The sequence below is a fragment of the Hemiscyllium ocellatum genome, chromosome 14 (genome assembly GCF_020745735.1).
Source record: "Hemiscyllium ocellatum isolate sHemOce1 chromosome 14, sHemOce1.pat.X.cur, whole genome shotgun sequence".
NCBI lineage: Eukaryota > Metazoa > Chordata > Chondrichthyes > Orectolobiformes > Hemiscylliidae > Hemiscyllium > Hemiscyllium ocellatum.
This window is the reverse complement of record NC_083414.1, coordinates 8,820,659-8,881,606: the sequence shown is the minus strand read 5'-3', so window position 1 is coordinate 8,881,606 and position 60,948 is coordinate 8,820,659. Positions and strand designations below refer to the sequence as shown.

The window sequence follows — 60,948 nt, the reverse complement described above, 5'->3', positions numbered from 1 at the left end:
GTTTTCACCCACAGTCCAAAGATGTGCGGGTTAGGTGAATTGGCTATGCTAAATTCCCATAGTGTTTTGGAATGTGTAGGTTATGTGCATCAGTCAGGGGCAAATATAGGATAGGGAATGGGTCTGGGTGGGTTATTCTTCAGTGGGTCAGTGTGGACTTGTTGAGCCAAACGGCCTGTCCCATATCCTAGGGATTCTGTAATAGAGTCCAGTAGTCAGGTGATAGTCACTGTCACGGTGCCTTTTCTTTCTATAATATTAATTAAAATAGGAGTGTTCCCAGTGAAACCAGCATTTGCTGCTAAACTTGGTGAAGGTGCTGCCTAGTTGAACCACTGCAGTCCCTGTGCTGTAGGTGGATGCACAATGCTGTTAGAGAGGGAATGCCAGGTCTTGACCCAGTGCCAATAAAGGAATGGCACTATAATTTCCAAGTCAGGATGGTGAGTGGCTTGGAGGGGAACTTGCAGGGAGTGGTGTTCCCATGTATCTGCTGCTCTTGTCCTTCTAGACAGTTGAGGTTTCAGGTTTGGAAGGGGCTTTTTGATTTATTGTCACTTGTACCTAAAGTACACATTTGGACACTGACTCCTTAAGTATCTGAGGAGTTGTGAATGGTGCTGAGCCTGCCCACTTCTGACCTTATGGGAAGGTCATTGATGAAGCAGCTGAAGATGGTTGGATCTAGGATACTAACCTGAGGAACTCCTGCAGAGACGTCCTGGAGCGGAGATGACTGACAGAATATAGAACAGCAGAGGACTGGGCCACTCCACCCATGATGCTGTGCTGAACACGATATCTGATTAAACGAATCCCTTTTCTCTGCTCTTGATCCATATCCCTCCATTCCTTGCTTATTCATGTGCTTATCGAAAAGCTCCTTAAGCACTCCTATCATTTCTGCCTCCACCATCACCCCTGGCAGCGCTTTCCAGACTCCTACCACTGAGTAAAAAGCTTGCCCCTCACATCTCCTTTGAACCTTTTCCCCAATAGACATTTCATCTGTGGGAAAGTGACTAATTATCCACCCTATCTGTGCATCTCATCATTTAATAGACTTCTATCAAGTCTCCCCTCAACCTCTGCCACTCCAGAGAAAAAAGTGTGTTTTTCTAACCTCTCCTTATAACTCTTGCCCTCTAATCCAGGCAGCAACCCACCCAGACCCATTCCCTATCCTACATTTGCCCCTGACTGATGCACCTAACCTACACATTCCAAACCCTCTTCTGTACCAAAGCCTCCACATCCTTCCTGCAATGTGATGACCAGAATTCAACACAATACTTTGTGACGTCCGACGACCACAACCATCTTCCTCTTTGCAGGTGTAGAGCTCTTCGATGCCACACTCTTATAAGAGTCATAGAGATGTACAGCATGGAAACAGACCCTTCGGTCCAACCTGTCAATGCCGACCAGATGTCCCAACCCAATCTAGTCCCACCTGCCAGCACTTGGCCCATATCCCTCCAAACCCTTCCTATTCACATACCCATCCAAATGGCTTTTAAATGTTGCAACTGTACCCGCCTCCATCCTTTGGCAGCTCATTCCATACACGTACCACCCTCTGCATGAAAATGCTGCCCCTTAGGTCTCTTTTATATCTTTCCCCTCTCACCCTAAACCTATGCCCTCTAATTCTGGACTCCCTGACCCTAGTCAAAACTTACAATGGTATCAAGGGCAGTCACTCCCGCTTCCCCACCCCAAAGAACCAAAGGTGACAACACACGGATTGACCAATGATTCGGCCAGCTGCCATTCACAGCCAGAGGAAGGGGCAGTTTGAGTAGCAGGTGGTCAGTACTGCACCAAACTGGAATGAGACACGATACAGCAGCAAATCTAAATGCCAGCATCCAGATCTACCCCACCCACTTGGCCCCTTGTTAGAATCCAATTTTCCCTCCCCCAATCCCTTCTACAATTCCACATCGTTCCATTTCAATCTCACAAATCCCTTCCCCTGCATGAGCACATTTGAGCAAATCAGACAATTAATGGCACAGGCAGACATTTATTTAGTTTTAATTACTGTCGCTGTACAATTATTAATACAGCTGTTTGGGAAGCATTACACAACAGCTGCAACAGCAAAACTCAAAATGCCTGAACTTCACTGCCAAGAAACAGTAACCACTGGCTGAAATGGAGAGAGCTCCCATCCCTGGAGAGGGGAAAGGGCAAGGTTCTGAGTTGGGGGGTGGAGGTGGGGATGGAGGGGCAGGGCAAGAAGACCCTGCATTTAATGTTTGACATCCTCCCCACAGGTCCAATCCAGTTGTCCCAGAGATGTTTTGCTTGCCAATGTGCAAAGCTGGGGGCCGTGTGAGAATCCAGCAGCGCAGTGTGGAGCAGGGGGATGAGAAGGTTGGGGGGCGGGGGGAGGGGGTGGAAACAGAAACAGAGAGACAGACAGACACACACAGACAAAGGACTCAGTGTGACACAATGATCTGGAACACTGCAGGAATACCGAAGCCTTGGTCTGCTCCCTTTCCCCCCCACTCCAGAGTTGGTTATCCCGAGCTGCAGACTTCCTTGCTTCCTGGATGTCATGGAGAGCCTGGATTCCACACCAGGAATACCGAACACTGGGGCAATTACACCCTTCCCCTCCCGCTAACCACTTCCCAAAAATCACAGCCAAGGCAATGCTTGCTCTGGCCATATCTCTCACCACCTCCCCACCCTCCCTTCCCAGCCCCCAGGCTCAGGACAGTTTGTACCCCAGCCTCACCCCACGTTCCCATATCCCAGCTCCCACACCAGGCGCATTTCCCCAACAAACCAGTGTCAACACCCGGGCAGTGTCCCTTCTCCAGCGGGAAGGTGGGGAATTCAGATTTTCTTCATTTCAGCTCAGTCGCATTTCCTTCCCCTCCACCCCCTTTTGAATGGTTACAGGCAAATGCACAACATCACAACTCGAACTTTGCAACAAACTAAACAAATAAAAACCCAATGCAAGCTAGTCGGAACAGCCAGGGGATACGTGTTAGGAAACACGGCTCCCCCTTCTCCTGGTCCCCTGAGGCCCTGTCTTGGAACCAGCCCTCAGCTGGTGCGCAGCTTCTTGGCTGAGGGTTCCTCGGTTTTCTGAAGCCACATCTGCATCAGCCCCACGCTGCTCTTCTTTGGTGTCTCCACCTTCACGGTGTGCTGGCTTCCAGGGCTGGCTTCTTCCTTCTTGGGAGAGGGGTTCTGTAGCCAGTTCATCATCAGCTTACTGCTGGCTGTGGGCTTGACCTCCTGCAGGAACAGACAGAACACATCAAACACCAAACCCACGGCCGTTCCTGATACACATCTTGGGAGGTTTTACCAACTTTTGGATCTGGAGAAGCTTTTTTGCTAAAAACAAGAACACAGACTCACGCATAATGTACGAAGAGGTTGTATAGGACATTGGTGAGGCCACTTTTGGAGTAATGTGCGCTGTTCTGGTTGCCCTGCTATAAGGAGGATATTATTAAATTGAAGAGGATTCAGAAAAGACCTACCAGGACGTTGCCAGGACTGCAAGGCTTGAGATATAGGGATAGGCTGGCACATCTTTCACTGGAACGTAGGAGATTTTGAGGGGTGACCTTAGAGAGATTTATAAAATCATGAGAGCCACAGTTTAGATGGATACCAATGGTCTTTTCCCAAAGGTGAGGGATTTCAAAATTAGGGGACATATTTTTAAGGTGAAAGGAGGGAGATTTGAAAAGGATATAAGGGGTAACGTTTTTACACAGCGAGTGGTTCACGCATGGAATGAATTGCCAAAAGTAATGATGGATACAGGTACAGTTACAACATTTAAAAGACATTTTGAATAGGAAAGGTTTGGAGGGATATGGGCCAGGAGCAGGCAGGTGGGACTAGTTTAGTTTGGGGACATGGTCAGCGTGGACTAAAGGATCTGCTTCTATCCTGTATGACTCTATGGATCAGTTGGTGTCATATCCACTAGAGTGTAGAGCAATGGGTATGGGGAGTCTCAGAATACATCTTAAAGTTTAACAGGATGAGACAGGGTGAACACAAGAGGGATGCACCCATGATCGGTAGAGTCCAGAGCCATGGGGTGTCTAAGGATACATGGTTGTTTTGGACTGAGATGTGGAGAACGTTCTTCACCCAGACAGTGGGGAGGGAGCCTGTGGAATTCTCTGCCACCAAAAGTGGTTGAGGCCAAAACATTGAATGCTTCAAGAAGGAGCTTTTAGTCCTAAGAATTATATTTTTAATATAATTAAAGAGGGAGAGCAGGAACAGGGTGCTGTGTTGGATGATTGGCCATAATTAATATTAAATGGCCTCCTCCTAGTTTCTGTGTTTCTCCAACCCAACATTATTCAGTAATAGTCAACAAGTCCGATATTCCGCTCTCTGAAATTTTCGAGAATTGGGAAAGTTGGTCCTGGAGACCACCTCCTCAGTCTTACGGCAATCAGACTTTGGCAAGTTTAACATGTCGATGCTTACAAGATCTTAACACAATCATGGTTTTGTGAAAGGGAAATCAAGTTTGATAAATCTGTCAAATTCTGGAGATGGGGGTTCGAATCCCACACTGGCAGATTCTAATTCAGTATATTTGGTTTGATTTATCACTGTCACGTGTATCGCGATACAGTGCAAAAGAATTGCTTTGTTTGTTAATCGTACCTTCCACAAGCACTTCATGGTAACAGAACAGAATCCATTTGAACCCACTTCCTCAGAATACTAACCTGCGGCTCTGGATTACTCGCCCAGTAACATCACCATAACACCAAACTGTTCCGCCTCCGCCTTCGCCCCTCCCCCCACCACGGTGACCATAAATATCAATTCTTCTAAAAACCCACCTGGTCAACCCATGTCCTTCGGGGAAGGAAATCTGCCATCCTCATCTAGTCTGGACTGACATGTGACTCCACACACACAGTGGCTGATCCTTATCTGCCCTCTGAGAAATTAAGGACGGGCATTAAATAGCCAGTGGTGCTCATATTCCAAGAATGAATTTAAAAAGCACAAAGATGCAGCCTCGGGCAACTGTCTGTGTGGAGTTTGCACATTTTCCCCATGTCTGCGTGGGTTTCCTCCCACAGTCCAAAGATGTGCAGGTTAGGTGAACTGGCCATGCTAAATTGCCCATAGTGTTAGGTGCATTAATCAGAAGGAAATGGGTCTGGGTGGGTTAACTCTTCGGAGGGTCGATGTGGATTTGTTGGGCCGAAGGGCCTGTTTCCACACTGTAGGGAATCTAATCTAAAAAAAAAATGCAGTTAAGTTCCATATTTCTTCTGAGGGGCTGCATGTACTGAAATGGAGAACAAGAATGTCCTGAACAGCATACAAAAAACAATTTAACAGGGAGACAAGTAAAAGTGCACGCTAACATCTAAAAACAGCTCAAATCTATTTTCTCTGGAATTACTGCTTAATAAACCTTAATTGTGCTGCCAACTGCACTTTTGAAAAGCAATTTTAGACTGAAAGCTGGGGACATGTACTTGTCAAATAAATTAATCTCGCGGTTTAAAGTGTGCAAAAATTGTAGTTGGCTCAATTACTTATTTTTTTAAATAAAGGCTCTTTAAAGGCATAAATTAAAGGCAGTGTCCTGCAAATACATTCCTTTGTGTGGTAAATTCTTCCATTGCACTAGATGACAATGTTTTCTTTCCACGGGAAGCCGGAGGGGTAGGATATTTACCACAAGATGACGCTGTTGAGCCACGTTTTCACAATCACTGAGTCGGCAGAGAAAGAGAGAAAACACTGCAACCACCCTCCTGCTCTACAACAACAAAAAACAAGGTAGCCCCATCACATTTACCTTACTCCTGCTCTGCCAGGAAAACAATTACTGCAGCACTCACATACCTCTCCTCCTCAGCTTTTTGTACTATTGGCGGAATAAAAGATCTCACATTTACTTTTTGAATGTACGCAATAGAAACACGAGTGGGCCATTTGGCCCGTCGAGCCTGATGCGCATTTCAATCAGATCGTGGCTGTAGGGACCCTCGATTCCCCGTCAAACAAGAATTCAGCCACCTCGTGCCTTACGAATATTCAATGACCCTGTCTCTGATGCCATCTGAGCTCCAAAGCTCTCATACCAAAGAGAAAATGTCCTAACTCTGTCCTGTTCGAATCAGAGACAGAGACAGACAGACAGGGGGAGAGACAGAGAGGAGGAGAGAGAGACAGACAAGGGAGAGAGAGAGAGACAGACAGACAGGGAGAGAGAGAGAGACAGACAGACAGACAGTCTGCAGTTGAATAGTGCGTGCCATATCTGGAGAATAGGCAAGGTATTAGGATAGGCCACAAGGCTAAATCCCTTAGCACAGTGGCCCAATCGTTAGCACTGCTCCCTCACAGCACCAGGGACGTGGGTTTGATTCAATCCCAGCCTTGGCTGACTGTGTGGAGTTTGCACATTCTCCCTGTGTCTGCGTGGGTTTCCTCCTACAGTCCAAAGATGTGCGGGTTAGGTGAAAGGGCCATGGTAAAAACCCTAATCTGGGGTTACTGGGATGGTTGGTGCAGACACAATGGGCCAAATGGCCTCTTTCTGCACAGCAAGGCTTCTGATTCTTAGGAACAGTCAAGATGGTCAGGAAAATTGGGGAGTGTTGGTGGGAGATGGGGGCTATGAAAGAAAATTAAAAACACTTCAAAATTGAAATTATAAACATGCGCTTTCCACTTCTGCAAACAGTTCTAAAGTCAGAGAGATGTACAGCACGGAAACAGACCCTTCAACTCGTCCGTGCCGACTAGATATCCTAAATTCATCAAATTACATTAATCCAGTTCCATTTGCAAGTATATGGCCCATATTCCTCCAAACCCTTCCAATTCATATCCCCATCCAAATGCCTTTTAAATGTTGTAATTGTACCAACCTCCACCACTTCCTCTGGCAGCTCATTCCATACCCGTACCACCCTCTGTGTGAAAATGTTGTCCCTTAGGTCCCTTTTATACCTTTCCCTGCTCACCCTAAACCTATGCCCTCTAGTTCTGGACTCCCCCACTCCAGGGAAAAGACTTTGTCTATTTATCCTATCCATGCCCCTCATGATTTTATAAACCTCTGTAAAATCACCCCTCAGCCTCCAACACTCCAGGGAAAAAGCCCCAGCCTATTCAGCCTCTCCCTTTAGCTCAAACCCTCCAACCCTGGCAACATCCTTGTAAATCTTTTCTGAACCCTTTCAAGTTTCACAACATCTTTCCAACAGGAGGGACAGTCGTTTAATTTAATTTTTCTTCCAGTAAGAGTGTACCTTTTTAACTCCCAGTTCAATGGGTTTGATGCAGCCGAGGAAGTCATTTCTGGAATTGTTCACCACGGTGGAGACTGGGTGGAGTGCGATCCTTTCTGTCGGGTGGATCAGTTTGAGAGCTTCCATAGCTGGTACCTGCCCGTAATCCAACCACATCCTCACAGCCTCCTCTCCATCCAGAATTGCTGGCATCCTATCAGGATGAACGGTGAGAGATGTGAGGTGGGGGGGAGGTGTGTGGAAAGAGATAGAGAAAGAGAGAGAGGAGGTAGGGAGAAGAGGGGAGAGAGAGAGAGAGGGAGGGGTGAAGAGAGGGCAGGAGAAAGAGAGGGGAGAGGGAGGGGGGAGAAGACAGAGACGGGGGGGTAGAGAGAGAGGGGGGGGGGGAGAGAGGGGGAGAGAGAGAGAGAGAGAGAGAAACCAGATAAAATCCAAAATGTTGTGGTGACATCAGGAAGTGAGACAGGGAGCTGCAGGGAAGGATTTCCAGAAGCTGGGAGCCCAGTAGCTGAAAGCACAGTCGATCGAGATACAGTGAGTAAAACCAGGAGAGCATAAGCCGTCCAGAGTTTGAGGAGCTGGCTGGAGGAACGCACCGAGATCAGGAGAGATGAGGCCGTGGAGGGACGAGGGTGAGAGTCTGTCACAAAAAGTGGCTGAGGCCAAACCATTTTCAAGGAGGAGTTCGATATATCTCTGGGGGCTGAAGGGATCAAAGGCTGTGGGATGATAGTGGGAACAGGGGGCTGAGTTGGATGACCAGCCATGCTCATTGAATGGCTGAGCAGGGGAATGGCCTACTCCTGCTCCTATTTTCTAAGATGTTGTTTGACGAGGAGCCAATGCACGTCAACAAGTGTTAGAATGGTTGGAGCACAGGGCAGACTAGGATTCAAAATGAGGGCAAGAGCTCATTGCTCCAGAGAACTGACTTACCCCAAACACTAAAAGAATGTGGGACCAACTCAATCTCAAACAAAGAGAGCCAACTGAAACCTCCTCTTTTTTAATATTCTTCCATGAGGTGTGGGACACTCTGATAAAGCTAGTGACTGCAGCCAATCTCCCAAGTGCCCCTTGAACTGAGTGACCAGGCCATATTGAAGTTAATGATGGGTCTGGAGTCACATGTATGCCAGACCGAATAAGGAAATTGAAACAACCCCGGAGAGGCCAATATCCCGGTCACCGACTCATCCTTCATTCACACGTAGACAGTCCTTGACACTGAGCAGTTCCCAGAGTGAACAGGATGACTGATGCTCCTGTGTATATCTTTAGACGAGGGCTCTCTGATTGGATCAGATTAACAGCCCCGATCAGGGAACTCTCAGTCTGAGATCCACCCAGCTGATCTCATTCCAATCACTACAGACAGCAGGTTTCCTTCCTTAATGGACTTTAGTGACCTGGACAGACATCACCTTCACTGAGAGTTACCCTCCCTTTCCAGATTGATACACTAATTGAACAGAGATAAATTAATAAATAAATTGTGGGCCGCACAGTGGTTAGCACTGCTGCCTCACAGTGCCAGAGACCCAGGTTCAATTCCCACCTCAGGCAGTTGTCTGTGTGAGGTTTGCACATTCTCACTGTATCTGCGTGGGTTTCCTCCCACAGTCCAAAAATGTGCAGGTCAGGTGAATTGGCCATGCTAAATTGCCCGTAGTGTTAGGAGAAGGGGTAAATGTAGGGGAATGAATCTGGGTGGGTTGCTCTTCGGAGGGTCGGTGTAGACTTGTTGGGCCGAAGGGCCTGTTTCCACACTGTAAGTAAGTAATCTAGTCAGCAGCCCACAGGGACATCTGACCGCTGCTCCCAGAGCCTCTGAATTGCTAGTCCATCAGCACTACACCAACTGCCCAACCCAGAAGGGGATACGAGGAACAGAAGCAAGTCTGCAGGAATGGCCACCACTGGTCTTCCCAGGCCTGAGGCAGTCGGGAGGTATCCCTACCTTGAAGAAACTTCTCAACTGCTGCCAGATTTCCAGATTATTTTTCCACTTAGTGGGCCAGCAAGGACCTTTTGGTGAATGAGAATTTGAGAATCTGATTAACTAACCCTACATTAGTGATTGATATAGACAGAAGGGCATTGCCTGAGATCTTGCAGAGTCAGAGAGCAGGGAACGGCAAGGTTAGATCCTGGCCCGAGTACAGTCCCCTGGCCTGGGGCTGAGGGTACACTTGTTACTTTATGCTCTTCAACAGTACAGACACCAACAGAAAAAGGGGCTTAGTGGTTAGCACTGCTGCCTCATAGCACCAGGGTCCCAGGTTCAATTCCAGCCTCGGGCAACTGTGTGTGGAGTTTGCACATTCTCCCAGTGTCTGTGTGGGTTTCCTCCGGGTGCTCCGGTTTCCTCCCACAGTCACAAAGATGTGCAGGTTAGGTGAATTGGCCATGCTAAATTGCCCCTAGTGTTAGGTGCATTAGTCAGAGGGAAATGGGTCTGGGTGGGTTACTCTTTGGAGGGTCGGTGTGAACTGGTTGGGCCGAAGGGCCTGTTTCCACACCGCAGGGAATCTAATCTAATCAGAAACAGAGGGATGACAGAAGCCACTCACTGCCCGCTCTCCAAATCCCGTGCCATACTATCCCTTTTCCACCTGTAGTTTTGCGGGTCACACACCTGTCATGGATCCAGTCCATGGCTTTGGAAGCCTCCACCGTGATGACAGTGTAGGTGTAAAGGTCTTCGCCACCTCCAGGAGGCGCCCAGTGGTCAAAGAGCCCGGCCATAGTGAGCAGTCTGCGACCCTTCCACTCCTCCTCATCTTCCTGAAGCAATATTTACACACACACACGTTAATTCACAAGCAATGCCACTGGACCTGTGAATCTAGAATCCCACTCCAATCAGCTGGAGATATAGGCTTGAATCCCACCGTGAGGGGTGATGAAATGTGAATTCAATAAAAATAACATCTGGAACATACACAAAACAGTCCATCACTGATAAACATCTGGCTTATAAACAGCCTTTCTTATGGACAAGGTCCTGTGCAGGATTGTACCAATTTTAAAAATCCAGCATACAAATGGGTCACTATATTTACAAACAGGTATTTTATGCCATCTTGTATTGTGTTCCAACTTGACAATTCGACCGGTGTTCGCTATTTGAGGACTGACAGTAGTGATACCACATGCTGATTGTTGTGAAAGTCCATCTGGTTCACTAATGTCCTTTAGGGAGGAAGACCATTGTCACCAGTACGGAGACTAGTTTATAATTCCAAACTTTAACCAGCTGCCTTAGTGCAGTTTGAACCCTTGTCCTTAAACCTGAAGCTCTGGATTATGGAGGTAAAAACAATGGCTGCAGATGCTGGAAACCAGTTTCTGGATCAGTGGTGCTGGAAGAGCACAGCAGTTCAGGCAGCATCCAAAGTGCAGCAAAATTGACATTTCGGGCAAATGAAGGGCTTTTGCCTGGAACGTCGATTTCGCCGCGCTCTGGATTATGAGTCCAGTGACATTAGCATTCATTGAATATAAAACAGCACAACACAGTACCGGCCCTTTGGCCCAGGATGTTGTGCCGAGCATTTAACTTTGTCCTAAAACAAATCTAACCTACACACTGTGGGTGGCACGGTGGCAATATGATTAGCTCTGCTGCCTCACAGTGCCAGAGACTCAGACAACTGTCTGTGTGGAGTTTGCACATTCTCCCTGTGTCTGCATGGGTTTCCTCTGGGTGCTCCGGTTTCCTCCCACAGTCCAAAGATGTGCATGTTAGGTGAATTGGCCATGCTAAATTGTCCGTAGTGTTAGATGAAGGGGTAAATGTAGGGGAATGGGTCTGGGCGGGTCGGTGTGGACTTGTTGGGTCAAAGGGCTTGTTTCCACACTGTAAGTAAGTAATCTAAAACCCCTCAATTTACAGCCATTCATGTGCTTGCCCAGCAGTCTTACATGGGCAGCACGGTGGCACAGTGGTTAGCACTGCTGCTTCACAGCAATTCCTGACTCAGGCGACTGACTGTGTGGAGTTTGCACGTTCTCCCCGTGTTCTGCGTGAGTTTCCTCCGGGTGCTCCGGTTTCCTCCCACAGTCCAAAGATGTGCGGGTCAGGTGAATTGGCCATTCTAAATTGCCCGTAGTGTTAGGTAAAGGGGTAAATGTAGGGGTATGGGTGGGTTGCACTTCGGCGGGTCGGTGTGGACTTGTTGGGCCGAAGGGCCTGTTTCCACACTGTAAGTAATCTAATGTCCCTACTGTCTCTAACTCTAGCACCACCACCACTGGCAATGCATTCCACACACCCACCACTCTCTGCATAAAGAACCTACCTCTATCATCTCCACTAAGCCTTCCTCCAATCACCTTAAAATTATGCTCCCTCATGACAACTGTTTCTGTCCTGGGGAAAAGTCTCTGGCTATCTACTCTATCAATGCCTCTCATTACCTTGTACACCTCTATGAAGTCACCTCTCTTCCTTTTTCTCTCCAATGAGGAAAGCCCTAGCTCACTCAACCTCTCTTCATAAGACAAGCCTCCAATCCAGGCAGCATCCTGGTAAATCTCCTCTGTACCCTCTCTGAGGTATCTACATCCTTCCTATAATGAGGTGACCAGAACTGGACACAATATTCCAAGTGTGGTCTAACCAGGGTTTTATAGAGCTGCAGGAAAACCTCACAGCTCTTAAACTCAATCTGCCTGTTAATGAAAGCCAATTCCAGAACCACTTCCCCAGGTACAGGATAGAAAACATCAGGAACCACGGTTGTAAAATCCCAGCTGATTCATTAATGTCCTTTAGGAAATCTGCCATCCTAACCTGGTCTGACCTACATATGACTCCTGATGCTCGGTAACGTGGTTAACTCTTAAATGCCCTCTGAAATAGCCACGCCGCTCAGTTCAAGGGCAATTAGGGATGGACAACAAATTCTGGCCAAGTCCATATAACACAAAGGAAACAAAAGAAACACAGACTATCGGGAACTATTTCTCTGGAGCGTCGGAGGCTGAGGGGTGACCTTATCAAGGTTTATAAAATCATGAGGGGCATGGATGGGCAAAGTAGACAAGGTCTTTTCCCCAGGGTAGGGGTGTTCAAAATGAGAGGGCAGAGGTTTAGGGTGAGAGGGGAAAAGTTTGAAAGGGACCTAAGGAGCAACGTTTCACTTAGAGGGTGGTGTGGTATAGAATGAGCTGAATTGAGATGAAATGGGGGAGGCTGGTACAATTACAACATATAAAAGGCATCTGAATAGGTATATAAATAGGAAGGGTTTAGAGGGATATGGGCCAAATGCTGGCAAATGGGACTAGATTAATTTAGGATATTTGGTCAGCATGGATGATTTGGACCGAAGGATCTGTTTCCATGCTGTACATCTCTATGACTCTAAAACAGAATAACAGGTGCTCAGAAATAAAAACTGATCACCTCAAAACTGAGCCACAAAATGCTGGAGAAACTCTGTGTCTGGCAATATCTGAGGAGAGAGACGAACAGAGTTAATGTTTCAGATCTGACATGAACTTTCTTCAGAACTCAGGTCATACCAGACTCTAAACATTAACTCCGTTTCTCTCTCCACAGATGCTGCCAGACCTGCCGAGTTTCTCCAGTTTTTTTTAATTTCGGAATTCCAGCATCTGCAGTATCTTGTTTGTGTCATGCAGGTACCAAGCCCTTTTCTCTGCACCCTCTTAGAGGGACGTGAGCATTGGGAGCGAGGCCAGCATTTACTGCCCGTCCCTAACTGCCCTTCAACTGAGTGACTCGCTGGGCTATTTCAGGGGGGCAGTTGAGAGTCAACTAGATTGCTGTGGGTCTGGAGTCACATATAGGCCTGACCAGGCGAAAGCGAGGACTGCAGATGCTGGAGGTCGGAGTTTAGATCAGAGTGGTGCTGGAAAAGCACAGCAGGTCAGGCAGCATCCGAGGAGCAGGAAAATCGACATTTCGGGCAAAAGGCCTTCATCAGGAATGTGATGAAGGGCTTTTGCTTGAAATGTCAATTTTCCTGCTCCTCGGATGCTGCCTGACCTGCTGTGCTTTTCCAGCGCCACACTCGCGACTCTGATCTCCAGCATCTGCAGTCCTCACTTTCTCCCATTCTATGAGGATGCTTTATCCACCCCTTCCCATTTCTGTGTTATCGAAGTGATTCAAAATGGAAACAGTGTCCAGTGAAGACGGTGGGTAAGACAGGAGGAAGGATAAGGAGGTGAGAGAGACAGAGAGAGCACCAGAGGCAGAGGGTGGGGAAGAAACAGATGATCAGCCAGAGCTGGATCTGAAACAAGCCAAGGTGAAATGTGGATATTTACAGCTCACTGAGCACCCACTGGATCGGGAAGCAATGGTAAACTGGTAAAAGGGACACGCTGCAGTAAATACAGAACAGCACTCCCTGCTCTTTGGCATCATACTTGGGATCAGACTGGGATCAACAGTGGCCCTTCCCATCAGGTTCAATCAGCAGAACAGCTCAGGATGGAAGGCTGGAAGAGGTAGGTGGAAATATTCCCTGACACACACATTCTCAGTGAGGCTGCACAGGAGTTCAAGGGTCACAACACCAAATAGAAGCACAAGCCGTGACGAGGGAGGCGTGGGAATAAAGGTTTTTCAGACCGAGTCGTTAAGCTCTGGAAATGTGGTGGAGGCAGGTTTGGTTGAGGCATTCATGAAGGGCATGAGGCAGTTATTTGGATAGAAACAGTTTGTGGGAAATATGGAGAAAGGGCAGGAGACTGGCACGAGGTAGATTAACCCTTGCAGGATGGGCTGAATGGCCTCTTTCTGTGCTGTAACATCCGAGATTCTGAACGGCATGGCCCATTCCTTGCTCGGGAGTCACAGACCTTTTTCAAATCACTGACACCGTTAATGGTGCAGGGTCGGGGAACAACACCTGGGGGTCTCGCTTTACCAATCACCCTATGCGGTATAGACATTTTCTTTTTAAACTAAAATGCCCGACTCACAAATAATAACTCAATAAACACAACACAGTTCCACACAGACGTTGCCAAAAGTTGCTGATTACAGCTTCAGTCCAGTTTGCAACCAAAAACAAAAAGACATTTTCTAAATGTGAAAGGAAACGGTTTACGTTGTCATTAAGGCTACGAGGAGATGTCGAAACGTAACAGACCCTTGATAGATTCTGACAAAGACAATTCGATGCTGGCCTTTCCCCACTGTAGCCTGGTGACAGCTGCCTCAGGTTTAACTGCATCCCTCAGCACACATCCTGGGTCAGACTAGCTATGGGTCTGGGCAGTGTAGGAGGGAGCAGTGGTCTTTAAAGCAGTATGTTAGATTCCCTGTACTGTACACACAGACAGATAACAGTGACAACAATCTTTATTCACCATTTCCCCAACTCTTTTCTCTCTCTCTCTCTGGTTAATTAAACACATTGAGCTAATCAGGGATCTCTCTCTCACTCTCTGATTACACTCTTGGAAATAAGCGGACGGTAGAACAATCACCATCTGAACTTGGTCACATTAATCAAAGCAAAAGAACTGATTCGGTTTAAAAACTGATTGCAGGAACTCACTCAGCAAAAGTACCAATTTTTTTTAAAAGGAGGAGACAAAGAGGAATACTGTCTTTACCATTTGGTGAGGTTTGTTTGGTAGTAATGAAAGGTGGTTACAGTAAGGACTGGATTCTAAACCTTCCTTCACTCCAGCCAGCACTGGTCACCGTCTATGTGGGTGTGCTGTGCTCTGACACCACTCGGTCACTTTCATCTTTCTCCCTCCCCCTCCCAGTCCACTCAGTATCCTCTCCCTCCCCCTCCCAGCCCACTCAATATCCTCTCCCTCCCCCTCCCCTCCCAGCCCACTCAATATCCTCTCCCTCCCCCTCCCCTCCCAGCCCACTCAATATCCTCTCCCTCCCCCTCCCCTCCCAGCCCACTCAATATCCTCTCCCTCCTGCCATCTGTCAATTCCTCCTCCTTCTCTCATTCCCTCAACTCACTCCCAATTCCTTTCCATCTCTCTCTCATGTCTTCCCAGCTCTGTCACTTCTCGCTCTCATTCACTCCTTCTTTTTCTCTCTCATCTCTCCTCTGTATCCCAGTTTCTTCCTCCCTTCTCTCAATCTCTCCTCCTGCTCAATTCCCTCTTTTCCTCCACTCCCTCGCCCCTTAGTCCCTCCCCTCCCTCCCTCAAACCCCCCAAAGAGTCCCTAGCCTCCCATTCCCCAAACCCCTCCCTCCCTCAGTACCTACTCTCCCTCCCCACCTCAAACCCCTTCCTCCTCCCAAGTCCCTAACCTCCCACACCCCCAAACCCCTCCCTCCTCACATCAAACCCCACCCTCCTCCCCCAACCGAGTCCCTAACCTCCCACACCCCCAAGTCCTTCCCTCAGTCCCTACCCTCTTTCCCCTCAAACCACATCCACCCTCCCCTGCAAACCCCATCCACCTTTTCCCCCTCAAACCCCAACCTCCCTCCCCCCTCAAACTTCACCACCCATCCTCTCTCCTGAATTTGTCGTCAAGTTCCAGAAGGAACTGGTGGTTAGTTGACTTCCTCAGGAAGAGGTGGACACACTGGCTGGTGTTGTGGGGCTGGGTCACTTGCTCAGAGACGGCTCCATGTCCTGTAGCTTTAGAGCTGTTCAAATGGGCAGGAATCCATTGGGTGGCAGTGTGCTGTGACACCCACTTGGTCACTATGATCTCTTTCCCATGTAGTCTCTCCCTCCTCACTCAATGTCCTCTCCACACCACCCCCCCAACCTCATCTCCTCCCTCTTCTGTCTCTCATTCCCCTCCCCCCTCCATTCCCAGGATTCTGACGGGCGATAGAGAAATGCATTCTGCTCTTACCTCCTCTTTCTCACAGGTCTGTGGGAAGTAGATGAAATAAGGCTGTTTCTCACCATTTTGCCTCTGCCACTCGTAGAAGCCATCAGCCAGCACCACACAGCGCTGTCCCTTCATGAAGGGGTCCTGCTGAAACACAGCCCACAATGGGTTACAGGGATTTTACACCCAACGCTATATAGCCAGCTTCAGACCACCCCAGAAATTTTTTTTTTCCCATCCACAGGACGTTGTGTCGTTGGCTACAGCAGCATTTATTACCCATTCCTAATTGCCAAAAGGGAAATTAAGAGCCGACCACATTGCTGGAGTCACATGTAGGCCAGACCAGGTTAAGATGGCAGATTCCTTCCCTAAAGGACATTGGTGACTCAGTTTTTCAAACAATTGACAATGGATTCATGATCATCATGAGATTCCTAATTCCAAATACCACCATTTGCCATGGCTGGGTTCGAATTTGGGCCCCTGTTACCCGGATCTCTGGATTAATCTCTCCTGCTGGTGTTAAGGATTTAAATGGAGAGGAATTTGTTAAATGTGTACAAGAAAACTTTCTGATTCAGTGTGTGGATGTACCTACTATAGAAGGTGCAAAACTTGACCGATTCTTGGGAAATAAGGCAGGGCAGGTGACTGAGGTGTCAGTGGGTGAGCACTTTGGGGCCAGCGACCAGAATTCTATTCATTTTAAAAGCGTGATGGTAAAGGATAGACCAGATCTAAAAGTTGAAGTTCTAAATTGGAGAAAGGCCAACTTTGACGGTATTAGGCAAGAACTTTCCAAAAGACGGAAGTGGGAAGGGCTCTTAACTGAAACATTGATTTTTCCTGCTCCTCGGATGCTGCCTGACCTGCTGTGCTTTTCCAGGAAGAACATTCAAAAGCTGATTGGGGGCAGATAAAGGGACGGCTGGAAAATGAGAAGCCTTCAGAAATGAGATAACGAAAGTCCAGAGAAAGTATATTCCTGTCAGGTGAAAGGAAAGGCTGGTAGGTATAGGGAATGCTGGATGACTAAAACAAATTGAGAATTTGGTTAAGAAAACGAAGGAAGCATATGTCAGGTATAGACAGGATAGATCGAGTGAATCCTTAGAAGAGTATAAAGGCAGTCGGAGTATACTTAAGAGGGAAATCAGAAGGGCAAAACGGGGACATGAGATAGCTTTAGCAGATAGTGTTAAGGAGAATTCAAAGGATTTTTACAAATACATCAAGGACAAAAGGGTAACTAAGGAGTGAATACAGCCTCTCAAAAATCAGCAAGCAGCCTTTGTATGAAGCTGCAGGAGATGGGGAGATGCTAAAGGAGTATTTTGCATCAGTGTTTACTGTGGAAAAGGACATGGAGGATATAGAAATGTCGGGAAATAGATGGTGACATCTTGAAAAATGTCCGTAATACAGAGAAGGAAGTGCTGGATGTCTTGAAATGCATAAAAGTGGAAAAATCCCCAGGACCTGATCAGGAGTACCCGAGAACTCTGTGGGAAGCTAGAGAAGTGATTGCTGGGTCTCTTGCTGAGATATTTGTATCATCGATAGTCACAGGTGAGGTGCTGGAAGACTGGAGGTTGGCTAACGTGGTGCCACTGTTTAAGAAGGGTAGTCAGGATAAGCCAGGGAAGTATAGACCAGTGAGCCTGACCTCGGTGGTGGGCAAGTGTCAGAGGGAATCCTGAGGGACAGGACATAGATGTATTTGGAAAGGCAAGGACTGATTCAGGATAGTCAACATGGCTTTGTATATGGGAAATCATGTCTGACAAACTTAATTGAGTATTTTGAAGAAGTAACAAAGAGGATTGATGAGAGCAGAGTGGTAGATGTGATCTATATGGACTTAAGTAAGGCGTTCGACAAGCTTCCCCATGGGAGACTGGTTAGCAAGGTTAGATCTCATGGAATACAGGGAGAACTAGCCATTTGGATATAGAACTGGCTCAAAGGTAGAAGACAGAGGGTGGTGGTGAAGGGTCATTTTTCAGGTTGAGTGGTACTGGAAGAGCACAGCAGTTCAGGCAGCATCCGAGGAGCAGGAAAATCGACGTTTCAGGCAAAAGCCCTTCATCAGGAATTTAGGCAGAGAGCCTGAAGGGTGGAGAGATAAGTGAGAGGAGGGTGGGGGTGGGGAGAAAGTAGCAGAGAGTACAATAGGTGAGTGGAGGAGGGGATGAAGGTGATAGGTCAGGGAGGAGGGTGGAGTGGATAGGTGGAAATGAAGATAGGCAGGTAGGACAGGTCATGGGGATAGTGCTGAGCTGGAAGTTTGGAACTAGGGTGAGGTGGGGGGAAGGGGAAATGAGGAAACTGTTGAAGTCCACATTTTTGCCCTGGGGCTGACATCTTCCACCTCGGAACACTTCAACCCCAGGGCATCAATGTGGACTTCAACAGTTTCCTCATTTCCCCTTCCCCCATCTCACCCCAGTTCTAAACTTCCAGCTCAGCACTGTCCCCATGACTTGCCCTACCTATCTTCATTTCCACCTATCCACTCCACCCTCCTCCCTGACCTATCACCTTCATCCCCTCCTCCACTCACCTATTGTACTCTATGCTATTTTCTCCCCACCCCCACCCTCCTCTCATTTATCTCTCCACCCTTCAGGCTCACTGCCTTTATTCCTGATGAAGGGCTTTTGCCCGAAACATCGATTTTACTGCTCCTCGGATGCTGCCTGAACTGCTGTGCTCTTCTAGCACCACTAATCCAGAATCTGGTTTCCAGTATCTGCAGTCATTATTTTTACCTTACAGGGTTGTTTTTCAGACTGGAGGCCTGTGACCAGTGGAGTGCCACAAGGATCGGCGCTGGGTCCACTACTTTTAACCATTTATACAAATGATTTGGATCTGAGCACAAGAGGTATAGTTAGTAAGTTTGCAGATGACACCAAAATTGGAGGTGTAGTGGACAGTGAAGAGGGTGACCTCAGATTACAACGGGATCTTGATCAGATGGGACAATTTCATTCAGAGAAATGTGAAGTGCTGCAATTTGGGAAAGCAAATCTTAGCAGGGCTTGTACACTTAATGGTAAGGTCCTAGGGAGTATTGCTGAACAAAGAGATCTTGGAGTGCAGGTTCATAGCTCTTTGAAAGTGGAGTCACAGGTAGATAGGATAGTGAAGGCGGCATTTGGTATGCTTTTCTTTATTGGTCAGAGTATTGAGTACAGGCGTTGGGAGGTCATGTTGTGGCTGCACAGAACATTAGTTAGGCCACTGTTGGAATATTGTGTACAATTCTGGTCTCCTCCTATCGGAAAGATGTTGTCAAACTTGAAAGGGTTCAGAAAAGATTTACAAGGATGCTGCCAGGGTTGGAGGATTTGAGCTATAGGGAGAGGCTGAACAGGCTGGGGCTGTTGTCCCTGGAGCGTCGGAGGCTGAGGGGTGACGTTATTAGATTAGATTAGATTACTTACAGTGTGGAAACAGGCCCTTCGGCCCAACAAGTCACACTGACCCGCCGAAGCGCAACCCACCCATACCCCTACATTTACCCCTTACCTAACACTACGGGCAATTTAGCATGGCCAATTCACCTGACCCGCACATCTTTGGACTGTGGGAGGAAACCGGAGCACCCGGAGGAAACCCACGCAGACACGGGGAGAACGTGCAAACTCCACACAGTCAGTCGCGGTTTATAAAATCATGATGGACATGGATAGGATAAATAGATAAATTTCCCTGGGGTGGGGGAGTCCAGAACTAGAGGGTATAGGTTTAGGGTGAGATGGGACAGATCTAAAAGAAACCTCGGGGCAACGTTTTCACGCAAAGGGTGGTATGTGTATGGAATGAGCTGCCAGAGGAAGTGGAGGAGGCTGGTACAAATACAGCATTTAAAAGGCATTTGGTTGGGTATATGAATAAGAAGGGTTTGGAGGGATATGGGCAAAGTGGTGGCAGGTGGAACTAGATTGGGTTGGGATATCTGGTCGGTATGGGTGAGTTAGACTCAAGGGTCTGTTTCTGTGCTGTATATCTCCATGGCTCTCTGCTCCTGAGATGCTGCCTGACCGACTGTGCTTTTCCAGCACCATTAATCGAGACTCTGATTTCCAGCACTGCACTCCTCAGCTCTGGATTAATAGTCTAGTGTGAATACCACTGGGCTGTTGTCTCCCCTTAAAATGCTTAACTTTTGGAATTGTGCAAGGAGGCCCTTCAGCCAATCATGTCTATGCTGGCACTCCAAATGAGCGATTCCCTCAGTAATTGCCTCCTCCCTTCTACCCACAACCCCATACATTCCTACTTTTCAGAGAACCATCTATCTTCTCTTTTTCGATGTTTCACATGAATCTATCTCCACCTGGGCGAGTAATCCAGAGCCCCAGATTAATATTCTGTGGAATTGGGTTTGATTCCCACATGGGCAGACGGTGAAATTTGTGTTCAATAAAATCTAAGAAGCTAGGCCAACAGGGACCATGTAACCATTGACAATTGTCGACAAAACAATTGGTCCTTTCCATAACGTTAGGAGAGGAAACCCTTACCTGGTCTGGCCTCCATGTGACTCCATACCAACAGCAAAGGGATTGATTCTAAACTCTCTTCCTGACAGCCAGGGATGTATAATAAATGCTGACCTCATTAGCAACGCCCACATCTCCCAAGATCAGCTCCTTCCCTTCTGCAATCAGATTTACAAACGGACCTCACATACATTAGAGTTGATCTTTCTCTGTACCTTCTCTGTAGCTGTAACACTATATTCTGCGTTGTGTTCCATTACCCTGATGTATTCATGTAAGGTATGATTTGTCTGGTTAACACGTAAAACAATACTTTTCACTGTATCACAGTACATGTGACTGTAATAAATCAAACCAAATATGGGCGGCATGGTGGTTAGCACTGCTGCCTTACAGCGCCAGAGACCCGGGTTCAATTCCCGTCTCAGGTGACTCACTGTGTGGAGTTTGCACATTCTCCCCGTGTCTGCCTGGGTTTCCTCCCACAATCCAAAGATGTGCAGGTCAGGTGAATTGGCCATGCTAAATTGCCCGTAGTGTTAGGTGAAGAGGTAAATGTAGGGGAATGGGTGGGTCGCTCTTCGATGGGTCGGTGTGGACTTGGGCTGAAGGGCCTGTTTCCACACTGTAAGTAATCTAAAGTAATCTAATAATATTGAATTAGAATCTGCCAAGATTCAAATCCACATCCCCAGAATTTGACAGATTTATCAAATTTGATTTCTTTTCATATTTGATGGTGTTAAAATCTCTGAAATATTAACTGACAGTTAGACTTGCCAAACCCTGATTGGTGCGGACTGAGGAGATGGTATCCAAGGCCAACTTTACCAACTCCCAAAAATTCCAGAGAGGGGGATATCGGACCTTAGACAATTACCGAATAACAGTGGGGTGGAGAAACACAGAAAACAGGAGGCCATTCAGCCCTTCAAGCCTGCTGCGCCATTCAATAGGATCATAGCTGAATAGCCAACTCAGCAATTCCATTCCATATCCTTTGAATCTAAGAACATTTTTCTAATATTCACTTATGGGATGAGGGCGGCACTGGCTAGGCCAGCGTTTACTGCCCATCCGTAATTGCCCAATTCAGAGCCAACCACATTGCTGTGGGTCTGGAGTCACATGTAGGCCAGACCAGGTAAGGATGGCAGTTTCCTTCCCTAAAGGACATTAGGAAACCAGATGACTTTTTTCAGACAATTGCCAATGGTTTTATGGTCATCATTAGAAGCTTAATTCCAGATTGTTAATGAATTCAAATTCTACCATTTGCCGTGGCAGGATTTGAACCCAGGTCCCCAGAACATTACGTGGGTTTCTGGACTAACGGTCCAGCAATAATACCATCGGCTCCACTGCCTTCTACATCTATAACCTTCTTGAAAACTCCTGCTTGAATGGAAGGATAAGCAAGATCCGTCTCGATCACTATGCACTGTGCTTTACTGGCTGATAAGGATGTGGAGCTCAATACCATGAGGGACAATCGAGGAGAACAGCATAGATGTATCTCAGGGAGGCTGGATAAATACAAGGGAGGGGTCGATGAGATGATGTGTGCAGTATTAGCACCAAGATCACATGTTCCTCTACCATGTGCAAGTGTAAAAGTGGTATGACACCACGATGTTGATTTAGAGGGCTATGTCACCAGATTAGTCATCTAGGGGCACAAGCTAATTATTTTTTATTCATTTATGGGATATGGTCATCACTGGCTGAGTCAGCATTTATTTCAATGGGTATTTATTGCTCATTCCGAATTGTCCAGACTGCAGTGAAGAGTCAACCATATTGCTGCGGATCTGAAGTCACACAATGGCACATTTCCTTCCCAAAGCACATCATGGGAAGCTGGCAGAGTTCAGGATTCAATTAATAAGTCCGGAATTGTAAGCCAATGGAGACCATTAAAACGTGAATTGACTGATGTAACAACTCAACTGGTTAACTAATAGTCATAGAGTCATACAGCACGGAAACAGACCCTTCGGCCCAACCAGTCCATGCCAACCACAATCCCCCATGGCCTATTTCCATCCAAGTCTTTCCTATTCATGAATTTCTTTTGAACATTGTAACTGTAGCTGCATCTACCACGTCCTCTGGATGTTCATTCCACATCCAAATCACCCTCTGTGTAAAAAAAAGTTGCCCCTCATGTTCCTCTTAAATCTTTCTCCTCTCACCATAAAATATGGCAGCTAGTTTTGACCTCTCCACTCCAGGGAGAGCCTCAATCCGTGCCCACGATTTTATAAACCTCAACAAGGTCACCCCTCAACCTTCTACGCTCCAGTGAAAAAGGGCCCAGTATTTCCAGTCTATTTAATAGCTCAAGCCCTCCATTCCCAGCACCATCGTGAATGTTTTCTGAAGACTCTGCAGCTTAATAATATCCTTCCTATAACAGGATGACCAGAACTGCGCACAGAAGAGGCCTCACCAAACGTTCTGTACAATCTCAGCATGACCGTCCTGACTCCTATACTCAAAAAGGTCTGAGCAATGACTGCAAGCGTGCTAAACGTCTTCTTAACCACCCTGTCTACATGTGAATTATGCACCTGAACCACCACCAGATGAAGGAGCTGCGCTCCGAAAGCTAGTGCGCTTCCAAATCAACCTGTTGTGGGATTTTTTACTTTATACGCGAACCTGTCGGTCTCTCTGTTCTACAACACTACCCAGGGCTGCAGCATTAATTGTACAATTCCTATCATTGTTTGTTTCACCAAAATACAATACCTCATATTTATCCAAAGTAAACTCCACCTGCCACTCCTCAGCCCATTGACCCAATTGATGAAGATGCCATTGCAGTCTTAGGTCACCTTCTTCACCCTCCACTACAGCACCAATTAAGGAAAGTTGCTGATAGGGCCTTCACTAACGCCCTCTCGAAGCCGGACGTTAGCACGTGCTGCCGTCCTGATGGTCTGCGTATTGATCACAGAATCAACATGTGGTTCCCAACGTTACTACCAGACACAGTCCTCGGAGACCCACACACCCGGGAAGAAAATTAGAGAGGATACCGATCTTCAGGTTACTGCTGCCACTCGTCAAAGGATCGAGAACAAGAGGGCAGAGGTTTATAGCGACCTGCAAAAGCAACAATGGGGATGTGAGAATAATCTTTCTCACAGTGAGTAGTTAGGGTTCTGGAATGCGCTTCCTGTGAATGCGGTGGAGGGCACGTTTGATTGAAGCGTTCAAGGGCTTTATTACTTGGATGGAAATGGTGTGCAAAGGAATGCGCGTAAAGCAGGAAATTAGCAATGGTGATGATGCTCGATTGGAGTACCAGAGCAGGTATGATGGACCGAATGACCACCTCCTGTGCTAGTAACATGGTTGACTCTTAAATGCACAAAATGGTGAAGTAAGCCGTTTTACTTCCAGAGTATTTAGGGTCGGGGAATAAATGTCGGTACAGCCCAATGACATCCACGCTTCAGGGAAGATCGGGGTAGAATGCTTTGGTAGGGGTAGGGGGATGTAATCAGAGTGCTTCGTGAAGATCGAACCTTGTACGAGTTCTTGTGCAGCATCCCGTCACTGCGGCAGTTACTGGTGTTGTACAGCATTTTGGAAGGATCGCTCTCTCTGAACCAGGAGGGAATAAGACCCCACCGCATGGCCGCTAGGAGCTGCTCAGTACTGTCTGCATCCTGTCAACACAAACAGAAAGACAAATCAGTCAACCAACACCAAAAACAAATATAGATATACTCCACAACCACCTGATGAAGGAGCAGTACTCCAGAGAATAGTGCTTCTGAATAAACCTGTCGCACGAGAACCTGGTGTTGTGATTTTTTTTTAAACTTTGTACACCCCAGTCCAACACCTGCACCTCCAAATCAAATATAGATATGACCGTTCCCGCTCGACCTTATGCTCAGTCCCTGTCCCACGGCAATTCCTGTTGGAAAAATAGTCAAAACATGAACACAGTGATTACATTTAGCTGCAATGTCCCAGCAGCTACACTCCAAACATGCAATTTAAATGGGATACATGCTGCAGTGCAGCCTGCACTGGTACAGCTGTGGTGTAGCAGTAACTGTGGTCAGGAGGGCCAGGCTAACGTTCTGGAAGGAGCAAGTTCAACTCCCACCACGGCACCTGGTGTTATTTACATTCAATGATAAATTGTTAGCATTAAACTAGTCTCAGTGATGGCGACGATGAAACTACCATTGTTAGTCTTAAAGAAACCCCATCTGGTTTCATCTACATCCTGTGGGAAAGGAAATCTGCCCCATTTGTGATTCCAGATTCCCAGCATTTTAAAAAATGAATTAACGAGACGTGGGCGGTGCTGGCTAGGCCACCGTTTATTGTCCATCTCTCGTTGCCCAGAGGGCAGTTAAGAGCAAAGCACATTGCCATGAGTCTGGACTCATGTGGCTCAGTGGTTAACACTGCAGCCTCACAGCACCAGGGTCCCAGGTTCGATTCCAGCCTCAGGCCACTGTGGAGTTTGCACATTCTCCCTGTGTCTGTGTGGGTTTCCTCCCACTAATCAAAGATGTGCGGGTCAGGTGAATTGACCACGCTAAATTGCCCATAGTGTTAGGTGCATTAGTCAGAAGGAAATGGGTCTGGGTGGGTCACTCTTCGGAGGGTCGGTGTGGACTGGTTGGGCCAAAGGCCTGTTTCCACACTGTAGGGAATCTAATCTAATCATATAGACCAGACCAGGGAAGGGCAGCAGATTTCCTACACAGAGATTTGGTAGTCCTAGCTCAAGATCATTTTCAGGTTAACACACAAGTTCAGCTGGCAGCTATGAAGGCAAATGCAATGTTAGCATTCACTTTGACAGGGCTAGAATACAAGAGCAGGGATGTACTGCTGAGTATGTTTGATTTCTTCTATATTTATTCCGGACTTCCAGCATCTGCAGTATGTTAATAGGTGATCTAGCCCCATTTGCCTGTGTTTCGCATGTGTCGTTCGAAAACTTTCCTATTCATATACCCATCCAAATGCCTTGTTGTCATTGTACCTCTACTTCCTCGGGCAGCTCATTCCATCACACATCACCCTCTGTATGAAAAACAAACCCCTTTAGGTCCCTTTTAAGTCCTTTCCCTCTCACCTTAAAGCTTTACCCTCGAGTTTTAGACTCCCCTACCCTAAGGAAAAGACCTTGGCTATCCATCTGATTTATGACCCCCATGATTTTATAAATCACTGATGCTCCAGGGCGAAAGTTCCCAGCCTTTCCTTATAACTCAAACCCTCCAGAGTCCGTGACAGCTTTGTAAGCTTTTCTGCACTCTTTGTACTTTAGCAATAGCTTTTCTATAGCAAACACAAGTTGTACACAGTATTCCAAAAGTGGCCTCACCAACATCTTGTACAGTTGTCACATGACACCTCAACTCCTATATTCAGTGCTCTGATCAATGACGGGAACAGTCTCTTTTTCCCTTAAAACAACAAAGTCAAACCAAACAGAACTGAATTGATTCCTCTGCCTACATTAACCCTGGCTAATTGAAGGCTTCCCAGCAATCGTCCTCAACATGAGCCTTCACAACTTTCTACCTGACAAACCGCTCCCAGCCAATGTTACTACTGGACAAGTCAGATCCCAGCATGAAATCCAGCTTATCATTAAACCAAGAAACTGCAACTACAGAAATTCTGAAAACAACACACAGAATGCGCAGGGGAAGCTCAGCAGCATCAGTGAAGCAGAAACAGCGAGTTTCTTCAGCACTTTTTCTCTGTTTGTTTTACAAGGCCTTGAGTGACTTTTTTCTTCATAATTTAATCTAACAGTCCTTCACTGTAACATAAACACATTCGGCTGCAGAACTGGCTTTTACAATAAAACAGAACTTTATCACAAAAGATGTTTTTAAAAAAATAAATCAAACTATCTGAAAATTTCAAAAACACACAGCTAAAGCAAAATCCCAATTACTTCCCAACACTGTCACTTTACAGTTAACAAAATCCATAGATTATCTTCTTCCCTATCCAATCTACAGGCTTGACTTAATTTTTTTTTCAGTTTCTGATTTGAGAAGCCCATTGTCGTTAACAGATACACAGCCAAGAGCTTAGACTTTCTCTGCAGTGAAATAACCAAACACCTCTGGTCTGGACATTTCACAAGTTAGACTCTTTCACTGAGGTTCTGGATTAGTGGTGCTGGAAGAGCACAGCAGTTCAGGCAGCATCCCAAGGAGCAGGGAAATCACTGAGGTAACTTATTCCCTTCACTGCTCTGAACAATCTCATTTTGTTGGAGAGACTATACTTGCTTCTGACCCCAGTCAGGTCACATTTAAACAACACCTGAAAGCATTCAAGCCGAATCATTTTTTAAAAGGTTGCTCATCCTGTACTCCGCTCCTCGGATGCTGCCTGACCTGATGCACTTTTCCAGCACCACTTTAATCTAGACTCTACATCCTTTACAGTGCTTGAGCTCATAGCTTTATGTTTTCACTCTCCTTTCTTAAACCGCCCCTTGATATAAACAAACTTCCATTAACATTCCAAGTGTTCTTGAAGTCATTTGGGTGGCACAGTGGTTCGCACTGCTGCATCACAGCACCAGAGACCGGGTTCAATTCCCACCTCAGGGGACTGTGTGGAGTTTGCACATTCTCGTGTTTGCGTGGGTTTCCTCCGGCTACTCCGGTTTCCTCCCACAGTCCAAAAATGTGCAGGTTAGGTGAATTGGCCATGCTAAATTACCCGTAGTGTGAGATGAAGGGGTAAATGTAGGTGAATGGGTCTGGGTGGGTTGCGCTTCGGCGGGTTGGTGTGGACTTGTTGGGCTGAAGGGCCTGTTTCCACACTGAGTATTCTAATCTAATCTAATCATGCGATCTCTGACACATAGCCGATCATGGTTCCCTGAAAGGCTGACCCAGTTAATATTAAACCACTTGACAGAAAAAAAAGCAGCCGCAGGTTTGAAATCTAAATGTGCAAAAATCAGTGGTGGAGGCTGGTACAATTACATCATTTAAAAGGCATCTGGATAGGTGGATGAACAGGAAGGGTTGAGGGATATGGGCCAAATGCTGGTAAATGGGAATAGATTAATTTAGGATATCTGGTCAGACGATGGGAGGAAACCCACGCAGACACAAGGAGAATGTGCAAACGCCACACAGACACTAGCCTGAGGCTGGAATCGAATCAAAGTCCCTGGTACTGCGAGGCAGCAGCGCCAACCACTGAGCCACCGATCTTTAACATACTCAGCTTCTTTGGCCAACAGTTGTAGCAAACTTCAAGATTCACAACCTTCTCAGTAAAGAAAATAAAATTCTTCTCATCTCAGGGGTGAAGCATCATTCCCCTTATTTTAAATTGCACCGCCTGGTTTTAGACTTCTCCACCAATGGAACAGTTTCATTGGGTTTCCTCTGAGTGTACAGTTTCCTCCCACAGACAAAAATGTGCAGGTTAGCTGGACTGGCGGTGCTTAAACATTTCACCTCCATCTACCCCTCTCAGTATTTTAAAACGAAGGTAGTTTTACTGCTGAGACTAGCTCTGCATACCAGGAGAAAGTGAGGACTGCAGATGCTGGAGATCAGAGTTGAGAGTGTGGTGCTGGAAAAGCACAGCAGGTCAGGCAGCATCTGAGGAGCAGGAGAATCAACATTTCGGGCATAAGCCCTTCATTAAGAATAATGCCCGAAACATCGATTCTCCTGCCCCTCAGATGCTGCCTGACCTGCTGTGCTTCTCCAGCCCCACACTCTCGACTCTAACTCTGCATGCTCCAGATTTATCAATTTAATGTAGCTGTCATGGTGGGGTTTGAACACATGTTCTCAGTTTGGGCTGCTGAATTAAAGTGACTTTCCCTCTACACCATGGCATTGAAAAGCAAAGTTATCTGAACTATAAGATGCATAAAAAGGAACAAGATAAACCCAGGAGGGGAATTACTTTGTGGAAGTGCTTTCTGGACACCAGCACCGGGCAGTGGGAATGTGGGCTTTTGTTGAACGAAGGCTTGTACTTATTGTTGTCCCCATCTCTCCAGTCTGGGTCCCTCCTCCTCCCTCGCCCATCTCGATAGGCACAGGCACGTCTGATCTGCTCAGCCGCCAGCGAGCATGCAGTACGCCCACACATCGCTGTGAGATGGTCTCGGTACAAATCCTTCGATGTTACACCTGCAAAAGAGACGATAACACAGTGAAGGTAGTAGTTGTGGTTAAGGCTATGGATTAGAAATCCATTAGGGTTATCCCATTGAATGTATGAATTCTGCCAACTATGATCTCCAGCGCTATCACTTTTTGGTGGCACACTAGTTAGCACTGGTGCCTCACAGCGCCAGGGACCCGGGTTCGATTCCAGCCTCGTGTGACTGTCTGTGTGGAGTTTGCACATTCTCCCAGTGTCTGCGTGGGTGTCCTCTGGGTGCTCCAGTTTCCTCCCACACTTAAAGCGATGTGTAGGTCAGGTGGATTTGCCATGGGAAATTGTCACATCGTAAAGAAGGATGTGCAGGTTAAGTGGATTAGCCATGGGATATGCAGGGATAGGGCAGGGTGCTCTTTGGATAGTCAGTGTGGACTCAATGGGCCAAGTGGCCTGCTTCCACACTAGCGATGCTATGATTCTTTAAACAGTGTTCAGCTCATGTAATGGCAGAGGGTGAGTGGGGATTTCAGACTCATCTCAAAAATTCAAACCTTCTCATAACGTTATCTTGAGCCCTGTGCGACTACTGGCTGATAACCCAGTTATATCCATCGAACAGCCTCCCCACCCCAATGAACCTTCCAGGAACAAACAATTGAGGGAAGGTTCACTCCGATCAAGATGCTGAGAGCATTCTGACTGGAAAAGGAGATTATGCGGTTTCTTGATTCCCCCTGACCAGAGAGTCCAGAACCAAGGGTCAGAGACTAGCAATACTGGGTAAGCCATGTAGGATTGAGATGAGGAGAAATATCTTCATCCAGTGAGGGGGCTGGCTGTGCAAGTCTCTGCCACAGATAGTGGTTAAGGCCAAAACATTGATTGTTTTCAAGGAAGAGTTAGATATAGTTTTCTTGGAATGGCAAATTTGGAAGGGGGGAAAGAAAAAGATATTAATGTTCTAAACAAAATTCAGAGAAAATTACAAAAAGGCAAATGATTTAGTAATCAGTGAGAAACTTTCCCACACCTTTTCCAACCAGGAAAACACCCTGAAAAATGACAAGACTGGACAGTTTGTATTGATGGACTTTCTTTAATCCTCCATGCCATTAACCACACACCATCCCATTCCCCCCATTGTCTCTCTACCCATCACTTGTACATGAGTTTGGGTAGCTCAGTTGGCTGGATGGCTGGTTTGTGATACACAGCGATTCTAAAAGAGTAGGTTCAATTCCTGCACCCAGGTTACCATGTAATACACAACTTCTCAAACTCCTACCTCATCTGAGGAAGTGGTCCTCAGTTTAAACCACCAACAGCTGTCTCTCTGTAATGAGAGACTGGTCTAAGGCTTGGTAGGAATATGGGAACTTTTCTCTGTACATAAACGTAGGGACACGGTAGTGGTGCAACGATAATGTCATTGGATTAGTATTGCAGGGACATGGGTTGGACTGGCACATAGCGAAAACTGAAGTCAATAAAACAAAATCTGGAATTACAGGACGACCTAATGGTGATCTCTGTTGTTGCTGTAAAATCCCACTTTGTTCACTAATGCCCTTCAGTGAAAGAAATCTCTCCTTACCCGCTGCGACCCACAGTAACGTGGCTGATGCTGAACTTCCCCCCGGAATTGGTCCAACAAGCCAATTAGGGACGGGCAGTAAAAACAGGCCCAGACACCAATGCCCACATCCTACGAACAATTTTAAAAAAAAACCTTATAAAGAGGACCAGAATAAAACTGACAGCAGACAAAACTATGGGCCGAGTTTGTGCAAGTGGACCTATTGTGGGTAGTAATATATTTTTGATAGTACAAAGGTGATGGAACAAAGAGCCTTTTCTGCACTGTGAAAGACGCAGCAGAAATGTTTTTTTAACATAGCGAGAAAGGCAGCTAAGATGGTGAAGAAGAGATCATACGTGAGACATTGGATTGTGTTGAGGAACGTTAATGACTGACCATGCAGCCAGACCAACTGCAAGTCACTGGATGATCTTCAAACAGTTGGAATTATTTCCTCTTGGTTAAGAGTCCATTTACAACCTAATGCCCTAACGGTGTCTTGCAGTGCTTCAACACTCACAGGACCTCCATAGGAAAGACGTTGTGGAACTTGAAAGGTGTGCAGAAAAAGCTTACAAGGATGTTGCTGGGACTGGAGGGCTTGAGCTACAGGGAGAGGCTGAACAGGCTGGAGCATCAGAGGCTGAGGGGTTACCTTATAGGGATTAATAAAATCAAGACGGGCATGGATTGGGTGGAGAGCAAAGGTCTTTTTCCCAGGGTAGGGGAGTCTAAAACTAGAGGACATAAGTTTAGGGTGAGAGGGAGACCCAAAGAGCAAATTTTTCACACAGAGGGTGGTGTGTGTATGGAATGAGCTGCCAGAGGGAGTGGTGGAAGCTGATACAATAACAGCATTTAAAAAGCATGTCTAGGAAGGGTTTAGAGGGATGTGGGCCAAGTGCTGGCAAATGGGACTAGGTCAGATTGGGATATCTGGTTGGTGCAGACGAGTTGAACTGAAGGGATCGTTTCTGTGTTGTATGACTCTACAATTCTGCATTCCCCAACTCCTGTCCTCTCCAATCCTTCCCTCAACTGGTGTCAATAAAACCTTCAACAGTGTAGGCCGTGAGGCCTGGATTTCCCACCCTAAACTTGCCCTTCCTCTCCATCACACGCACTGTCCACCTTTAAAAGCCTGCTTAAGGTCTACTTCATTGAATCAATCTTTTGGGCACCTGGTCAGCATCCCACATTCGGGTTCTCTGAAATTTTTCTTTTGTCTGATTTTGCTCCAGGGAAGAAACTGGTGATTTTCCACTATGTTAAAGACATTATACAAATGCAAACTCTTCCTTTAAACTGGTTGAACTACCATTTTCCTCTTGCTTTTGAGTCAGTAAATTGCATAGTTTTAGCTAGTTAAAACACACCAGCGTGGCATACATATCTAAAGTGGCTGTCCTATTAAAAGGCAGATAAAAGATGCATCATTCTGTCATCTTCAGTCAGATTGGAACAATTCAATAACGTCCTGATCTCTGTCCGATGGGAGGGGGCCTATTAAACACTCCCACCAGCGTTTTCTGACCAGAGATCTCTCCAGCCATTAGTGATTCCAGTTCCTGACCTCCGAGCAGAGATCCTTCCTCATGTCCTTCTGCCATGCTTTACTCTCACGGCTACCCCTCTTCCTGTGTCATTTCGTCCATCTTTTTAGAATACTGTATAACCTGGAAGATTCATTTTCCATCTTGCGTCACCTTGAAACTATGTCTCAGTAATGGTGTTTAAATATAAATCTCTCAATATTTATGTCACAGAATTTGTAGAAGATGGCCATTTAGATTAGACTAGATTAGATTACTTATCAGTGTGGAAACAGGCCCTTCAGCCCAACAAGTTCACACTGACCCGCTGAAGCACAACCAACCCAGACCCATTCCTACATTTCCCCTTTCACCTAACACTACGGGCAATTTAGCACGGCCAATTCACCTGACCTGCACATTTTGGGATTGCGGGAGGAAACCGGAGCACCCAGAGGAAACCCACGCAGACAATGTGCAAACTCCACACAGTTAGTCGCCTGAGGCAGGAATTGAACCTGGGACCCTGGCGCTGTAAGGCAGCAGTGTTAACCACTGAGCCTCCGCGCTACCCTGGCCTGTTGCAACTGCACAGAATCTATTATCTAATGCTAGTCTCTTCCCTATATCCCTGCACACCATTTCCATTCAAATAGCTATCCAATACACCTCGAGTGCCTTAGTTGAAACTGTCTCTGCCACATTTCCAGGTGGTGCATTCCACACACTAATTATTTGCTGGGTGAGAAAGCTTTATCGCACACTACTCTCGCTCAACTTGCACATTACTTTAAATCTATGCCCGTTTTTCTAACTGTGAACAGCTTCTCCCAATCTCCTCAGTCCAGTCCACTGATGATTTTAAAAACCTGTTAAATATCCTTCACTCCAGGAGAACAGTCATGACTCGACAACCAAGCTCAATGTCACCTCTTTGTGCTGGTATCCAATGCCCCTGGTAATAAAGCCAAGAACACTGTATGCTTTATTACATGTTGCTTCCACCTGCCTTGCCACCTTCAATAATCTGCACACATACATCCCCAGGCCCCTCAGTCCCTGCACCTCCTTCGGAATGGTACTCCCGCTTTAAGGACGCTAGAACCAGAAGCAGGAGTAGGCTGTCCAGCCCCTTGAGCTTGTTCCACCATTCAATAGGATCATGGCTGATCTACTCATGGCCTATGCTCCACCCACCTGCCCTCTCACCATATCCCTTAATTCCTTTACTCCATCTTTGGTCTTAAAAATATTCAATGAGGTGAATTTTCTGACGTATTTCAGTGCCCTTCCTGGCAAAGTGCATCACCTCACAATTCGCTGCATGCAATCTTATCTGCCCATTCCGCCAACTTCAGAGACTTTGAGAACCACACTGTTCTTCTCACAATTTACCATTCTCCCGAGATTTGTGTAACCAGGAAAGCTCAACAACATCTCTACTTTCTCAGGAGGATACAGAAATTCACTCTTAGCAATTTTCATGCACCAGAGAAAGCATCCTATCCAGATGCACCACAGCAACTGTTCTTCCGAGGACTACAAGACAACACGCAGATATGTGAACACAGCCCAGGCTATCACACAAACCAGCCTTCCATCCACTGACTCAGTGTACACTTCCCGCTACCTCGGGGAAGCTACCCACATCAAAGCCCCCTCTCACCCTGGTATGACTCTCATCCACCCTCCTCCGCCAGGCAGAAGATACAAAAGTTTGAATACAAACGGATTTAAGAACAACTTCCTCCTCAGTTATCAGACTTTAGAACTGGTCTCTCAAAGGTTATTCTGATCTCTCTGCAGCTGTAACACTGTATTCTGCACTCAGTACCATACAAAGTGCGCCAGGGGAGTGGAACAATCTGCCTGTACAGCACACAAAACAACACTTTTCATTGTATCTCGGTACTTGACAAGTACCAATCAATAATCTCTAACATCACTGGAATGCCAGTCCAACTGAGCAGCACTGTTTTCTTCACTCCCTCCCTACAAGGTACTGGTATCATTACCCCATTTACAGTAACCCCACTGTCCTCAAACCACTCTTTGGACTGTGTGTTTAAACTCTCCACCCTCCTTGATCCCATCCATAGTCATTGGTGACTAGGGGAACAATCTGGAATGATAGACAGTGACTCAGTACCACTGCCTCACAGCGCCAGAGACCCAGGTTCGATTCCACCCTCAGGCAACCATGTGTGGAATCTGCACATTGTTCCTGTGCCTTCGGGTGCTCCGAATTCCTCCCACAGTCCAAAGATGTGCCAGTTAGGTGGGCTCCCCATGGGGAAAGCAGGGTTACAGGGATGGATTAGATTAGATTACTTACAGTGTGGAAACAGGCCCTTCGGCCCAACAAGTCCACACCGACCCGCCGAAGCACAACCCACCCATACCCCTACATATACCCCTTACCTAACACTACGGGCAATTTAGCATGGCCAATTCACCTGACCCGCACATCTTTGGACTGTGGGAGGAAACCGGAGCACCCGGAGGAAACCCACGCAGACACGGGGAGAACGTGCAAACTCCACACAGTCGCCTGAGGCGGGAATTGAACCCAGGTCCCTGGCGCTGTGAGGCAGCAGTGCTAACCACTGTGCCACCGTGCCGCCTTGGGATAAGTGGATTAGGGTCAGCATGGACTCAATGGGATGAATGGCCTCCTTCCACACCGTAGGGATTCTATGATTACTTTTTAAATGTCCTACCGTTGGATATGGGCCCTAATTCTTCAAACTCTCTCAACTAGAACCAAGAATGATGTTCTGCCATGTCTTTGGTTCCCGCCTGGTCCACCATAATGGATTCTCTGTGTTGATAACCAGAGGGAGTGAGGGTAAATGGTAGGAGGTTCACAGTGGGATTCGAAGGGACGCTGTATCACCCAGACAGTGCCTGAAGCTCACTGCCCATAAGGTTACTGCAAACCTAAACTCCTGTAACATGTAAATAATTGGGTACATACCTGGAATTGCTGGAAACTACCAGGCTACAGAGCAGGAACTGGAAAGGGGAATATGACTGGATGAAGAGCTGTTGACTGCACAGGCTGAATGGCCCCTTTCTGAATTCCTAGCTTCTATGAGAAGTTTTTTTTTGACATGAAGTAGGCGGATTTCGGCCGTTAGAAAACACACCTACAGAAGTGCTGAGCTACACAGCTGTGGAATGTTCTAGCTGTGATTTCCGGACTCTGCACCACAGAGACAGTTGGTGTAAACCATGTGGGGATAGGGCTGCAATATTTGACCTCAGTGCCTTTCTTATTTGGAGGAAGAGGTGTCCACTCCTGGTTCTCCTAAATGAATCCAGATAGATGTACGCACATTGGGTGAGAACAGGATGGGGTTTGGCAATGACAGTGAAGGTTATAACAACAAATGCATGGCAAATTATTTTGAGCATCTGAGTTCATTGCACGAATCGCTACCTACAGTAGAGGGGAAATCCTGCAACAAATGTAATGACAGCAGTCAGAACGAAACTAGCAATTTACAAATTATTTTGTGCAACACCAGAGATGATTATTTGTTAAAACACTGATTACTCAGTGCAGTTACTTGGTGATTTTCTTTAAAGGAGAACATATTTCTAATAGCTTAAATGCACACAAAGGACTATTTAACATTCCCAAAAATGTGGGACAGACAGTGGTTGCAACTTTACATCAAGTTGCATGCTTTCTTTGTGTGTCATAACCAAACTCACTCAACAGCTCGTGTCTCGAGGCTGGGTCAAACAAATACCAACAATTTTTCAATAATGACAAACGTTAAGGGGGAAAAAAAACTACCTTTTGAAAAATCAATGGCTCCTCAGTCCCTCTTCAAATACAAATTATTGATAAGTGAATTAAAAATGAAAGTCAAAATATATAAATCACCAATCCTTCATAAAAATGAAAAATTATTTATGTAGCCCATTTACTACCAATATGACAGCTCAAGGCCACTCACAGGAACAAAATATGACAGAGCTACATTAGGAGAGGTGATCAAATGTTTAGAGAGAGTGTCAAGACTCAAAAAGGGGGAGAAAGGTGGGAAAGAAACCCAAACTACAAGTCATCAAAAAAAAACTACAGGTGCTGGAAATCTGAAACAAAGAAAAACAGAAATTGCTGAAGCAGCTCAGCATCTGTGGAGAGAAAAAAACTGCATTGTTTCAAGTCCAGCTCTACTTTCTCTCCACAGATGCTGCCACTCCTTCTGAGTTTCTCCAGCAATTTCTGTTGTTTATAACTTAACAAGTCAGCTCCTTTTTCAGATCTAGATCAGAGCACCTTAAGGTTTTTCATCCACCCCTCACTGGTAGATACCTCCTAAACTAATCATAACAAAGCTCAGCATTCCTGGCTCAGGGGGGCAAGAGAGCTGGGGTTTCACAGTGTGGCATGAGTGACCCTAGGCAGGTCTCTGAGAGAGCCTCTCACAGACTCCCCCTCGCTGCCCTTTAGGTGGCCATTTGTCTGACACAGAGATACATCAGTAAATATAGGGTCAAAACTTTTAAAAGTCAGGGAGGCAGATTCAAAATGAGGAGAGTTGGGGAGGGGCATGGGGAAGTTGGAAAGAAATCCAGTGCTGTGATCTTGAACGTTCCTCCACATAGCTCAGGGCCACTTAACGCTTTCCCTGCCTTCCCCTCAGCGCTGAACACCTACTGAAGATAACAGGGATGGACAAGGACCTAGGCCAGGAGGGCGCCAGGCCAAGCCGGCAGGAAGGCAATCTCCCCGAGGGAGCCTTCTCCTTCTCTCTCTCTCTCCTGAGCCACACGTTCCTAGCCGCCACCTTTGACCTTTACCTGGCCATTTGGATACATGATTGGATACAATACCGAATTGTTACATTCTCAACGCTGACGCACCTCAGCGCGCGCCGCCGTCACATTGTATCCCAGCTCGCACCACCCGCTCTTGGAAGGGCGGGGACTGGCCAAACGTCATGACGCTCGGAACCCCGCCCCTTAAGGGCATGGCTCCGCCCAGCCGCCATGCTGTTGAGGGCTGGCCCTATTGGCCACTAGAGGCTGGGAATGGGCCCCATCACTCCCTCAGGGACATCCCCACCCCAGGCCCTCTGCATTTCCCTTCTCCCCCATCCTCTTCCACTTGAAATCACATGACACCAGGTTATAGTCCAACAGGTTTATTTGAAAACACACCAGCTTTCGGAGCATTGCTCCTTTGTCAGGTGCTCCGAAATCTTGTGTCATTTCAAATAAACCTGTTGGATTATAAGCTGGTGTCGTGTGAGTTATGACTTTGTCCATCCCAGTCCAACACCGGCACCTCCACACCCAGGAAGAGAGAAGCAAGAAGAGCTGACAAATGAATTTAATGGGGTGGAGGTGCCGGTGTGGGACTGGGATGGACAAGGTCAGAAGTCACACTACACCGGGTTATAGTCCAACAGGCTTCTTTGAAATCACAAGCTTTTGGATCACAGCCAGATTCACCTGAGGAAGCTGGTTGGAGAATCCCTGCAGCTGAAAATGTGTTGCTGGAAAAGCGTAGCAGGTCAGGCAGCATCCAAGGAGCAGGAGATTTGACATTTCGGGCATAAGCCCTTCTTCATTTTCAGCTCTGATCTCCAGGATCTGCAGTCCTCACTTTCTCCTCTGAGAATCCCTGCAGTGTGGAAAGAAACCATTTGGCCCAACACAAACCCACCAAAGGGTATCCTACCAGACACATTCCTCCCGAATACTATGGGTAACTTAGCATGGCCAGTTCACGCTAACCTGCACATCTTTAGACTGTGGGAGAAAACCAACACAGATAAAGGGAGAATGTGCAAACTCCACACACACACACACACACACACACACATGGTTGAAGCCAGGTCCCTGGTGCTGTGAGGCAGCTGTGCTAACCAATGAGCCACCATGTGATATCAAGTAAACCAGTTGGACTATAACCTAGTGTCGTGTGACTTCTGACATTGACTCTTCCTCAGTGGTCACCATGGCGCAGAAATAATAAATACTGGAGATCGCTGCGGGTCAGACAGCATCCATGGAGAGAGAGGAAGCTAACCTTTCAAATCGAGATCATGGCACAGACCATTTGGCCTGTTGTCATTGTGCTGGCCTTCCCAATTCTATCGGTGGCATTTCCACATGGAATAAAATTTACTCAAGAACCCCACAAAGAGAAGGAGAATTTGACCAAGAAATTAAATCAATGAAACGAACACGTAAAGACTTAAGAAAAGAGTGAAGCCGGTGATGTCCACATCCCCAAAGGAATAAAACCAAATACAGATCGCTCTGCTATAACGCGCGTTTCGTCGACGCAAATTTGCTGTAATACGATTGACGAATTGGGGACGCAGTTTCGAAAGTGCAAACTTTTAAAACCTGTGCTGGCTGCAACGCAATTACATCGCTAACAATTTATACACTGTTTCTAAAGCGCGATTTTTCTATAACACAGGGTTGCACAAGAACACAACCATCACGTTACAGAACTGACTGTAGCCGTCTAATTCTCTTTTGAGTGTCTGAATTGAACATGCTTCCACTGAACTTTGTGACCCATGACTGGCTGTGTGAAAACAGTTTTTCTTCTCTCAGTTATTATTTAACTAATTGCTATAAATCTGTTAACTCCCATTCTCAATCCTTCCACAAGTGGAATCATTTTCTCCCTATCTACTCCATGCAGACCACTCATGATTTTGAACACTTCTGCTCAGGAGTAAAATCCCAGCTTGTTTAATAAGCAAAACGCCTCATCACTGGACCGTTCTTGTAAGCCATTTCTGCACTTACTTCAATGCCTTTCATTCATCATAAACTGTGGTGCCCATCCCTGGTTCATGTCTGTACTTCATCTGACTGTTATCAGGCAGCATCTGTTTCTTTCTCTCTCTCTCTCTCTCTGTCTCTCTTTCTCCCTCCCTCATTGAGTCATAGAGATGTACAGTATGGAAACAGACCATTCGGTCCAACCCGTCCATGCCGACCAGATATCCCAACCCAATCTAGTCCCACCTGCCAGCACCTGGCCCATATCCCTCCAAACCCTTCTTATTCATATACCCATCCAAATGCCTCTTAAATGTTGCACCACATCCTCTGGCAGCTCATTCCATACATGTACCACCCTCTTTGTGAAAAGGTTGCCCCTTAGGTCTCTTTTATTTCTTTCCCCTCTCACCCTAAACCTATGCCCTCTACTTCTGGACTCCCTGACCCCATGGAAAAGACTTTGCCTATTTATCCTATCCATGCCCCTCATAATTTTGTAAACCTCTATAAGGTCACCCCTCAGCCTCCGACGTTCCAGGGAAAACAGCCCCAGCCTGTTCAGCCTCTCCCTGTAGCTCAGATCCTCCAACCCTGTCAACATCCTTGTAAATCTTTTCTGAACCCTTTCAAGTTTCACAATATCTTTCTGATAGGAAGGAGACCAGAATTGCACACAATATTCCGACAGTGGCCTAACCAATGTCCTGTACAGCTGCAACATGACCTCCCAACTCCTTTATTCAATACTCTGACCAATAAAGGAAACAAACGCCTTCTTCACTATCCTATCTACCTGCGACTCCACTTTCAAGGAGCTATGAGCCTGCACTCCAAAGTCTCTTTGTTCAGCAACACTCCCTAGGACCTTACCATTAAGTGTATAAGTCCTGCTAAGATTTGTTTTCCCAAAATGCAGCATCTCGCATTTATCTGAATTAAACTCCATCTGCCACTTCTCAGCCCATTGGCCCATCTGGTCCAGATCCTGTTGTAATCTGAGGTAACCCTCTTCGCTGTCCACTACACCTCCAATTTTGGTATCATCAGCAAACTTACTAACTGTACCTCTTATACTCGCATCCAAATCATTTATGTAAATGACAAACAGTAGAGGGCCCAGCACTGATCCTTGTGGCACTCCACTGGTCACAGGCCTCCAGTCTGAAAAACAACCCTCCACCACCATCCTCTGTCTTCTACCTTTGAGCCAGTTCTGTATCCATATGGCTAGTTCTCCCTGTATTCCATGAGATCTAACCTTGCTAATCAATCTCCCATAGGGAACTTTGTCGAACGCCTTTCCCTCCCTCTCTCTCTCTCTCTCTCTCTCTATGTCTCTTTCTCCATCTCTCTCTCTCTCTCTCTCTCTCTCTGCCAAAATACTTTCTTGAGGCCCACTCCTGTAGCCAAGCTCTTGGTCTCCTCATTTAATCTCTAGATAAAGAATTTTTTTTATTTACAGTTAGCGAAACTGTACAGTTAGCAAAACTGCTATCAAAAAGAGTTAATCTGCACTTTCATTTCAGTGATTTCATTTCCCGGTCAATTTCTCCTCGCCTTTGTATGTTTCTATTTAAGATTTGTCGACACTCAAGGAAATCTTTTTAAGACTTTCATTGAATATTTCTGAAACCTTATCGAGAAAACTTCAGAAGCAGCTTGCTGACTGAAAAAATTATTCAAAGGCTCCGTCTACAGCACCTTCTCAGGAAAAGGGTTCCAGAGACTCAGTGCATTTGGTGAGGAAAAAAACACCTCCTCTCTCTCTATCTTAAATGGGCAATGCCTTATTTTAAACTACGACCCTCAGTTCCAGAAACTAAGCACAAAGGGAGGGACATAATCACCAAAATAGAGGTTGTTTGTTCCTATTCATTTGCTAAAGTGATTCAATGTCTTTGAAAGTTACGAGCAAATCACTGCAGATGTTGGAATTTGTACTGGAAATGCTGGAGATCACAGTGGGTCAGGCAGCATTAGCAGAGAGAGAGCTAACACTTCAAGTCTCGATGACTCTTCATCTGATGAAGAATCATGAAGATTCTAAATGTTAGCTTGCTCTCTCTTCATGGACGCTGTCTGACCCGCTGTGATTTCCAGCATTTGTTGTTTTCCAATTTTGAAAGTAGACTCGGATTCTAGGACAGAAGTATCATACCTGATAGGGAAAAGTGAGGACTGCTGATGCTGGAGATCAGAGTCAAGAGTGTGGTGCTGGATATGCACAGCAGGTCAAGCGGCATCTGAGGAGCACAGGAAAATCGATGTTTTGGGCAGGAGCCCTTCATCAGTATCATGCCTGATGGTCATGTCACTGAAAGAGTAATCCAGTAAACCCAGGCTAATGTTCTGGAGATGTGGGTTCCAAATCCTACCATGGCAGATTGTGAAACTTGAGTTCAATAAGAAGGTACAGAGAGACCCAAGCAATGGGGAGCAGTATTGGAAGGTGTTCAAGAATAAAAAGTGACCCAATAGCCATTTCAGTTTTCAAAAAATACAAACCCCAGTTGGTTCACTAAAAACCTTTCAGAAAGGAAATTGACTTTATTGACCTTATCTAATCTGGCCCACATGGGAGTCCAGGCCAATAGCAATATGATTGACTCTTAACTGTGTTCTGGGGCAATGGATGCTGACTGAGCCAGTAATGGCTACATCTTATGAAATAATAAAAACAAGTCGTAATATGACAATTATGTATGTACATTTAAATAATCCCTACAGTGCAGATCAAGGCCATTGGGCCCATCGAGTCTGCAACAAACTGACTGAAAACCATCCCACCCAGACGCACTCCATCCCCATCACTCTGCATTTGCCAAAACTAATCTACCTAGCCTGCATACTACAGATTAATTTAAGAATCGTGGAATTCCTACTGTGTAGAAGCGGGCCATTTGGCCTACTGAGTTCACACTGTCCCTCTGACAATGATCCCGCCCAGGCCCATCCCCCAACCGATCCCTATAACCCTGCATTTCCCATGGCCAATCCACCCGAACTTGCACACCTTTGGACTGTGGGAGGAAACTGGAGCACCTGGGGGAGGGAATGGCCTCATAGTCTTAGGGCTAGACTATTAATCCAGAAGCTCAGATAATGTCCTGCAGACCCAGGTCCGAAGCTTGGATGCTGCCTGACCTGCTGTGCTTTTCCAGCACCACACTAATCTTGACTATGGACTATAGCCAACAGACATGGACTGAAAACTGAATTGATTCTAATGTTTCGAAGTCAAGTGAAATTTGAATTCAATTAAAAAAATACAATTCTTTGGAATTAAGGATTACTTACAGTGTGGAAACAGGCCCTTCAGCCCAACAAGTCCACAGCGACCCACTGAAGTGAAACCCACCCATACCCCCCTACATTTGCCCCTTACCTAATACTACGGGCAATTTAGCATGGCCAATTCACCTGACCCACACATCTTTGGACTATGGGAGGAAACCCACACAGACATGGGGAGAACATGCAAACTCCACACAGTCAGTCGCCTGAGGCAGGAATTGAACCTGGGTCTCTGGGGCTGTGAGGCAGCAGTGCTAACCACTGTGCCACCGTGCCGTCCACCAAGAATCCATTTAAAGGAAAAAAAATACCACCTTCATGTTGTCTGGCCTACATGTGACTCCAGACCCACAGCAATGTGATTGACTCTTAATTGCCCTCTGTAATAGTCTAGCATTTGATGAATCACTAGAAAGTCTCAAGGAAATGAAACTGGATGGACCACCTGGCATTGACCCTGGCACCAGAAAAGACAACAGCTGAAACAGCCCTGTCAACCTTACAAAGTCCTCCTTTAGAATTAGGTTTTAATGATACGTGTGCTCAAATACAGAAGGACAGTGCAGGGAAAAGTGTACAGAGTCACCATTCTCCGGTGTCATCTTGGCTACAAAAAGCCGAATGAAAAAGAAAACAACCATCTAAGAATCAAAAACCAGAATTAACAGATGCAGAAACACTAAACCAAATAGCCAAACAGAAAGGGGGAAGCATCCAGATCTTATAATAAGCAAATAATAAATATGCGTGCTCAGCTTGACTCAATTGAATGCAAGGTCAGAGACAATTATTGGGTGAAAACTGAAGGGATCTGGTGTGTACCTGGAGTGTACCCAATGGTCCTAATCTGGACATTTGTAAACATAAACATACTAATTAATCTAAATATCTAGCTAGTTTGCTGCTGTAATGTCTTTGTCCTGATCCCATAGCAGCAGTTTGCAGTAGCCAGGCTATGGTGTACAGTTAACAGTAACCAGGCTATGGAGTAGAGTTAACAGTAACCAGGCTATGGATTATAGCCAGGCAAAAGTGAGGACTGCAGATGCTGGAGATCAGAGTCAAGATTAGAGTGGTGCTGGAAAAGCACAGCCGGTCAAGCAGCATCCGAGGAGCAGGAAAATTGAAGTTTTGGGCAAAAGCCCTTCATCTACCTGAAATGTCAATTCTCCTGCTCCTCGGAAGCTGCCTGACCTGCTGTGCTTTTCCAGCGCCACTCTAATCTAGACTATGGATTATAGCCAACTGACATTGACTGAAAACTGAATTGATTCTAATGTTTCTCCAGGTAAAAGGAAGGTACTCCCAAAGAACTGAATCATTCAGAAAGTATTATATCAATTTCAATCAACTTTTCAGATCAAATTTGTTTTTATTTCAATCATCCTGTGGAGCAATAATGGGAAAAGAATTTTGAAGAACTTATTTTTCAAAAAATTACCATAGTTTGATGATATTCCCTTCAAATTCGTTTATTGAAATTAGGTTGATGTCTTTTGATCGAGCTAAAATAGCACTACGCCATATCCAAACCAAACGACTGCAGGCACAGCTTGGACTACACAGCTGATTGTTCTGTTTAGAATGTATTACTGCTCAGAGGTTCATGTGCAAACAGTACTGGTGAAAAAGCTGGCACAAGTCTTTTATCAAGATGATCTGCACAATTCACAACATAGCTTAAAATGATAAAACATATCTTCAAATGAGTCTTTACTCAGCAAGTCGTGAGTTCATGGAATGCCCTGCCAGTAACAGTGGTGGGCTCTCCCTCTTTATGGGCATTAAACGGGCATTGGATAGGCATGTGGAGGAAAGTGGGTTAGTGTAGGTTAGGTGGGCTTGGATCGGCACAACATCGAGGGCCGAAGGGCCTGTACTGCGCTGTATTTTTCTATGTTCTATGTTCTATGAGTAGATGGCTGGATATATTCATTGAATAAGTAGCACAGAATGTGCTGGGCAGCATAGTGGCTCAGTGGTTGGCACTGCTGCCCCAAGGTGCCAGGGACCCAGGTTTGAGTCTACCTTCGGGTGACTGGCTGTGTGGAGTTTGCATGTTCTCTCAATATCTGCGTGCGTCTCCTCCAGGTGCTCTGGTTTCACTCCTACAGTCCAAAGATGTGCAGTTTAGATGGATTGGCTATGGGAAATGCAGGGTGACAGGGATTGGGTAGGGAGGTAAGTTGGGGTGAATCTGGGTGGGATACTCTTCGGAGGTTGGATGCGGACTCGATGGGCTGAATGGCCTGCTTCCACACTGTAGGGACTCTATGATTCTATGAATCTGGCTGCTTTGTCGATCAAATCTGTGTCAGTTATTCAATAGTACTAATTCCTCACTAATATCTGGGGCTAGTGCCAAAATTGGGAGGGCTGTACCACAGACTAGTCAAGCAACAATCTGACATAGGAGAAAGTGAGGACCGCAGATGCTGGAGATCAGAATCAAGAGAGTGGTGCTGGAAAAGCACAGCAGGTCAGGCAGCATCCGAGGAGCAGGACAATCGATGTTTCAGGCATTATTCCTGATGAAGGGCTCCTGCCTGAAATGTCAATTCAATGTTCCTCAGATGCTGCATGACATGCTGTGCTTTTCCAGCACCACACTCTGGACAACAATCTGACATCGTCGTACTCACGGAAGCATACCTCACAGACAATGTCTCAGACACCACCGTCACCATCCCTGGATATGCCCTGTCTCACTGACAGGACAGACCCAGCAGAGGTGGTGGCACAGTGGGATACAGTTGGAGGAAGTTGCCCTGAGAGTCCTGGTGATGCAGAGGAGTTGGTGTTGGACTGGGGTGGACAAAGTAAAAAATCACACACCAGATTATAGTCTAACAGGTTTATTTGGAAGCTGTCCTCAACATTGACTGCAGACCCCATGAAGTCTCATGGCTTCAAGGTAAATATTGGCAAGAAAACCTCCTGCTAATTACCACGTACCATGCTCCCTTGGCTGATGAATCGGTACCCCTCCATGTTGAATAACAATTGGAAGAATGGCAAGGTTATAAAATGTACTCTGGGTAGGGATTCCAGTGTCCAACACCAAGAGTGACTCAGCAGCAGCACTACTGATTGAGCTGGTCAGGTCTTAAAGGACATCGCTGCTAGGCTGTGTCTGCTAGGGAATCAGCAAGATGGAAAAAACATACTTGACCTCATCCTCACCAATCTGCCAGCTGCAAATGCATCTGTCCACGACAGTATCGGTAAGAGTGCCCACCACATGGTCCTTGTGGAAATGAAGTCCAGCTTTCACATTGAAAATACCCTCCATAATGTTGTGGGACAGACTTTGAACAGGTCTAGCAACTCAAGACTGGGCATTCATGAGGGACTTTTGGCCATCAACAGCAGCAGAATTGTACTCCAACACAACTTGTAACCCCGTGGCCCAGCATGTCCCCCACTCAACCATTGCCACCAAGCCAGGGGATCAGTCCTGGTTCAATGGAGAATCCGGGAGGGCATGCCAGGAGCAGCACCAGGCATCCCTGATAATGAGGTGTCGATCTGGTGAGGCTACCAAACAGGACTACAGAGGAACCTTGATTTTCCGAACGACTCTGGCAGGGACTATTTTGTTTGGATAATCAAATGCCGGGTAACACCGTTTCGCCAAGCATTGGGACCTTGCGATCTTGTTTGAATAATCTGACATTCGGGTAATCGCGGTTCCTCTGTTCTGGCATGCCAAACAATGTAAGTGACAAGTGATAGACAGGACTAAGTTGATTGAAAAATCAACAGATCAGATCTAAGTTCTGCCATCCTGCCACATCCCCTGTGAACGGTGATGGACAATTTACCAACTCACTGGAGGAGGAGGAGGAGGCTCCACATGTTCCCATCCTCAATGATAGAAGAGCCCAGTGCATCAGTGTAAATGATAAGGCTGAAGCGGTGTTGAGTGGATGATCCATTTTGGTCCCAGTCCCCAGCATCACAGATATCAGTCTTCAACCAATTTGATTTACTCAATGTGATATCAGGAAATGGTTGGAGACACTAGATACTGCAAAGGCTACAGGCCCTGACAACATTTCAGCAATACTACTGAAGGCTTGTACTCCAGAACCTGCCACTCCCCTAGCCAAGCTGTTCCAGTACAGTAACAACACTGGTATCTACCCAACAATGTGGAAAATTGCTTGAATCGCCTACATAAAAAGCAGGACAAAATCAATCTGACCAAGTACTGCCCCATCAGTCTAATCCTGATCATCAGTAGTGTGATGGAAGGGGTCATCAACTGTGCTTTCAAGCAGCACCTGCTCAGCATTAACCTGCTCAGTGACGCCCAGTTTGGGTTCTGCCAGGGTCACTCAGCTCCTGACCTCTTTACAGCGTTGGTGCAAACACGGACAAGAGAGCTGAACTCCACAGGTGATGTGAGAGTGACAGCCCTTAACATCAACGCCACATTTGACTGAGTGGAGCAACAAGGAGCCCCAGCAAAACTGGAATCAACGGGTATCAGGGGGCAAACTCTCTGCTGGTTAGAATCATACCTGGCACAATGGAGTATGGTTGTGGTTGTTGGATGTCAGTCATCTCAGTTCCAGGACATCTCTGTAAGAGTTGCTCAGGGTAGCAGCCCAACCATGTCTGCTGCTTCATCAATTACCTTCCCTCCATCATAAGCTCAGAAATGAGTATGTTCGCTGATGGTTGCACAGTGTTCAATACCATTCATAACTCCTCAGATACTGAAGCAGTCCACGTTCAAGTACAACAAGATCTATACAATATTCAGGCTTGGGCTGATAATTAGGTAGTAACGTTCGCGCCACACAAATGCCAGACTACGGCAATCACGATTGAGAGACAACCAAATTACTGCTTCTTGCCATTCAACGGTGTTACCATGACTGAATACCCCCCACCAACATCCTGAAGGCTTCCATTGACCTGAAACTCAACTGGATTTGTCATTAGGCAAGAATTAGGATGTATAGAATTGGGTAGCAAAATGCAGGGGATGCAGACAATGGAAATGTGGAGCTGGTTTAAGGAACAGATATTGCATGTCCTTGATAGCTATGTCCCTGTCAGGCAGGAAGGAAGTGACAAGGTAAGGGAACCGTGGTTTACAACAGGAATTGCAGCTCTTGTTCAGCAGAAGATGGAGTCATATGTGTTGATGAGGCAAGATGGTTCAGACAAGGAGATGGAGAGTTACAGATCAGCTAGGAAGGATTTAAAGAGAGAGTTAAGAAGAGCAAAGAGAGGACACGAGCCGTCTTTATCAAATAGCATAAAGGAGAAACCTAAAGCTTTCTATAGGTGTGTGAGGAATAAAAGGATGACTAAGCTAAGAATAGGGCCAGGCAAAGACAGAAGTGGAAAGTTGAATGTGGACCCTGTGGAGATTGGAGAGGTGCTAAACAAACATTTCTCTTCAGTTTTCACTCAGGAAAAAGAGAAGATTGTAGAGGAGAAGAATGAGGCATGAAATATTGGACTAGAAAGGATCAAAGTTAATTAAGAAAAGGTGTTATCAATTCTAGAAGGAGTGAAAGTAGACAAGTCCCCTCGGCCGGATAGGATTTATCCGAGAATTCTCTGGGAAGCTAGGGAGGAAATAGCAGACCCTTTAGCTTTGATATTTGAGTCATCGTTATCTACAGGTTTAGTACCGGAGGACTGAAGGATTGCAAATGTTGTGCCCTTGTTCAAGAAGGGTAGTAGAGCTGACACAGGTAATTATAGACCAGTGAGCTTTACTTCTGTTATAGGAAAGGTTTTGGAAAGGATTATAAGAGACAAGATTTTTAATCATCTAGCAAGCAACAATTTGATTTCAGATAGTCAACATGGTATTGTCAAGGGTAGTTGTGTCTTACAAACCTCACTGAGTTTTTTCAGAATGTGACAAATCATGTAGATGAGGGTAGGGCAGTTGATGTGGTACACATGGACTTCAGTAAAGCCTTTAATAAGGTTCCACATGGTAGGTTGTTGGAGAAAATGCAAAGGCATAGGATTGAGGGTGATTTAGCAGTTTGGATTATAAACTAGCTTTCTGATAGAAGGCAGGGAGTGGTGGTTGATGGAAAATATTCAGCCTGGAGTCCGGTTACTAGTGGTGTGCCACAAGGATCTGTTTTGGGACCACTGTTGATTGTCATTTTTATAAATGACTTAGATGCAGGCATAGGTGGATGGATTAGTAAATTTGCAGATGACAGTAAAGTCAGTGGAGTAATGGACAGTTTGTAAGAATGTTATAAGTTGCAGGGGGACTTGGATAAACTGCAGAATTGGGCTGAGAGGTGGCAAATGGAGTTCAATGCAGCTAAATGTGAGGTGATGCACTTTGGGAAGAATAACAGGAAGGCAGAGTACTGGGTCAATGGAAAGATTCTTGGTAGTGTGGATGTGCAGAGGGATCTTGGAGTCTATGTACATAGATTCCTGAAAGTTGCCTTACAGGTTGATAGTGCTGTTAAGAAGTTATACAATGTGTTAGGTTTCATTTGTGGAGGAATTGAGTTCCGGAGCCACAATATTATGCTGCAACTAGTTAAGGGTAGCATGGTGGCTCAGTGGCTAGTATAGCTGTCTCACAGCACCAGGGTCCCAAATTCGTTTCCAGTCTTGGGTGACTGTCTGTGTGGAGTTTGCACATTCTCCCCGTGTCTGCGTGGGTTTCCTCCGGGTGCTCCGGTTTCCTCCCATAGTCCGAAAATGTGCCGGTCAGGTGAATTGCCTATAGTATTAGGCGCATTAGTAAAAGGGAAATGGGTTTGGGTGGGTTACTCTTTGGAGGGTCGGTGTGGACTGGTTTAGCCAAAGGGCCTGTTTCCACACTGTAAGTAATTTAATCTAATCTATACAAAACGCTAGTGCAGCCACACTTGGAATATTGTATACAGTTCTGGTCGCCATATTTCAGGAAGGATGTGGAAGCATTGGAAAAGGTGCAGAGGAGATTTACTAGATGTTGCCTGGTCTGGAGGGAAGGTCTTATGAGGAAAGACTGAGAGACTTGCGTCTGTTCTCATTGGAAAGAAGAAGGCTAAGGGGGGATTTGATAGAGACATACAAAATGTTCGGAGGATTAGATAGGGTAGACAGTGAAAGTCTTTTTCCTAGGATGATAACGTCAACTTGTACGAGGGGGCATAACTACAAATTGAGGGGTGATAGATTTAAGACAGATGTCAGAGGCAGGTTCTTTACTCAGAGAGTGGTAAGGGTGTGGAATGCCCGACCTGCTAATGTAGTTAACTCAGCCACATTAGGGAGATTTAAACAATCCTCGGCTAAGCACATGGATGATGATGGGATAGTGTAGGGGGACAAGCTGAGAACAGGTCAGTGCAACATTGAGGGCTGAAGGGCCTGTACTGCGCCTGACTCCCCAAAGCCTGTCCACCATCCACAAGGCACAAGTCAGGAGTGTGATGGAATACTCCCTACTTGCCTGGATGGGTGCAGCTCCAACAACACTCAAGAAGCTCAACACCATCCAGGACAAAGCAACCCACTTGATTGGCACCACATCCACAAACATCCACTCCCTCCACGACTGATGCTCATTAGCAGCAGTGCGTACTATCAACAAGATGCAGTACAGAAGTTCACCAAATATCCTCAGACAGTACCTTCCAAACTACAACCACTTCCATCTAGAAGGACAAAGGTAACAAATGCATGGGAACACCACCTCCTGCAAGTCCCCTTCCAAGCCACTCACCATTCTGACTTGGAAATGTATGGCTGTTTCTTTACTGTTGCTGAGTCCAAATCCTGGAATTCCCTCCCTAAGGGCATTGTGGGTCTACCTACAGTACACGGACTGCAGCAATTCAAGAAGGCAGCTCACCAGCACCTTCTCAAGGGGCAACTAGGGACGAGCAATAAATGCTGGGCCCAACCAACGATGCCCACATCCTGAATGCTTAAAGAAAGACGCCTGGAGAAAACCCACACAGACACAGGGAGAATGGGCAAACCCCACATAGGAAGTCACCTGAGGCTGGAATTGAACCCAGGTCCCTGGCGCTGTGAGGCAGCAGTGCTAACCACTGAGTCACTATGCCACCCCAGCTCATTTCTAACCACATATTAACAATGTGCAATCAGTAATACTAATAGACCTATCAACAGTTGCAATGTCAGACTAGGATATCTGTGTATGTCATCATGTTGAGAAATGGCAATGTACTGCATACAATGAAATACAGAATAAGTTGTGAACAAGATCACATGGCTGTAGTGAGAATCGAGAACTGTGTTGAAGATGAGGAGGTGAAGGGTCTGGAAATGGCTGAGGAGCAGTGGTGGTCCTGGAGGGAGCTGTGCTGCTGGTAAAAATATCAGAGAGTAGTAAGGATATGGAGCGCCCTGCCTGTAACAGTAGTAGACTCGCCAACATCAAGGGCATTTAAATGGTAATTGGATAAACATATGGATGATAAAGGAATAGTGTAGGTTAAATGGGCTTCAGATTGGTTTCACAGGTCGGTTCAACATTGAGGGCCGAAGGGCCTGTACTGCGCTGTAATGTTCTATGTTCTATATTCTAATAGCTTGAGGTCACAGTGAATGTATGCATTTTCCAATGACTTCTGGCCATTGCTTGCTCTGAACAATACTGCACACCCCAGTCACTCAGCATCAGGACCCAAATCAAAAATTCAGACCTCCCTCTCAGTTCTGAAGGAAGGTCAACAGCAAATTTGAAATCTTAACTTTATTTCTATCCACATTTACTGCCAGACCTGCTGAGATTCACCAGCATTCTCTGTGTCTGTTTCGCACTACTATGAGATAGGTATTCCTGTATGAGGGGGAGCAAAACACACAAAGTTAAGGTATCTTAGAAACATTTGGGTCAGCTCAGAGTGAATGAGCAAGTGAAGAGAATAGAGATGCATCCTGGTCCTGGCAGGTGTGAGCCTGGATAGAAGCTTGGCTGTCTTGCAGAAAGTAGAGTGGGGATAAAAGGGTCCTTCTCAGGATGGCAGCCTGTGATGTTCTGCAAGGCTCAGTGTTGGGACCACTACTTTTCATTTTACACATTAACAATCTCGATGAAGGAACTAAAGGCATTCTGGCTAGGTTTGCAGATGATACAAAGATAGGTCGAAGAATAGGTAGCATTGAGGAGGCGGGAGGCTGCAGAAGGATTTGGATAGGTTTGGAGAGTGGGCAAAGAAGTGGCAGATGGAGTACAACATGGGAAGGTGTGGGGTCATGCACTTTGGCAAGAAGAATAGAAACATAGACTATTTTCTAAATGGGGAGAAAATTCAGAAGTCTGAAATGTAAAAAGACTTGGGAGTTCTAGTCTAGGATCCTCCCAAGGTAAACTTGCAGGTTGGGTCAGTAGTAAGGAAGGCAAATGCAATGATGGCATTTATTTTGAGAGAACTTGAATATAAAAACAGGGATGTACTTCCGAGGGTCTATAAGGCTCTGGGTCAGACAACATTTGGAGTATTGTGCACAGTTTTGGGCCCCATATCTCAGGAAGGATGTACTGGCCCAGGAGTGTGTTCAGACGAGAATGGTCCCAGGAATGAAAAGCTTAACATATGAGGAATGTTTGAGGACTCTGGGCTTATACTCAATGGAGTTTAGAACAATGCGGGGAGGTCTAATTGAAACGTAGAGAATACTGAATGGCCTGGACAGAGTGGATGTTGGGAAGATGTTTTCATTGGTAGGGGAGACTAGGATCTGAGGGCATAGCCTTTTAGACCTTCCAGAACAGAAATAAAGAGAAAACTTTTCAGCCACAGAGTGGAGAATCTGTGGAATTCACTGCCGCAGAAGGCTGTGGAAGCCAGGTCACTGAGTATATTTAAGACTAAGATGGATAGGTTCTTGAGTATCAAAGGGATCAAGGGTTACAGGGAGAAAGCGGGAAAATAGGTTTGAGAAACTTATCAGCCATGATTGAATGGTGAAGCAGACTTGATGGGCTGAATGGTCTAATTTCTACTCCTATGTCTCATGGTCTTATCGTCCAACTGATGAACTGAGCCTGTGTCCCTGGCCGTGGAGTCCTTGCTGCAACGTTACAATGACAGTCCATAAAACAGCGCTGAAGTTTAAAAGCCACAGTAAGTGAAGTGGAGATGTTCTTAGAGGCTGGCAGATGTTGGATACCAATGTCTGTGAGGTGCCCTGAGATGTTGGAGAGGGCACTCTGAGTGGGCGGAGAGCTGCCAGGCACTCATCCTGGTGGAGTTTGGCAAGTTTGGTAAATTGGGAGTCTGAATATTAATGAGGCGAGCTGCGATGTGAACAAGTTGTTTAACAATTAATGACGATGGTCAATTGGCATCTGCCAAGTGAGAATCTCCCCACACTGCTTGCAAAAAGCATAAAAGATTGAGCAACGTGGTCTCAACATTGAGTCAGGTCTTACTGCACTGGTTGCCAAACTCTGCCACACATCTTGCCACAGCCCACATCACTCAAACCCCTATAACAATCCGCCCTCAGTGCTCACTGTCAGAAATATGCATTTGGTAAGTACAGTTAGAGAGCTTACCACCCCTATCAAATGATATGTGTCTTTAATGTAACTGATGTGCTGGGGGATCCAAGTCATAGCTCATGAGACACGTAAAGATAATTAGTCAAGAAGGTATAATAGCTCAGAAAAATAATCACTGAATTGTGAAGTATAAACGTTAAGCAATTATAGAGTCATACAGCACGAAAACAGGCCTTTCGGTCCATCCACTCCATGCCGACCATAATTCCAAACTAAATTAGTCCCACCCGGTCTTGGCCAATATCCTTCTAAATATTTCCTATTATGTACTTATCTAATTGTCTTTTAAATGCAACTACCTGCATCCATCGCTTCCTTTGGAAATTCATTCCACACACGAACCACTCTCTGTGTAAAAAACGTTGCCCCTCCTGTCCCTTTTAATTCTTTCTCTTCTTGCCTTAAAAATATGCTCGCGAGTCTTGAAATTCCCCACCCTAGGAAAAATGCACCCACTATTCAGTTTATCTGTGTCCCTTATGATTTTAAAAAAAATGTCTGTACGGTCATATCTCAACCTCCTAAGCTCCAGTGAAAAAAGTCCCAGCCTCTCCAGCCTTTTCCTATAATTCTAACCCTCCATTCCTGACAAAAATCCTAGTAGGTCTTTTCTGAACCCTCTCCAGCTCACTAATAGCCTTCCTATAACAGGGTAACCAGAACTGCACACAGTGGTCCAGAAAAGGCCTCACCAACATCCTGTAGAAACTTAACCTGACATCCCAACTCCTGTAAGCTGAAAATGTGTTGCTGGTCAAAGCACAGCAGGCCAGGCAGCATCTCAGGAACAGGGAATTCGACGTTTCGAGCATAAGCCCTTCATCAGGAAATCCCAACTCCTATATTCAAAGGTGTGACAATGAAGGCAAGGGTGTTAAGCACCTTCTTAACCACCCTGTCTACATGTGACGCAAACTTCAAAGAATTATGTACCTACACCCCTAGGTCTCTCTGTTCTACAACATTACCATTTTGTTTTGATTTCCTTTGCATTACAAATTAATTTATGTGTAAAACTGAAAGAACTGCAGATGCTGTAAATCAAAAAAAAAGAAATTGCTGGAAAAGCAACAACCTCACACATGCACCCTCTCACAGACTTAGAAACCTTTGCACTCACACACACACATATACACTCTCTCTCACAGACACTCACAACCCCCCCATCCCAGACACGCTGACGCATACACATGCCCACACCCACATGTGTGGTTTGTGGGTGAATTTGTACTTGCAGAGTTACATTGTACACTTGCTCAAAAACTGCATGAATCCATGTAAGACTCTATTAAATCATTTTTTAGATTAGAATCAGTCTAAACATTATGGCACAAACAACAGCACACAGGGGACTAACACCTTCAACATATTATCTGGGCTGACACCATTTGGTAAAGTTAACCTGAGAATGTAACTTTTTAAAAAATGTTTTGTGATTTACATATGAAAGAAGTGAAACTAACATGGTCATTCTAACAGATGAGAGACTTAACAAACAATCCAGGTATTTTTCAATGCATAATTTCAGTTATTGTAAACTTTTGCAATAAAGTCTGTGTCTTACAATTGTGTACTCCACAACCACCTGATGAAGAAGCAGCACTCTGAAAGCTAGTGCTTCCAATTAAACCTGTTGGACTATAACCTGGTGTTGTTGTGTGATTTTTAGCTGGAAAAGCTCAGCAGGTCTGACAGCATCTGTGAAGAGAAATCAGAGTGGACCTGAAGCACTAACTTTGATTTCTCTGCACAGATGCTGCTGAGCACTTCTGACAACTTCTGTTGTTATTAATTTGTGTGTATTCCCCAAGGATGCCTTCCTTGAAGAAGCTCTCTTCCTCCGTCCTTGGACTCCTCCACCGGCAAAACATAACAACACGACGGTTGGAGGAAGAACGCCTCATCTTCCACCTGGGAACCCTCCAACCACAAGGGATGAACTCAGATTTCTCCAGTTTCCTCATTTCCCCTCCCCCCACCTTGTCTCAGTCGGTTCCCTCAACTCAGCACCGCCCTCCTAACCTGCAATCTTCTTCCTAACCTCTCCGCCCCCACCCCACTCCGGCCTATCACCCTCACCTTGACCTCCTTCCACCTATCACATCTCCATCGCCCCTCCCCCAAGTCCCTCCTCCCTACCTTTTATCTTAGCCTACCTGGCACCCTCTCCTCATTCCTGATGAAGGGCTTATGCCCGAAACGTCGAATTTCCTATTCCTTGGATGTTGCCTGACCTGCTGTGCTTTAACCAGCAGCACATTTTCAACTGTATTCCCCCTTTGCTCAGTTGAACTTTTGGAAGGCAGTACACTGATATCATTATTAGTGCTCACTTATAACACAAACATTGAGGAGGAGAACATGAGAATTTTTAGCAGAAAAATCAATGAATGCTGGACAGTGACATTGGCTAGCAATTAAATATTAAAGGAAGACTCACATGTGAGACTCATTCCAAATAAGGTATCTCATGTCAAGTCATTTGAATGTTTACTTTGGCAATGAAGATTAACAAAGAGCATTCATCTACTGATTCCAAATGAAAAATTCATAATCTGTACCATCATAGGTATTTATGCTACCTTTCCTAACTAAAGGAAATCTTGAAACAAATCAACACAAGTACAGACTGCAAATTCTGGAGAAGGAAGTGGTGGGGGCTGGTACAATTGCAGCATTTAAAAGGCATCTGGATGGATATATGTGTAGGAAGGATTTAGAGGGATATGGGCCAAGTGCTGGCAAATGGAACTGGATTAGGTTAGGAAAACTGGTTGGCATGAACGAGTTGGATTGAAGGATCTGTTTCTGTGAGGTATATCTATATGACTCTAAGACTCTATGTAATTGTATCAATTAGTAAAAGAGTAAAATTAGCTCAGTTGGGACAGTATGAGACTGAAAGTCCCTTGTTCAATCCCAGGTTTTGCCAAAATTAGTGCTTCCTTACTGTGTCAGTCTTTGCTTGTGGGCTGCATGGTGGTTTAGCAGTTAGCACTACTGCCTCACAGCACCAGGGGCCTGGGTTTGATCCCACTCTTCGGTGGCTTTCTGTGTGGGGTGTGCATGTTCTCCTCGTATCTACATGGGTTTCCCTGGATGCTCCAGTTTCCTCCTATAGTCCAAAGATGTGCAGGTTGTTTGGATTGGCCATGGAAAATGCAGGTATAGGGTAGTGGGATGGGTCTGTATGATTTGCTCTTTGGAGGGTCAGTGTGGACTCATTGGGCTGAATGGCCTGTTTCTACACTGTTAGGGACTCTATGTAAATTAGCACCAAAAAAGGAGCTCTTGAGAAAGAATATATTTTGGCCCCTGGCCCATTGTGGCTGTTTTGTTCAAATAGTCTGTTTTTCCTCTGTAGCCCTGCACTTTATGCCAACAACAACTTGTATGTTTACAGTGCATGGTTGGGATGTGAATCTAGAAGGAATGGTAATTGAGTTTGCAGATGACACCAAAATTGGTGGTGTGGTGGACAGTGAAGAAGGTTATCTCAGATTACAACATGACTTTGATCAAATGGGCCAATGGGTCAAGGAATGGCAGATGGAGTTTAATTTCAATAATTGTGTGGTGTTGCATTTTGGTAAGGCAAACCAGGGCTGAAAACATACACTTTAATGGTAGGGTCTCTTTGTCAACAAAGAGATCTTGAGAGCAGGTTCTTAGTTCCTTGAAGGTGGAGTCACAGGTAGACAGGGTAGTGAAGAAGGCATTTGATATACTTTCCTTTATTGGTATGAGCATTGAGTATAGGGGTTGGGAGGTCATGTTGTGGTTGAACAGGACATTGACTAGGCCACGGTTAGAATACTGTGTTCAGTTCTGGTCTCCCTGCTGTAAGAATGATGTTATTAAATGTGAAAGGATTCAGAGAAGATGTCCAAGGGTGTTGGAGGGTTTGAGCTATAGGGATAGGCTGAATAAGCTGCAGCTATTTTCTCTGGAGGGTCGGAGGCTGAGGGGTGACCTTATAGAGGTTTATAAAATCATGAGGGGCATGGATAGGGTAAATAGACAAGGTCTTTTTCCCAGTGCAGGGGAGTCCAAAACTAGAGGGCATAGGGTTAAGGTGAGAGGGGAAAAATTTATAAGGAATCTAAGGGGTAACTTTTTCACACAGAAAGTGATACGTGTATGGAATGAGCTGCCAGAGGAAGTGGTGGAGGCTGGTAAAATTAGAACATTTTAAAAGCATCTGGAGGGGCATATGAATAGAAAGGGTTTAGAGGGTTATGAGCCATATGCTGACAAATGGGACTAGATTAGGTTGGGGTATCCGGTCAATGTGGACAAGTCTGACTGAAGGGTCTGCTTCCATGTTGTATGACTCTATGACTCCTTTGTCATATTAAAACATGCCACGGCACTTCACAGGACAGTTATAGAGCAAAGATTTATATTTGTACACAAAGTGACGTTAGGAAGAGAAGGTTAGAAGTCCTGGTCAAACAGATGAATTTTCAGCAGCAATTTAAGAAGCAGAAAATTGGAGAGATGGGTGGAGGGGGGAGGGTGGGGAATTGCAGAGTTTAGGACTAAGGCAGTGAAAGAGCCAGGGACCCAAGTTTGATTCCAGCCTCGAGCGATTGTCTGTGTGGGGTTTGCACAATCTCCCTGTGTCTGCGTGGGTTTCCCCCAAGTGCTCTGGTTTCCTCTCACAGTCCAAAGATGTTCAGGTTAGGGTGATTTGGCCATGCTAATTTTCCCATAGTGTTCAGGAATGCATAGGCAAGCTGCATTTGTCAGGGGTAAATGTATGGGAATGGGTCTGGGTGTGGACTTGTTGGGCTGAAGGGCCTGTTTCCACACTGTAGTGAATCTATGATTCTGTGGTTCTATGATAATAACCAACAATAGTGGCACAGTTAAAATCTGAGATGCTGGAGAGGCCAGAATTACACGTGTAAGATAGATTGTCCTCGTCTTCTCGCAAAAAACCCAGGTACCTTGGCATTGTCAGTACAGACAGGATGGGCCTATAGGCCTTCATTTGTACTGCGAGACTTCTGTACTTCATCCGAGTAGTTGTACCCTTGCCTTTGAGAGTGTGGTGTTGGAAAAGCACAGCAGGTCAGGCAGCATCCAAGGAGCAGGAGAGGCGACATTTCGGGCCGGAGCTCTTCATTCCTGATGAAGGGCTTATGCCCGAAATATCAATTCTCCTGCTCCTCAGACGCTGCCTGACCTCCTGTGCTTTTCCAACAACACACTCTCGACTTTGATCTCCAGCATCTGCAGTCCTCACTTTCACCTGTACCTTTGCCTTTATAGAGTCAGAAGTTGTTGGTTCAAGTCCCATTCCAGACAATTCAGCACACTGAGACTCTGCCCATCTTTTCAGACGGATGTAAAACCCACTCGATGCTATTTATGGGAGAGCAGTTACATTCCTCTTGTGTTGCAGCAAAAAGCCACACTTAAAGTAGAATCTGATCGTTATCACAACTGCTGTATGCACGTCCAAATTAACGGTGACAGAGACCACAGCACAAAATGTTTTCCACTGGTTTCAAATCACTTTGGGTGCTCTGGCATCACCAAAGCCTCTTTGTAAATCCAAGTCTTATCTTTCTTTAATCATTGAAAGCTACTTAACCGCTGATGGACATAGCTACAAATAATTCCCTGGCAAACACCCAAAACTACTTAGAAGGAATCAATATTATTTAAATGGCCTCTGGCAGCACTTTCTTCAGCAACAGTGATGCAATGCACAATCCTGATGAATTACGATTGAGTGAAAGAGTATGCATTTTAATAAGGCATCACCAGCAAGTTAGTGGCTTTAATGAAATATTGATGGACTGGCTTGATGTCACTTAATGATGTGGATTTTGTTCTTGCTGTGATACAGACTTTGAATTTTCTCAGTGCCTAATGACTGACCAGCTAGCATCTCATTGTAACTATCAGCTGGATCCTTTTCATTTCCCAAAGAAAAGCAGTTCTGACTTTGGAGTAAGATATAACCTTCTGATTTCTGGAATCAGAGTTCCTAATATGATATCAATTATCTGGAAATTATTTGTTGTAATTTCTTTTGCCTTTATTTTCTCAGGGGACATCGGCATTGCTGGCAAGACCAATATTTATTAGCAATCTTTAATTGCCCCTTGAGCTGATGGTGTCCCACAGCATTGCAAAGGGCAGCTAAGAGCCAACCACCTGAGAATCAGTGACGTTGTCATTGCTTGGGTCTGGCGTTGGTGGCAGACAAAGGCATCAGAATGACGTCGAGGAGAGACGGGACTTTGACATCGATTAGATCTGGTGCAGGCTGCGGTGAGGCAGTGGGGGAGGGATGGCAATAATAAATGTTGTTGCTGATGAGCTGGCTCAGGACTGATGGACGAGGTGGTGGGATGGAGGTGGACTCTTTTGATGCTCCATCTTTTTAGACAATAGACAATAGGAGTAGGCCATTCTGCCCTTCGAGCCAGCACCACCATTCATTATGATCATGGCTGATCATCCTCAATCAGTATCCTGTTTCTGCCTTATCCCCATAACCCTTGATTCCGCTATCCTTAAGAGCTCTATCCAACTCTTTCTTGAAAGTATCCAGAGACTTGACCTCCATTGCCTTCTGGGACAGAGCATTCTATACACCCACCACTCTCTGGGTGAAGAAGTTTCTCCTCAACTCTGTTCTAAATGGCCTACCCCTTATTTTTAAACTGTGTCCTCTGGTTCGGGACTCACCCATCAGCGGAAACATGCTTTCTGCCTCCAGAGTGTCCAATCCTTTAATAATCTTATGCATCTCAATCAGATCCCCTCTCAGCCTTCTAAACTCAAGGGTATTCAAGCCCAGTCACTCCAATATTTCAATGTAAGATAGTCCCGCCATTCTGGGAGTTGACCTCGTGAACGTAAGCTGCACTCCCTTAATAGCCAGAATGTCTTTCCTCAAATTTGGAGACCAAAACTGCACACAATATTCCAGGTGCGGTCTCACCAGAGTCCTGTACAGCTGCAGAAGGACCTCTTTGCTTCTATACTCAATTCCTCTTGTTATGAAGGCCAGCATGCTATTAGCTTTCTTTACTACCTGCTGTACCTGCATGCTTGCTTTCATTGACTGATGTACAAGAACGCTTTCTTTCTTATTCTTAAACCAAGCAAAATACAGGTTTTTCTGCTATAACGCGAGTTTCGTGAACACAAATTCACTGTAATGCAATTGACGAATCGGGGACACGGTTTCTAAAGCGTGTGTTGTCTTTAACGCGATTACATCCCCAACACTTTAATCACTGTTTCTAAAGCACGATTTTTCCACAATGTGGGATTGCACAGGAACAGAACCATTGCGTTATGGCAGAACTGCCTGCAGTGCCTGCATCGTGGTGACAGTTGAAAGCATTTTTCACTGTAAAATACACACAACCATAAAACCGATCATTCATTCACTCCTCCACCTGTAGAGGGAGTCCATTGTTCTCATTCAAGACCAAGTTGAAAATCACATGACACCAGGTTGTAGGCCAACAGGCTATTTGAAACCAGAAACTTTCAGAGCCCCTGCTTTGTCCACCCCAGTCCAACATTGACACCTTCACATTGTGACGTTCAAGATGTCAGTGAGCCAGTGTCATATATTCCAATTCCTGCTGTTGGTCTCCCTGCCATTTAAAACTCACAGCTTCTTAGCTGCTCATCGGGCAGCTTTAGATGTTTCTCCTCAAGAACAGGCAGGGTCCCTGAGGCTGAATTTGGGCGATGGGATGTGGGAGTCAGTCAAACTGAAACAAGATTCCTTTTGGTTTTCTTCACATTTATGCTTTGCTTTGTAAAAATTTAGAAAGTTACATAAAATCTTTTATGAGAAGATTCTGTTGTGGTTTAATCAATGTAAGTTTTTTCAATCATAGAATCTGTACAATGCAGATAGAGGCCTTTAGGCCCATCAAGTAAACACTGACCCTCCAAAGAGTATCCCTATAATTCCACATTTCCCATTGCCCACCTAGTGTACACATCCCTGGACACTACAGGGCAATTTAGCATGGCCAATCTACTTTAAGCTGCACATCTTTAGAACAAAGAACATAGAAAAATACCGTGCAGTACAGGCCCTTTGGCCCTTGATGTTGCGCCGACCCAAGCCCACCTAACCAAAACTAGCCCACTATCCTCCATATGCCTATCCAATGCTCGTTTAAATGCCCATAAAGAGGGAGAGTCCACCACTGCTACTGGCAGGGCATCCCATGGAACTCACGACTCGCTGAGTAAAGAATCTACCCCTAATATCTGTCCTATGCCTACCTCCCTTTAATTTAAAGCTATGCCCCCTCGTAATAGCTGGCTGCATACTTTAGAGTGTGAGAGGTAATCAGATCATCTAGTGGGAACCCACACATATAATATGCAAGCCTCACACAGGTAGTGCAAGAATAGACTTGAACTTGGGACGGTGCCACCCCAAGTCAGTAGTGCTAACCACAGTGACACCATGCCACCCTAACCTAA

General features: G+C 45.8%; 1 protein-coding gene across 5 annotated transcripts; it reads right to left on the bottom strand.

Moving 5' to 3' along the window:
• Nucleotides 1-2,009: 2,009 nt before the first annotated feature.
• hmces (5-hydroxymethylcytosine binding, ES cell specific) lies at nucleotides 2,010-36,841 on the bottom strand. 5 transcript variants are annotated; one of them, XM_060835343.1, is made up of 7 exons: nucleotides 36,756-36,841; nucleotides 28,560-28,789; nucleotides 24,152-24,295; nucleotides 16,123-16,245; nucleotides 9,931-10,079; nucleotides 7,293-7,485; nucleotides 2,010-3,264 (listed from the first exon to the last, which is right to left on the bottom strand). In XM_060835343.1, exons 2-7 carry the CDS (start codon nucleotides 28,746-28,748, stop codon nucleotides 3,070-3,072), a joined length of 993 nt encoding a protein of 330 aa, XP_060691326.1. In that variant the 5' UTR covers nucleotides 28,749-28,789; nucleotides 36,756-36,841; the 3' UTR covers nucleotides 2,010-3,069. The 5 variants fall into 5 exon arrangements, with proteins under 5 accessions (XP_060691326.1, XP_060691327.1, XP_060691325.1 ...); XM_060835344.1 differs by having other exon boundaries at nucleotides 36,726-36,787; XM_060835342.1 differs by having other exon boundaries at nucleotides 36,693-36,776.
• Between the last annotated feature and the right edge of the window lie 24,107 nt (nucleotides 36,842-60,948).

What these genes read in the sequence shown, in the direction of transcription:
- hmces (XM_060835343.1), bottom strand. Translation starts at nt 28,748, where the DNA reads ATGTGTGGGCGTACTGCATGCTCGCTGGCGGCTGAGCAGATCAGACGT. An exon ending in ATGGACTGGATCCATGACAG is followed by an intron (nt 7,486 to 9,930) that starts GTGTGTGACCCG and finishes TCATCCTGATAG; the next exon opens with GATGCCAGCAATTCTGGATG. An exon ending in TTGAACTGGGAGTTAAAAAG is followed by an intron (nt 3,265 to 7,292) that starts GTACACTCTTAC and finishes CTGTTCCTGCAG; the next exon opens with GAGGTCAAGCCCACAGCCAG.